The 72,089-nt window shown below is 29.3% G+C and overlaps 1 protein-coding gene and 1 long non-coding RNA gene across 2 annotated transcripts; one reads left to right on the top strand and one right to left on the bottom strand.

The window, feature by feature from the left end:
* Positions 1-35,621: 35,621 nt before the first annotated feature.
* Positions 35,622-37,914, bottom strand: LOC111315053 (cytochrome P450 93B2-like). Its single transcript, XM_022916669.2, is given in 3 exon segments — positions 35,622-36,443; positions 36,889-37,307; positions 37,310-37,914. Coding segments are annotated over 3 exon segments (1,575 nt in total). The 5' UTR covers positions 37,815-37,914; the 3' UTR covers positions 35,622-35,792.
* A 20,431-nt stretch (positions 37,915-58,345) lies between these two features.
* On the top strand, positions 58,346-59,319 carry LOC149513120 (uncharacterized). The gene is made up of 2 exons (XR_016330786.1): positions 58,346-58,946; positions 59,068-59,319. It is a non-coding gene; the product is annotated as an uncharacterized LOC149513120 (long non-coding RNA).
* The last annotated feature ends 12,770 nt before the right edge of the window (positions 59,320-72,089 follow it).

The following is a 72,089-nucleotide window of genomic DNA, read 5'->3' as shown; positions in this document are numbered from 1 at the left end:
AATTTGTAATAAAACTTAATGGAAAAAATTGGAAATCAAACTATTTGGATGCTAAGAAATTGTAAAGAACAGAAAATGAAAATGCAGGAAAATAGAGAAAAAAAATCTAAAACATAAGCTAAAAGTTCTACAAATGGCCAACCTTCTCCCCTTATTTATAGGTAGAGGGGAAGAGCTTTAAATCCTAAAAAATCTGCAAAAAATATATAATTATTGAATTTCTAAAGCTTTTTTCATCATTTGGTTGCACAGCTAGTTGGCACCTAAGTTCTTAACAAGTATGAAAGCTTTATTTTGCGTGTTTGTCCTATTCCAAAATGTCAACTTAATGGCTAATCCAAAAAGTCAACTTAATGGCTAATCAGAACTCTCTAAAATGCTAGCTCAGCTTTTTTTTTTTTGTTCTTCTTTGAATACCAACTTGTGGCACCAAATGCTTGCTCACTTAAAGCTTCATTCCATGCATGTAGCAAGTAGCTTTCTTTCATTTTCTTCTTGTCATTTTTTAGATCAATTGTGCTTTTCATTTTTGCTACAAAATGCAAGTCATTATATGAAAAGAAATTTAACATACAATTCATTAAGAAACTATGGAAATAATGTTAAAATACATGGAAAAAAGAATATGAAAAACTCCTTCAAAATCAATGTAGCTTATTGACACTATTTTAGGTCATTTGCACAAATTGCACCAAAAATTCCTCCAAATTGTATAAAAATTATCTAAAATTACTCATTTTCTTTATTTGCACCTAAACATGAGACAAATGTGCATTTAAGAGTATTTTTGCCACAAATTTCAAAGAACAAGTTAAAATATAAGAAAATTTGAACTAAAAATGAGCATGAAAATATTAAAATTTTAGTGTAATCAATAAGTAATTCTAGTTCTTTCTCTACTTTGTAAATAGCCACTGCTTCCTTTAATAGATTTTTCTTTATCCTTTTTACAGATAACTCTATACTTGTTTCAGAAATGTCTGTTTGAGATCAATTTATTTGCAATCGAACCTTCACTCTTAGATCCTTTACTTGCAAGAGCTCCCTTTTTACTTTTTTTGTAATATTCTTTCCTTTCTTATTCATTCTTCCCATAAGTTATTCTTCTATTTCCTCATAAAACTGCCTTTCTTTTCTTTAACTTAAGAAACACATATCCTCTTTGCCATTTTAGTTTTGCCTGTTTTAACCATAAAATTTGAAGGATTTTCTAATTCACTTTTGGAGCGAACAACCCAATTATCATCCAAGCCCAAACCCTCAATGTTATTATAGTCATCCACTCTTACCATAAATGGGTTTCCTTTCTCTAATGTGAACCCTATTGTATTTTCCTTGAGCCTTTCAATTTTTTTACACTGAGATGCGTTACCCTCTAGCATGTAACCATCATTTTCATTTAAATTTTCCATACAAGAGCTTGAAAAATAGAGATTCACAAACTATTTCACTGGACCACCATTCCAGCATGTTAAAAATTGCACTGTTTTTTACACTTATTCTATTCCTAATGTCATTTTCCATAGTTCTAGTTTTGTTCATTAATGCCCCTAAAAAATGCCCCTCTCTCTTTGTTGTCCACTTTTTAATTGCTAGAATTGGCCTCTTCAACTTCCTCAGCATATTCTTCTTCATTAAGAACTTTTTTGTTACTATTTTCTTCTAAAACATGATTCTAGACATACTCTTATAGCTGCCATTTTTTATTTAAGGATTAACTTCTAATACTCTGATTGGGTATAGGATATATCCAACCTTTAATTAGATTTTATCTTTAATTTTTAACATAGATTTTGTCATGATCTATATTAACCCACTTTCAAAGGATTGGACCTTTGATACATTATCTTTCATGCAAATGAACTCCTTGATAGGATAAAATAATCTCAAATAATATTTAAAATGAATATGTCATGTAGCAAAAAAATCAAATTATCCCTCTTTTGTGTGAATCTAGCAAGAATCAAATAAATAGAGCTAACAAATAAATCACTAAACCACTAGCATAATAACACAAGCAATTTACATGGAAAACCTCCCCAAAACGAGGAGTAAAAACTACGGGTAGCAATAAATAATCTTCACTATTAAAATAATGGGAATACAAAGTTCTTTCTAGCTAGAACTAGAGGTATATGACCACAATATCTCATGATTAAACAATCTTGGTAAAGAAACAATCTTGCAAGAGAAAATTGAAAAAGTTTAAACAAATTTAGGGATTAACAAATACCCATGAAATCAGTAGGTAGAAAATTGAAAGATCTATTTCCACTGTTCAAACTAAAGAACAATGAATCGTGAACACACTGATAAAATTTCAACTTAATCGGATAATAAATTGACCTTGACAAACTACTTGATCGAAGCTGCACAAAACCCACTTTTTTCCTTTTTTTTTCTCTATTTTGCTGCTACACTATTTTGTTTTTATTTTTAGCCATATAAAGGTTTAAAACTTTATAACAATGCATGAAAGGACTAAAAAGTCCTTGGTGAGTAGGCTTTAATTTTAGGCAATCTCCACATAGAGGAAACTAAGTCTAACAAATCTCTCTTTTTTCGACTATGAGGAAAGAATCGCCATTTCAATGATCAAACAAAAAAGGTTCAAGCTTCTCCCTTGGTAGCTTTACTAGCTTAAAAATATTATTCTTATACAAAGACTTCATCTCTCTTGCATGGCATCAACCCACTATTTCTTGTGTTTATCTTCCATGGCCTCTGTATAACATTCGAGTTTTCCCCTATCAGTTAGTAGCACATACTCATCAACAGATTATCGTGTGGTAGGCTATCAATCTTGAATAGACCCCCTGAGTGGAACTTTTGGTAAAACCTCTAGTTGAACCTCTAATACTAATGATTGTTCATGGGTATCATCACCCACCTTAACTTGTGTAGGATTGGTATGAACATCACCTATATTATGTTGGTTATCCTTAATATCTTCAACCTTTGTAGGCACATATGTTAGAAGAATTAGATCCAAGTCAATCAAACCATCATTGCATCGTAGAACTGATGTATCAGTCTTCTGAATATCTTGTATGATCTAGTCTTCAACAAAAACATCCTTGCTTCTCAAAAGTTTCTTTTGCACTAGATCATAAAACTCATAGCCAAACTCATCTTGGCCATAACCAAGGAACACACATTATCTAGTCTTGACATCAAGTTTGGACCTCTCATCTTTAGGAATATACATAAAAGCCTTGCATATGTAAGTGATCATAAGACACATCATTGCCTGGTCAAACTCTATCTAAAACATCAAAATCTAAAGGAACACATGGTGAGAGATTCAAAACATGTACAACTATTCTCAAAGCCTCACCCCAAAAAGATTTTGATAACTATGCTTGTGAAAGCAAATATCTCATTCTTTCTATTAATGTCCTATTTATCCTCTTAACTAACCCATTCAATTGAGGACTTTTAGGAGGTGACATTTGATGTCTAATGCCTTGCTGTTTGCAATATTCATCAAAAGGTTCAGTGTACTAACTTTTATTATCAGTCCTTATGCATTTCAATCTCAAACCCATTTGTCTTTCAACTAAAGCATGAAATTATTTAAACACATCTAACACTTGGTCTTTTGATTTCAAGGTATAAGCTCATATTTTCCTTGAATAATCATCTATAAAAGTCACAAAATAGGTAAAACCACTAAGTGTTTTTGTTCTCATAGGACCACAAACATCATAATATACTAAATCAAATATACCTGGCTTTCTTGATGGAGGGGATTTCTTGAATGCAACTTTGGTTTATTTTTTTGCCAAGCAATAATCACACTTCTTCAAGGATACATTCTTCACCCCCATAAAGATGATTTTTCTTGGCCAAAACCTTCAAACCTTTCTTGCTCATGTCACTAAGTCACTTGTGCCAAAGCTCAATTGTATCATCATTATCTACTATATTGATAATGGAATCAGATACATTTCCTGCATTAAATACAATAAGGAGCACTTCATACCCCTAGTTACAACCATAGAGCTTTTAGTGAGCTTCCACTAACCATCACAAAAAGTGTTACAAAACCTTTCATCATCAAGCTTCCTTATAGAAATTAAATTCATGTGAATATCGAGAATATGTTTAACATTTTTCAAGATCAACGTAGTGTTATTATTGGTCTCCAATAACACATTTTCCATACCAATGGCTTTAGCTAAGCCATCATTACTCATTTTAACACTTTCAAAATCACCAAGTGTATAAGATACAAAGTAGTTTTTCTGAAATGTAGCATGAATTATGGCACCAGCATTAATCACCCAACTAGTTTTATGGCATCTAAGATTAACAACATCAACATCATCATCATATAATATAAGGAAGTCATTTGTGACAGTAGCAACTTTATCAGCATCATTATCATTACCATTTTTCTTTTTCTTATTTTTGTCACTATTGTTATCTCTTTTCAACTTTTGACAATAATTTCTTATATGCTATTTTAGACCACAATAATGATGCTCAACATTGGCAAATCTATTGTACTTACTTTTGCATCTATCTCTATTTTTTTGAACCTCTACTTTTACTTCTCCCCCTATTTTTTATGATTAAAACCTCAAACTGTAAAGATGAGCCTTGTGACTTTCTTCTCATCTTTTAATTCAAAACACTACTCTTAGCCAAATCCATAGTAATAATACTATTTGGGTCTGAGTTAGATAACATTGTTCTAAACGTCTTTCACGAGTTCGATAATGTATCAAAAAGTCATAAGCCCTGTATTTCATCTTCAAACTTGATTCATGCCAGTCAATTGATTAATAATACCTTGATATGCATTTAAGTGATCTATCATATAAGCTCTATCCTAATATTTCAAACTCATCAATTGCTTAATAAAAAACAGTTTATTATTCCTAGTTTTTTGATCATACAACTCTTTAAGTTTGCTCTAAAGAATGAGTGCATGTATTTCTCCACTAACATGGTTCAAAACATTATCATCTACCTACTGTCTAATATAACCACATACCTATCGATGAAACAAATTTCATTCCACATCTGTTTTATTTTTAGGCTTTTCAGTGGCAAACACATGCCAATAATAATCCTTCACATAATGCAAGTATTACATCTTCCCTTTTCACATATGGTAATTTAAACCATTCAAATTAATCATTTTACTTGTATTGACTTTCATTATTCAACACATGGCACAAATCAAATAGCTTGAGCTCTAATACTACTTGGATATGTTACACAGTGAAAAAATCAAATTATCCCTCTCTTGTGTAAATTTAGTAACAATCAAATAAATAAAGCTAACAAATAAATCATCAAACCACAAGCACAAAGACACATGCAATTTAAGTGAAAAACCTCTCCAAAATGAGGAGCAAAAATCACGAGTAGTAACAAATAATCTCCATTATCAAAATAATAGGAATACAAAATTCTCTCTACCTAAAACTAGAGGTATATAACCACGATATCTCAAGATTAAATAATCTTGGTAAAGAAACAATCTTGCAAGAGAATTGGAGAAGTCTCAACAAATTTAAGGATTAACAAATACCCATGAAATCAGTAAGTAGAAAACTTGAAAATTGATCTCCACCGTTCAAAGTAAAGAACAATGAGTCATTAACACACTGATAAAATTTCAGCTTAATTGGACAATGGATTGACCTTGATCAAACTATTTGACCAAACTGTACAAAACCTCATTTTCTCCCTTTATTCTCTATTTTGCCACCACACTCTTATTTCTTTTTTAAGCCATATAAGGATTTAAAACCTTAGAACCAAGCATGAAAGGACTTAAAAGTCCTTGATGAATGGGATTTAGTTTTAAGCCACCTCCACATTAAGGAAACCAAGCCTAACACTTCCCCCTAGTAATTACCAATATTTTGGAAAGTCTCCAAGTTCCACACATGGATTGGAACCCTGTAACAAGCTAACCAAGTACTCCTACTGAGCGGTTTTATATTAAGAGACCAAATTTCAATTTTTTCAAGCTATTTGGTTAATCCATCCAAGTTTTTTCTTTTATTTTCTTCAAACTTTTTGACATCCTTAAAGGTAACAAGGGAAAAAAATCCAAAAAATTTTCTTATGACAAGCCCACTCGCCTCTTCACATCGTATTTGGTCTGAAAGCACATCCACCTCAATACAATCTCTACATCAGGCAACTATAATTCTTTCTAACCAAAGAAGTTTTTCTTCATCCACCTTACCTAAGCATTGCTTCTCGCTTATCAATACATTTGCTTGACACTATTTCTTATCTTCTCTAAATGATGAACCAATTTCACATATAGGAATTGATATTCCTCTATTCATTCCTTCCACCAGTGCTTGAAGATAAGATCTTAACTATTATCACCATTAACTTTTTGATATTTCTCCTAAGCATTTTGATTGAAATTATGGATATTCCTTTCACCTTCCATTAATCCAACAACAACACTTTTTCTCATTGATCTTTTCCTGAAAGATCTTATAGGATTAAACTTGGCAAGGTTACTCCAATTTTATTGTGCTGAAGCCACACTCGATTAAGGTTCCACACAACCCTTCTTGCTTCATTCAACGATGCAAACCGCACAAACCCATTTTTTCTTCCGATTCCACTTCTCTTTTGAGGAATAAAAACATCCACCACAATCCTGTACTTTCCACAGACCCCTTTCAACCATCTCCAGTGAACATTACGAGGGAGCTTATTCACAAACATGGTACCACTACCTCACTATATATAGGCTCCTCAAGACTCCTTTTAATCACCTTTTTGTGATGGATGATATATTTGTTCATTCAAAAAATTAGGAATGTTTAGTGCATTTTATATGAGAAAATAAAAATTAATGATAATAATTTTATTATTTATAATAATATTTTTATAATTATTATTTACAATAATTATTAATTTTCCTCCGTTAATTCTTATTATTAATCTCACTAAGAATTAGAGGTATGCTATTTGCAAAGGCTCACGGGTCCAATCCAACTCTTGAGTCAAGTTTAGTCATAGATTTTTAGGATAGAATCTTGTTTAAAAAAAATGGTTGATATAAAAGATTTCGAAGTGTCAACATTTTGGGGTAGGCGAATGTTTGATTGGGTATACGCAGCATCTAATGGTTCACCAGGCTCCTTGGAACTTTAGATGTGTGGCTTGTAATGTCTATGATCCTTCCGATGCCTAGGCCAAAAAGGCTCTTTAGGATGAACTCCTTGAGCTCAAAATCTACATGGGTGGTGTCTGGTGTGTTGCTGGAGATTTCAACACTGTCAGATCTGGTTTGGAAAGAAAGTGATGCGTATATGGGGGCACGGGTGTTTCGGAATTCAACAATTTCATAAGTTTGGTTGGTCTGCCTCTTTGCGGGAGAAGAAAAGTGATAATAAAAGGAGGATATTGGATAGATTTCTGGTATCCGTTGAGTAACTGAAGATATTCAAAGATTAGTGTCAAAAAGGGCTCAGGCGGGCTGTCTCTGATAACTGCCGAATTCTTCTCCCAAACGAGTCTTTAGATTGGGGTCCATAACCATTTTATTAAGGCTATCGAGGATGAGTGTTAACAACTTACTACAGTCAGAGGGTCGGTTCAATCAACGTCTAAGAGTAAAAATAAACATGCTAAAGACCTTCCTGAGAAATGGAACAAAGAGAATTTTGGCAATGTGGATGAGAAAATAGAAGGGCTCGAAGGCAAGGGGGACAAAATTGATGAGTTAAGCTGTCAAAGGGATCTTTGGGCCGAGGAGATAGAAGAAAAGAGGTGTGCCATTAAGGATTTATGGGATGCCTTAAAACTAAGAGAATCAAGTCCAGTTAATATTTGAATCTGAATCTTTGAGTGCTCTGAACTGGTGCTGCGAGAGGGAAACTAGACCCTGGAAAATATGGTTTGTCTTAAAACAGATTGACTTGTTATGTGCTAGGTGTAATGTAAAATTACACAAGACTTTTAGGGAGGGAAATGGTACAGCGGATGCCTTAGTTAAGGCAGAAGTTGACAGAGTGGAGAACCTCATTATCTGGTGCTTATATGGTTTCTTGTTTTACAACTTAATCTGTTGTTGAGATGTTAGAGGGTATAAGTATCTTCTTAGAGTTGCATTTGCATAGGGTTTCTTTCCTGATTTTGCTGAAACCTTTTGGGCTGGACCAGGTTTGCTTCCATCGGGAGGTTGTATGCTGGATGGTTTCTTGTTGATCATTTGCTCTACTTGATTAATTCCCGTGAATAAAATTTTTGACTTGGCAAAAAAATATAAATAATTTATTTTAATTTTTAAAAAATTAAAAAATTAATATAAAATAAAGGTCTCCGAAGAGACTTTTTTCTTTTAAGGCAATAAAAAAATATATTGATAAAAAAAGTACCGAATTCATGAAAATTGGAGAACATGAAAACAAGTAAAATAATCAAACAAGAAGTAAAACAAACAAGTAAAATAATTAAACAAGAATTAAAAGTAAGTAGATAGAGTTTTATTCCTTTGAAATATGAGTGAGAAGAAAACACTTAATCTTAAATTTGAGATATGATTGGAAAAGTTCTCCAAGCGCCAACAAATCTTTATAGGAGGCATCCTTAGCCAAAGACAAAAATAATATTTTTGGGTAAATTTTAAAATATATATTGACAGATTACGTATTATATTTTAAAATTATTCTGAATACGATATTTTGAAAAAATATAAAAAAAGGAAAAAAGTTTAATACAAGAAGAAAAAACGTAATGGACAACGACAAAAATAATAAAAATAGAAAATTTTTTTTCTTTTATAATTTCTTTCAAGTTTTTAAACTCATGAATTCTATTATTATACTTACAAAATTTAAAGATTTTTTAATTTCCTTACTTTTTTTATTCTATCTATTTTGCTTTTTTTTTTTTTTTTTCTGGGATAACAAAGGAATTACTCAGCGTAAAAAATAAATCAAATATAGAAATAAAAGGATCGCACTATATAAACAACCCAAATCCAAATTGAAAAATGCAAACCTATTTTCAATGTATAGTCGACGTTTTCCTAACTACTAAAGAATTACCCTGTTTGGTTTATATATATATATATATATATATATATATCAATCTCACAATAGAAAAGCACCATTAATTAATTATTTTTAGCGTTTGAAAGCTCCATGGATTCTCGAAGGTAAGCTTAGAGCTTCTCTAGACTGCCTGCGTTTCTCTTAATAATAATTTTATTAATTGAACCCCAATCTAAGCACTATGTTTCACTACATAATATTCAACTGTTTCTCTGCAATTGAATTAATTAGATATTTTTTTTCCTTTGAGTGAAGGTCTATTTCCGAGAAAGAATCGAACTTCATGTACCAAACAGTGACGGAGATAGATAACAATGACTTTCATTATATTCTTGCAGACTATGGACAAGAAGCTTACCAAAGTTTTCAAGAACAGGTAATTGTGTGAAAAACTGCCTCAAGAATTATTACTTTACTTGATGGATTAATCTTAATAATATTGTTATAATTTTTTATAATGTGCATGCAGTTGCAATTATTTGACTTTGAAAAGTACGTAGAAGAAACCTTGTCGAAGAGTGCAAAGATTTGTGAGGACAAACTTGAAGCAGAAAAAGCGATGGCGACTGAAAAGTTTTTCAAAGAAGCTTATGACAATCTTCTTAACATGGAATGTTATCCATCTGACATTAATGGTGAAGATGCTGAAGAATTGAGGAAAGCGACTGATAAGTTCTTGGAAGAGTCATACAATAACCTGCTTCATATGTTTGATGGGGTTTCAAAAACAACAGGTGGTGAGTATTGTTTAACATTACTTCATATCTAATTATTGTATAGACAATAGGAAGTAAGAATACGTCAATTTCCCTAACTTCCGACTGTGGAAGCATCCTGCATAACAATTAATAAGACATGAATCCCACCTCTGGCCACACCGGCTGCAAATCAATTATGTGTGACATTGTGATTTTTTTTACTTATAATTAACGTAATAGGAAGCACATATGTATAAATTATCTAAAAGAGAGAAGTACGGAAATTTAAGCAACTAAAAGCATGATCTTATCCATATAAAATCTCACATACATCTCTCTAACTCGATTCATTATGATCTTATCTATATAAATAAACAGCATGCTACTAAAAAACCTATATATAATATATTCATTATGATCTTTTCTATATGCATGTATAGATATAAATATATATAATATTATCCTTTATTATAATATATTAACAACATAGGCCCTTAATTTTTTTTTTTGACAAGTATAAAACCTTAATTTGTGGACTTTAAAAATGCTAAAATCTAGCAAAAAAGTTAATAAGTATGAGGAGGTAATCTCGTTTTTATCTTTTTGTAATTTTTCTAGCTTAATGAATATTTATTTATATAACTGCTACAGGAAGAAAGAAGGTGAAAGAAAAGAAGGAAAGGAAGAAGAAGTGTTTGAAGGCGAAAGAAGAAGGGGAATTGCTAAATGTTCACGTTGACTTCAAGGAGGATCTCTAAATTTATGCACAATGTACATAACTGCAAATATTCTAATCTAATTCTCACTCATGCTTAATTTTTTATTTTTCATTTTGGTTGGAAAAGTAAAGGAGGGATATCATTATACACTAATAAAAAAAAAATGAGGGATTGGTTCGCTATTTGTTTCATTAAAGGTACAAATTTATAAAGGGTGAGCTTTTCAAATCCAATTCTTTTAATGAGGAGATATATTACTAATTTTTTACTATGCTATGTGATTACTATCTTTGCCATTTTCCCCTTGATTTGATACATGCAGATGGGTCGATTCAAAAAATTTGCTATGTAATAAAAGAAATCTTTATTGGATTTCATTCAATTTATTTTATATTTAATGGGTATAATTATAATAAAATTAAAATTCATAATTTTAATTCCACGAAGGCTTTTTTTTTTCATTATTTATAAAGTTTAAGGAATTATTTGAATATGAATCCAAATTTTTTAATAAAAGAAAATCTTGATACCTTACAATTTATCAACAACTTCTTTTTATTATAATTTTGTAATTATTCAATCACATTAAATAATTGTGTAAAAATTCACGGCCACTTATAAGTGTGACTCCATATAAAATTTTGATAGACCCACATAATACTAAATTATGTGGCAGTATTCCAACATGGCAGAGTTACTGGCTGTAAAGAAAGCATTGGAGTTATTCAAAACCTCACAGTGGTACAAAAAAGAAGTTCTAATCATCGAATCAGATTCCATAGTGTCAATATCTTGGACCAGCAACAGAGGAAACAGACCATGGATATTAAAGCAAACTCCTTTACAGATGCATTAGCAAAACTACGGGTTAATTCAAATGAGTTTTTCGTTGCTTGGCTGTAGTGTCTTTTCGCTAAAAATTTGGATGCGTTATAGGGTCCAGGATGTGTTTTAGAGACTTCTGGTAATTGCGTCAAAGGTGGGAAGTCAAGTAGAAATGCTATGTCAGTGTAATCGTATGCGGAACTCGCATTGATATTAATAAAATTCATTTTTGGTTGACTAAATAAAAATAAATTATGATTGATTAATTGTATTATAATGATGGTAGGTGATATATTTCTTTAGATAAATCATCATTTTTTATAAATCTAAATAGTTTTTTTAATTAATATATTTAAGATTATTAGTGACTAAATCCTAATCAATTAAATTAAAAATTCAAGAGTAAGACACGTTTATTATTAAGAATTCCAAGATAATAAAAAAATTTTCTCTCAGCTCCCTTGAGTAGGACTTCTATGAGCTAAGAGAATTCCCAATTTTTTCTCTAATTTTCTCGATTCTCAATTCTTTTCATCGAAAGTTTTGTCAAATTCTTGACAATTATCATAGATTTCATCAAATTTCATCAAATCTTGCTATTTTCTTTAGCTTTAAAGGATTGATTAGGCTATTTGAGATAAGTAAGAAGGATCTATGATCTCCCTTGATCGTTATTGAAGAACCAAGTATTAAGCAGGCGAGTGATGCGGTGGGTGAAAATCAGATAGAACTGGGTAGAGTAGAAACTGCTACGAAGCAAAAGGTGACAAATTGAAGGTCTTTGTTTGCAGCATCAGGAAATCAAGCCTTGGAGTATTATCTGCCACTGAAGACTGAAGAGGGGCTAACTGTGAAACCGTCGAATGAAGTTTTTGAAGAAGGAATTCTCCAATGGCATAACTCCTTTGTAGTTCAATTCATTGGGAGAGTACCTAATTATAGCCTCTTCCAGAAAATGGTCAATATACTTTAGGCGAAGGAAAGTGAAGTAGAGATTAAGCCTGTCGGGCATAATCTTTTTGTGCTTCAATTTCCAAACTTTGATGAAAGAAAGTGGGTCCTTGAGCACGGTTCGTAGCATATCCAGAACAAACCACTGATAATCAGAAAATGGGAGCCAAGAATGTATTCATTGGAATTTAACATGGAGAAATTGCCCATCTGGGTTCATTTAGGTAATGTCCCACTTGAATTATATTCAAAGAAAGGGTTGAGTTACATCATTAGTGCATTGGGGACTCCCTTATATATGGATACAATCATTGCCAAGTAATAAAGATTAGCTTATGCCAAAATCTATGTGGAAATGAGGGTAGCATTGGAAGTTCCAAAAACAATCGATGTTAAATTGAGAGATGGATCTCTAGTTTTAGTTAAAGTGGAAATACCATGGATGCTTCAAAAGTGCTCTCATTGTTGCATTTTTGGATATTCTAATAAAACCTGTCCAAGTAAGCCAGTGATGATTGCAACTAAGGTATGGATGCCTAAAGATAAGGCTAAAGCTACGTTGTTGGAGAATAAAATGAATGAAGGTGATACAGAGCCATCTACAAGTAAAAACGGGAGTGAAATGGAGGAGGTCAAGGTAACCGAAACTATCTCTGCTACTAAGAATAACGACAAGGCAGCAGCACAAAACCATTCCACTAAAGTTAATTCTATGAACATATTTGCTATATTGGAGTCCATAAAGGAATTAGATATTATAAGGCATGAAATTAGTGATTCTAAAGGAATAATGGATGGGATAATTCTTCATTCATTAAAGAAGCCTAGAGTTGTAGCTATTGGGGTGGTAGATTTGATGAAGTCTATCAAAAGCAAAAAGAAAGCAAGTAATGGCAGGCACTTCTACCTTGGGAGGTCATACTTTCAATTCTCCAATATGAATTGTATAGTATGGAACACTAGAAGATTTAACTGTCCTTTAAAAAGGAAAAATGTAATAGATAGAATACAGAGATTAAATATTGATTTGGTTTGTCTAATTGAAACACAAGTCAAACAGCATTGAATACAAGCCATACTGGACAATAATTTTCATGGTTGGGGTAGGTACCATAACTACTCTGAAGCAAGCAATGGAAGGATTTGGATTTTATGGAGACCACATGTGCAGGTTGGCATGGTGAACCTCACTGATCAAAGTATTACCTATAGTATGTTCTTTAAAAGTCAGAAATTCTTTTTCTCTACCATTTATGGGAGTAATAATGGAGCGGAGAGGAGAATGCTATGGTCACACTTGCTACCTTTAAGAGGAATAATTTCAAATAGTCCATAGATCCTAGCTGGTGATTTCAATGTTATTACATATTGTTGTCATGTATCAATCTGGAGACTCAATCGCTAGATGTAAAAATTTTAAAAAAATTATGAAAAAACACAAAGAATTGCCACCAATTTTTTTTTGAGGTGTAATTGGCTACTCAAAAAATTTATCTTTTAATAAAACAATAAAATAGGTTTAAAGCTTTATTAAAAAGATGATTTTGGTTTACGAAAACAAGATCAAATTTGTGAGTCTGTTACGTGTGGAAAAAGATTAGTACCTTACAACGCCCATAAAATTGTTACCAATTAATTATGATACAATAGTTTTTTATATGAAATTTAATTATAATTCCTTTTATTTGTAAGAAACAAAATTAGTTAAAAAAATATTTTATTGAGGAATATTAAGAAAATCTTTAAATTAAAAAAATACCTTCGAAGTCTCTAACATAAAGATAGAATTTAAAAATAGTCTTTCAATTTAAGATTTATCATAACATTCCTTCTAAAAATAATAAAATAACACTCTTTGTAAATGATAATTATTGATGGCTTTTCAACATCTAGGTAGAGTACCAATCAATTATATTTCATAGGATGCTATTTTAACTTTATTTGTTTAAAACCAAAATTATAAGAAAACTTTTATGTGGTAAAAAATGAAACATAATAATATAATTAATATTAATCAACCATAACTAAAGCAAACATATATGTATGCATTATAAATGAAGACATCAATTTAAAAATGAAGCATATACAAAATGATGATCAAGTGTGAATTTAAAAATCAAGTTTTCAAATATAAAGAAATCATTTGGATTCAACAACATCTGAGCAGAGTTTATGTGTGAATTTTTATATTTAAAAATCCTGTTCAATTATTTTTAATCAAGATTTTAATAAAACGAATTTATTTTTTTAGCACGGAAGTTTATGAAAACCCTTAATGAAATAAAATTTCCTAAATACCCTAACGTCTATGCGGCATTCAGGAATAGATTACTTCACAAAAGGTTTTCAAATCCTAATAAATTTAAAATGAGTTTGAGGTGTTAGGTAAGTTCATATTTAAATTTTAAGAATTTATAAGCCTCTTTAAATGTCTTTAATATCTAGGTAGACTTTCGGAGCAAGCTTATTTTATAGTTGTTTTAAAAAATGGATTTTTATGTGCTTATATATTTTATATATATTCTGGCTTACTTTAAAAATATTATTTTTGTTATTATTGCTATTTAAAGTGCATGAAATGAATACAATATATCATAAATTATGCAGTTGAAATGACTAGCCAATTTTAATATTTTTATTTATTATTAATCTTTTTTGTTTATCTGCTTACTTGTATTTATTATTGTTAATAATATTATTTTTACAGCCCTTAATCAAACTCATACAGTAACTATAAGCTAAGAAGAGAAAACTATGACCCCATCAAAGTACCTCACGTACAACCATTAACGCCCCACCTTACTTGAGACACTAGCTTTTACCTACATATGACATCTTTTTTATTGACATATTCAGCCTTTATGAACTTGACAACAAGGACTAAAGGGACCGAATCATGATAGCTCAAATTAAACAAATCAAAATGGCCTACATTTTTTTACAAGTAGTTGCAAGGAAAATAGACTAGAAGCAAGGGTGTTGAAGCTTTAAACCTTTTTAAACACACAAGGCAGCAAGCACGCAACTGATAGAGCCTTCAGCTTCTACAAATAAACCACGTATTAAAAAAAAAACCAAAAAACATGAAAGGTTTAGAGCTTTAGGACTTCTACAAACAGTGTTCACGCAAAACAATCAAGCAAAAAATTAGAGACTTAAACTTTAAAGCTTTTTCCTTACATCAACAACTTATCACTCCCATCTTTGGAAGCCATTGCTATTAAAGTTTTCTTTCCACATTAAAAGGAAGGGGCTGTATGAAAAAACATCCAAATCATGATTGTTCATGGAAAGCCAAGCCGCACAATTTGGTTACTCCAAGCTAGTTTCCATGTCTTCATTTGTTTTGGCTTAGGCTACCTAAAAAATTATTCATGCAAGATGAAAAATCAAAGGTGGAAGAGTTTATGGCATGGACTAAACTACTACTGCAAAAAGAAGAAATAGAAATTGTTCGACGATTCCAATTGGTTTCCATGTCTTCATTTGTTTTGAGTTTATACTAACTAAAAGCTGGTCATGAAAAATGGAAGAGCAAGGACTTTGAAGACTTTGTGAAATGAGGCCGATTGCTACTGCGATTGGAAGAGGCAGAAGTTGTTCGACAATACCAAAAAAAAAGATAAAGTTTCAACCATTTTGTAAAAAAATGAAACAAAAACACATAACAAATAAAGCCTTAAACTTTATCAACAAACACACCAAAGCCAAAGCATGCAAGGAACAAATAAGAACACTTTACAAAAATGATCATGGCAGGTGCGAAAATGGTATAGCAAACAATGATATAAATGGGAAGCACATACCTTTTTTTTTTCTATTCTTAGCTTCCACTTCTTCCTTTTTAGCCAGATACCCCCATGTGCCAACACCTTCCAACCCTTTTGTGCCATTCGGTAGAGCCTCCAAGAAACAAGATCCCAATCTTGATTAATAAAAACCCTTGGATGAAATCTCATCAAAAGGTCAAAGTTTCTCTTTTTCTACTTTTTCAATGAGCCACCTTTGGCCATTAGATCATGATCAATGAAAGATCCAATGACCCACATTACTCACTACCAAGGTTACATTTTTAGCTTCTAAACCTATGAAAAAGACCATTTTACCCTTAGCACAAAGTGTTATGTATTTATGATCATTTTCTTAGAGATCAATGTTTCTATGATCATTTTTGGGATTTTAAAGCACCAAAAATTATAAAATATTATAAAATTAAGATCTGAAAAATTTTATGAAAATTCAAACTCGAAAAAGCCAAATTATGAAAATACCCTTATAAGGGTATTTTGGTAATTTCATACTTTTTGGGGTACTGCTATGATTTCAAATGCACTAAAAATCATGAAATATTATAAAATTTAAATCTGAAAAATTTCACAAAAATTTGAGCTTGAGAATATCAAATTACGAAAATGCCCCCTATAAGGGTATTTTGGTAATTTTACCCTTCCAAGGGTGCAGTGAAAATTTTAGTATTTGAAAAATATTAAATTCAATTTTAAACCACATTGATTTCAATTAGGTTTTGAATTTTTAGAGTTGACCTAGGTTTTTATCCATTTTGACAAAATTTTATGTAATTTTGACTTTGTTTGACCAGATTTGACTTGAGTTCACTTTGAATTTCTGAATAAGCAAATTTGTGAGCCTTTTATGGGTCATAAATGGCCCTCGTAAATGGTCTCGACTCATGTTCGTAAATGAGCCCCAGATCAGTCATGTTGTAAAATGTTCTAGATAAAATTCAATGTCTACACATATCCTTTAGAGAGTTTAAATTTCAATGGCTCTTAAATAGCCAATTTAGAGATGAAATAGTTACATGATTGCATGACTCAGCTAGCTTTGTCTTATCACATAGCAACTAGGTCTCTATTCATGTGGATTAATAATTAGCAAGAAAACCATCTAGCAAGAAAATTGGATAGGGTAGTAATAAATGACTTATGGCTCACTATATTTGCATAATCACAGGTGGAGGTCATTGCTCTTGAAGTATCAAACCATTGTGCTACATTGATAAAACTTAATATGGCTTGGTATTCCCCTCCTAAACCATTTAAGTTTTTTAATTTTTGGAATAGGAACCAAAAGTTTAAAAACATAGTTGAAAACTCTTAGAAGCTGCCAATGATAGGAAATCTATTGTCTAAATTGCATAAGAAATTAAAAAGACTAAAGCTGGAGTTAAGAAGTACAATAACTTGCACTATAGGGATGTAATAGCAAAGATGTAGAAAAAAGAAAAGAGCTAAAGGCTGTAAAGATAGAAATATTAACAACTATTCCAAGCATTGAAATGATTAAATTCAAAAGCACTTTATCCATAAAGCTAAAGGAGTTGACAGAAGTTGAGGAAAGTCATTATAGGCAAAAATCCAAGATAACTTGAATACAAGAAGGAGACCAAAACACAAGATTCTTCACAAAATGGTTACAGCTAAATAATAATAAAAAAAAGCACGATAAGAGTACTTGTTGATGCTTAAAGGAACAAACTAGAAAAATTTTCACAAATTTCCAAGGAAGCAACATCATTTTTCTAAAAAATGATTATACACCAGATAAAGGAGTTAAAGTTTGTTCATAGGAATTTTTTAGTGAACTTCTTCAAGCTTCAATATCTTCTAAGGATTAAGATGCACTTATAAGGCCAGTGCTGAAAGAAGAGATCAAAACTATTATGTTTTTTATAAACAATGACAAAGTTCCTGGTCTAGATGGATACACAACCCATTTTTCCAAGCAATCTTGGTCGATTGTTGATAAGGATGTTACAAATGCTGTATTGCACCTCTTTCAAACTGGGTACATACTTTCTGCATTTATCTCAACCATTATCACATTAGTTCTAAAGAGTGCAAATCCAAGCAGGATTAGAGATTACAAGCCCATATCATGCATTTATAAGTGCATTACCATAATTTGGGCAAATAGGCTTAAAAATATCCTATCAAATATCATAAGCAAAAGTCAAAGTGCTTTCATAAAATAGAGGAGCATCATAGACAATGTGCTTGTGGCATAAGAGATAGTAAGGGGGTATGGTAGAACCATATTATCCCTAATGTGTGCTATCAAGATTGATTTGAAAATGGCTTTTGATATATTGGATTGGAATTTTATCCATAACATTTTGGCAACCATTGGATTGCCTTTAAAATTTATAGGCTGGATCAACAACTGTATTACAACCTTAATCTTTTCTATATCACTTAATGGAGGGCTAGTGGGCTACTTTCAAGGAGCTAGGGGAATAAAACAAGGGGATTCACTCTTTTTATATCTATTTGCTTTAGCAATGAATATGTTGTCAAGAATGCTAGATGAAGCTGCTAAGTTTTGATTGTTTGCCTATCATCCTAAATGTAAAAAGATTAAGCTGACAAATTTATATTTTATAAATGATTTGTTAATTTTCACAAAGGGAAGCAAGAATTCAATCATTAGTGTCAAAGAGGTTATGAAAGCTTTCTACTTGTTCTCAATGCTATAACTTAACTGCTAAAAGAGTGAGATATATGACAGAGAAATAGGTAGGGAAAAGATCCAATCAATTTAACAAGCCACATGATTCAAAATAGGCTTACTCTCTGTCAGATACATAAGATTCCCACTAGTCACCTGAAGATTCACTACAAAAGATTATGCTCCATTGCTTAAGAGGATTATAGCTAGGATTAAAGAATGGACTAGTAAGCACTTATCTTATGTTGGAAGACTATAGCTAATCCAATCAGTACTCTTCAACTTATAGCTAATCTGGTTAGTATTCTTCAACTTACACAATTATTGGTGTAGACACTTTATATTGCCTAAGCATGTTTTAAAAAAGATCAATCAGCAATGCTCTAGTTTACTTTGGAAAAGTTAAAAGAGGACTACTATATGAGCTAAAGTCAATTAGGAACCCATTTGTTACCCTAAGTCTGAATAAGGGTTGGGTATCAAAGACACACTAACTTGGAACAATGCATGCATGATGAGGAATATTTGGTCTATTTTTTCAAAAGCAAGATCTATATGGATAGCTTGGATTAAAGCCTATGTCTTAAAAGGTAGAAGTATATAGCAAGTTACACCACAATAGGGTAACAGTTAGGGTTAGAGGAAACTATTTCAACTTCGGGCTACTGCATACCAATTCATCAAACAAGAAAATGGTATTGAGGTATGGCTTGTCCCTAGCAATGGCTGTTCTATTGCAATGGTTTAGAATAAGATAAGGTCTAAGCAAATAAAAGTTGAGTGGTACAAACTAATTTGGCTTCAATATCATATCCCAAAACACTTAATGATTGCATGGATGACTATACTAAATAGGTTTCAAACAAAAAATAGATTGAAGAATTAGAGAGTAGAGGTAGATGAAAAGTTCTACCTATGTCAACATGGAAAGGAATCTAATGACCACCTATTTTTTAGTTGTGAATGTGCAAAAATGGTGTGGAGAAGGCAATTACAATCATGCAAGATTAACATAGTAGTCGGGGAGTGGGCTGAAGAATCGAAATAGGTAGTGACAATGATGAAAGGCAAGGCATTGGTATCTACACCATCAAAACTGCTTTTAATTCTGAACTAGTAAGAAAACTTGTGCTTTGTTGTAGAGTCGTTAAATAACATAAACTTTAGTGCAATCTCTTAAAAAACAAAAGAAAATCCAAATGGACCCGTCGTGCATGTTGTGTTAGGACTCTCAAGCCTTGAAGTGATCTTATGCAACTGTGCTAAAGATGGCCTTTTACCATTTTATCTGATTTAAGAATGTATATAATTAGATTTTAATTGAATTAATTAATTAATTGTTTTAATTTAATTAATTAAAAAGTTATTAAATTAATTTTAATTGATTAATGAAAATAATTTTAAAAGAATATTAATTTTTATTAATTTGTTTCAAAAATTAAATTAATCAAAATTTTAATTGAAATATAATATAATCTAAATATAAAATAAATATTATATAAAATGAATCATTTAATTTCATAAATTGTTAAAATTTTTAATATAATATTTTGATATTTAAAGATTTTATTGATAATTTCATTTAATTTATTTAAAATATAAAAAATTAATAATTTAAAATATAATTTAATTTAAATATATTTATTATTTGATTAATAAAAAATTAATTAAATTAATCAAATTAAATTCAATAGATTAATTTTTAAATTTTATAAATTTAATTTAATTAATAAAAATAAAATAAAACAAAATAATTTAATTCATTAAATTTTAAATAATTTAATTTAAAATCGATCGAATTAACAAAATAAATATCCTTAAATCTATCGACAAAATCATTGAGTGAATCACATCGGACTATGTGAGTGTGACAACCATTAAATGGCATGGGTCTGGTCTCCACTTACAGTGTCAGTGAGGGATTGTCTGCTCTTTCGCTGTAATCACAGTTGAGCAAAGTTGAAGGAAACAAACAAATCACTGGGGATTGTGGTTGTTATACTTGTCAATGTGTCCACTCATCCTGTATCACAAGTCTCTCTCAATTCTGAATATAAAATATAAATAGAATGTTATTATGCATTTGTCACATCAATATTCATTTTTTTTAGTGCAATAATGAAAAAAATTAAAAAATTATTTAAAATTATAATTATCTATTTAGAATAATTTTTTATTTGATTTTGATCAAATAAAATATTAAATATATATATTAAATTCGAATTAAATTTTAAATCAAAAGATAAAAAATAAAATAAATTAAACCAAATCAAATATATATTTTTTAGTTTTTATATATATTTTAAATTTTTATAAAATAAAAATAAAAATTTTATATTAAAATAACATATAAAAATTAAAAAATTAAAAAATTAAAAATAATATTCGAAGTTTTGAAATCAGAAACCAATCTCTACCTAAGGTATTCTAGGATTCTTAGGAATAATGGCTATTCTATCATTTTTTATTTAAGTCAAATTTAGAAATAAAGAATCGTTTTCCTAAGAATCCTAGAATATCGTAGGTAAAGATTGGTTTCTGATTTCAAAACTTCGAATACTATTGAGAATATAATATTTTTTTCATATGATCGGATTACCTTGAACTAAATGTGATAATTAAATACCCCTCATCAAGATTTCAGAAAAAATTTTGTAAATTTCCTTGAACTAAATGCACCGTTAAAGTGAAGCCATTTGTTTATGCTCAAGCTCTTTGTCTCCCACTATTTAAAAAAAAAAAAAAGCAAGAAGAATAAGAGTGAGAAAGCATATATATTTAGACATTAAGGTAAAATTTTTTGGTGTATTATAATTTAATATTAATTTTTAATTTTATAATTATATTTTAATTTTATTAATTGTCATTTATATGAGCTTTGGGTATCACTATGAATTTTAATCAAAATTAAGAATGGTCATGAACATCAAGAAGACAAATTTCATTATTAGCAAAAAAAAATTAATTTGAAAATTTGAGTAAAAAGATAAAAACTTCCAACGCTTCTTGAAATAAACCTAATGCCTCTACTATTTCAATTTGAATTTATTCAATTAGTGATCGAAACTAAACAATTCATCTTATCTTTACTTAAATTATCATATATTTATAAACAATTAAGGTGTTTTTGGAGCATTAAAAAAAGTGAAAGGATAAGAAATGAAATTTGAATTTGTTTGATAGCAAATGGAAATGAGAAAAAAGAAAATAAAAAAAATGAAAAATTTCATATTTATTCACAAATAAAAATAATTTCAAATTAAAAAAAAAAAAGAGAGGTGTGAGTAAGTATTGCATATTTATAAGATTGTTTATCATATTTAAAAATTTCATTTTATTTTAATTTATAAAAAAGTTATAATAATAAAATAAATTTTTTTATTTTTCAATAATAGAATGAAAAAAGTTTCAATTTTCTTTCAAATTTTCATTTTACAATTAAGCACGCCCATGAAAAAATATATATATTTCTAATCTTTCCATTTTTTTTTCTTTTTTAACTTTTCATCTTTTCACTTTTATCCACCTAATAAAGCATTAATATAAATAGGTCACCGTAGACTTCTCTAGATTTTACATTCAAATTTACCATGTATTTGCTTACAAACCTTATACTATATTCATTTTTTTTTTTACTTAAATTGAATTTTGGTTTCTTATCCTCTTGGATTGGATTAGATTTGTAAATTTAGAATGTGACATAATGATATGATACGAATACTATATATAAAAAAAGTAATACAATTTAAAATTTTACCAAAATTATATATGAGTTTCACATAAAATAAAAAAATATATTTCATATTTTTAGTGTTGACATAAATTATAACACATAATTTTCATACAAAATATGACACAAATACTTAAATTATCAATATGTTATACAACATTACTATATGAATTATCATATTGGACTCTATCATAAATAGTGTCGATTTCATTCTCTCTTAAACCTTTGGTTTTATTCTCAACATTTCTTTAAGCTTTTGTATGTAAACGTTTTTTAATTTTTTTTAGCTTCTATCAATCAGTATTTTGTCTTTATTTTTTTTAATAAAGAACCATGTCATCTTTTTATTATCATTCATTTTTGAAAACTTATTCTATTTAACTTTTTTTGTTGTTTTTTTTTTTTTCTCTTTAACTGTCTTTCTTTTGTTCATTTAATATGTGTTTGCACGAAATTATGTAAAAAATAAAATAAAATAAGATTATAATAAAATTCATTAAATCATGTTATCTTATGATATGTTGAGTATTTGTAGAAATTAAGAATAAAATAAAATCATTTTTATCCTTCATCAAGTTTGGAACATATAAATTCAAATATGATAAAATGATTTTTTTTTCATTTGGTCAAAAATATTCTTTTTGTAAAATAAATATTATTTAAATTTATAATTTTTGTGTTATAAATATAACTAAAAAATTTTAATTAAAAGTTCTATATTTTCTCTATTTTTTCTTTTCTTTCTTTTTTATAATTTTAATTTACAATAATTTTATATGAGTGAAAGCTAAATTTATTTTTTAAAAAAATATTTTCAAAAAAGGTTGAATTTTTTTTGTCAAAGAAAAAAAGTTGAATTACAAAAGGACATTGATTCTTTTCAAAAAAATTTTAAAAATACATTTTATCTTTTTCTTTTTCCCCTGTTTTTTTTTTTCAACCTTAAAGCTACAAAAGAATTTAAAAATAAAATATAATCTATACAATATATAAAAGCTACTCTCTTCAATTTCTCTTCAATTTGATGTCAACTCATCGAATTTACTGTTCATTTCTAATGTGAAATCAATACACTTCATTGCCACATTACTTTTTTTAAATATTATTATATTTAACAATTATATATTTTTTGTCTTCAAGTTGACTTGTGTGACACATGTCTTATTTTGGACAAAATTGGAAAACTTTTTGCAAATTTAAGATATTTTTGGCTTGAAGATTCAAAACACCAACCTTTTACCACCTTAATGTCGTCACCATGAGCGACCATTACATCTACTACCACCACCACTACCATCATTGCCACTCCCACAACAACTATTGTCACTATCATTGCTCCCACCATTGCCACCATTAACATCACCGTCAATTATCAAAAACCCCAAATCGTCCCAATAGACCTAAAACCCTATTTCAAAAAAAAATTCCAAAAACAAAAAATAAAACAAAAACCTAACTATCCAAATACATATAAAGCCAAATAAAAAATCAACATTCAAAATTCAAATAATGTCTAATAATTTATTTGGTTCCCAAGAACACAAAAAATAACAAAATATGTTGTATTTCAAAATCTAAGCAAAAAACTCACCTCTAATGAGCTAAATTTCAAACGGTAACCATCACATTTCCACAAATACAAATATGAAAACCAAAGATCTCAATTTACAGTAAATAAAAAAATATATTAGAAATAGAAAAATCTAAGATTCCAAAGAAACAAAAATGAAATCTAAAGATATCCATTAGTAAAATAGAAACTTTCGAATTCAAATTAATTTCCAATTTTCCACATTTTCCCAAAATCCAAACTTTGCATACATCAATACCCATAATCAGATATATGGGTAGTGGTCAGTTTTTTTACAAAAAGTGAAATTTTTAGTAAAAAATAGGCAAATAGAATAAGATAAAAGAGAGTGCAAAGAAAAAAGGATAAAAAAACCTACCGCCATAACCAACATTGACAACCTTTATAACCAATGTTAATTGCCTAAATCACCACTGAACTCAACCTCTTAACCATCACTAGTAGTCTTTACTAAACACCATAACTAATGCCTAATTATCATCAAATCCTTTAGCATGTCAACATTCAAAAAGAATAAAAGACCAAAATAAAAAAAAAAGTACAATATATCATAATAACAAAAAAATTAACAAAAAACAAAGGAGAACAAAAACAAGAAAAAACAGAGGTTTAAATTTTATGGTATTGGGTTTAAGAGAAAGTTGGGCAAAGGAAGGAGAAAGTCGAGAAATGAAGAGAAAGAAAGGATTTTTAGGTTTTAGATTCTTGAATTATAAATTTTTAAAGATTTTTTCTTTTGAAAAATAATCTATAAAAAGCTAAAAAGAGATGAAAAGAAGAAGATTATAAAGTTTTTAGGTAAACAGCTAGAAAGATTAATAGAATCTAAATAAGGTTAAATTTAAGAGTTTTGTTTTTAAGGAGATAATTGAGAAGCGGCTCTAGAGAGAAAGAGAAGAAAGATATCAAATAAAGGATTAGAGTCTTTTTAGATATTTTTAGTTGAGTGTTAAACCATATCGTTTAAACTAATAAAAAAACATGAAGACTAAAAAATCAGTTGAGTAATTAGGTTGGCTAAAAAAAAAAAGTGATGACCATTGAAAAGGGGTTGGCCCATTTTTAGTAAATTATCCCAATTCAAAAATAAATACTTCATTTTATTTCATTTTTTTAGATATATTTTCAATTCATTAAAAATAATTTTTTTTAACTTTTATTTACATATTACTTTAAATAATAAAAAATAGATTTAATGATAAAAAAGATCATTTGAAAAATTTTAAGTGTTGAAAATTATATTGAAAATTTTTAATAACAATTTTTGAAAATATTTTCTTAACTTAGTTTTTACTATTTATACAAATAAAAATATTTTAATAATATAAAAATAATAATTCATTATTTTCAAAATCAATTTTTTTACTTTTTTATTGAGAAATGAAACATTAATAAAAAATAATTATAAGAAATAATATAAGGTTTAACAACATAATCCAAAATCAATGCTTTAAATCTATCACGAATGATACTTTGAAGATATATATATATATACATCAATGTAAGTGTTATGCATTTTTTTTACCTTTAGATTAAAAAGCTAAATTTATAACACTTAGCTATTTTGATCTAAATATCAATAATGTATAACACTTATACCGTTATTAATGGATCCATATATCCATTTTGATCTAAATATCAACAAATGTATAACACTTATTCGGTTATTAATGGATCCATATATATATATATCTATAATATTTTATTACACCACTTAAGAATTTTAAAACAAATTATAGAGCTTACCAATATAAAAAACTACTAATCATTTTAAATTTACATATGTCATAACGTGTAGATTCATAGAGCTACCACTAGACATGGATCAAAGGAGTCACTCCAATATTTTTTGTTTAGGTGTGATTGGTCACCTGATTGAATCTGTCTTATTTAAAGAGGAGTCTCAAGATTGACTTAGGTACCTTTAAATAGTAGATTCTGATATACGAAACTAGAGTTTAGGTTTGGAAGTACGATTACATATTAAAAAAGTTATAGCACCTTTACAACACCCATCAAAAGATGGTACTGTTTGGTCTCAAATTATCCAAGTCTTGAAAATGTTTATATTTTACCAAAATATTTAATATTGAGACTTAATCTTAAAATCACTCTAATAGTTTGGTAGCAATTTAAGATAATTCTCTCACATATTCATGGAGACTAGTGTCCTACTCTAAAGAGGCTTTATGGTCGGATTTGTTAAGTTTTTTTTTTTATTTCAAAAAATTTAATGAAGTCTTCAAATAGTTTGGTAGGACTTACTTTAAAGCAAATCTCCCAATAGTTTGGTGAGATTTTATTGTAAAAAGATTTGCAAACATTTTGTGAATCTTATTAAGTCTCCTAATAGTTTGGTAGGACTTAATTTAAAAAATAATTCTCCAATAGTTTAGAAGATAAAATTATTTTTTTTTTGAAAACTGATTTATAGAATTTCCTAATAGTTTGTGGATTCCATTTTAAAAAATTAAATCCATGCAAATTCTCCAATAGTTTGGTAGCATTTATGAACTTATTTTGTAAGGACTTTTATTTGAAAAAAAGATGTTTTTTATTTATTCTTTTAAACATATTTGAAAAAGGTTTTTTATTTATTTCATAAATAAGTACAAAAGAAATCATAATAATAAGTAATGTATTTTTTTTCAACTTAAAATAAGAAATAATAAGAGTAAATAAAAATAAACAAAATAAGAAAAATAAAATCAAAACAGAAAATGGAGTGAAAAAGGAAAAGATAATACCTGCGATTGGGTCAGGTTGTGGATGGTAAAACACGCAGATTTAGATGCCTCAAATTTCAGACTTTTCTTTAGAAGTACTTGAGTATGTCTCTCTTTCTAAAATGCTTATTCTTTTATCTTCTCTCTAATTGATTTATAGGTGCCCAGAAATTGACAAATAAATCCCAAAAGCAGACAGAAAATTTCCAGAAACCCAACAAAATGTCTAGAAAACTAAACCTAGAAATCCCTAGAATGCAAAACCCTATAGAAATTCAAACCCAAAAACACAAAATCCCAATTCTAGAAAATCTAAACAAACCAAACCCAAAACTTAAAACCTCTTGGTTGCTAAACAAATTTCTCTCTTTTCTCTCAGAAGTTTTTGCATAATCTTTTTCTAAATCTCCCTTCTTTGCTTTGATCATAGATTGATATATGAATTCATGCTTAATCAATTCCCCTTAAATCTATGATTTTATTTGATTTTCTTTTTAATGAGAATTGATTTTGAAATTAAATCCTAAAAATCCCTCCCTATTATTTTAATGTGAATGATTATGGAATTAAATTCTGACAATCTCTCCATATCATTTTTAATGCCAATTGATTCTAGAATTAAATCTAAAAAATTTCTCAATTATGGTTGAAGCCTAATTCCAAAAAAAAATTTTCGGACAAAATAAGGTGTCTATAGCTACCTTTTTTTATGCATTTTCTGTAGAACAAGAATTGCACAAAGACAAAAGACATCAATTTTGTTTGGGTCTGAAAGCCGAGATTTAAAAAGCAATCAAAGTATGCCAAAATGATTGATACTAAATTGCAAAACAGGAAATAAAATGATCTGGATTGAGCCGAGATCAAAATAGGTGACCAAGATTGAATGCAAGTCAAAAAAAATGATCTGGACTGAGCTGAGATTGAAATAAGTGACCGAGATTGAATTGCAAGTTAAAAAAATAAAGTTTATAATTTCAACTTTAAATCCAAAGATTCACAATTTTGACATTCAAAATTTTGTAAGGTTCCATAACATAAGTTAAAAGATCCTAATATTCCAAGTTTAACAAAATCGCAAAGATTCAAGGTTAGCAAAGGTTATTAGATTCACAAGATTGAAATATTTGTAAAGTTCCAAGTTTTGCAGAGGTTATAGATTCGTAAAGATTTCAGGTTCACAAGAACTTTTAGATTTGCAAAAAAAAAAAGGTACGCAAGATTCCAAGGTTCACAAAGGTTCTAGATTTGCAAAGGTTCCAAGTTCGCAAGGACTTTCAGATTCATAAGATTACAAGTTTCGCAAAGGTTTCGCAAAGATTCCAAGTATGCAAGGATTTTCAGATTCATAAGAAAAAAGGGTTTGTAAGATTTCAAGTTTCACAAAGGTAAAAAAAAGATCTGGACTGAGCTGAGATCGAATTACTAGGACAATGTCGTGAGTCTGAAAGTGACCAAGATCAAGTCGAGGCTGTAGATGAATGATCGAGAGGATGCCATGAGTCAAAAAAATAATTTATACTGAGTTAAGATCGTATAACTAGGATGATGCTGCGAGTTTGAAAGTGACTAGAATTGAGTCGAGGTCATAGATGAATGATTAAGACGATGTCGTAAGTCAAGAAAATGATCTGGACTAAGCAGAGATTGGATGACTAGAACAATGCTAAATCTGAAAGTGACTAAGATTGAGTCATGGTCATAGATGACGGATCGGGACAATGCTGTGAGTCTGAAAGTGACTAAGATCGAGTCAAGGTTGAAGATGAATGATCCAAACGATACCGTAAGTCAAATAAATGATCTGGATTGAATCGAGATTGAATGATCGAGACTGAGTTGCAAGTTAAAAAAATGGTCGAGATTGAAAATAAAGGATGAATGATGATGCAATGATGCAAATACATGCCCTATCTAGGATGCAAATGTAAACACAATGTATGTAGTGTAGATGTCAATAAATCAATGCCATGAAATTTCAATTGTGGTGATGAAGTTCTCAAGACTCTACCAATTCTTCCTAGCTTCTCAGTATTAATAATCTTAAAACAAATTTTGTTAGCTGATCCATGTCTTTCTTCTCATCTTGTCACAACTCACATGTTGTGTCAACCAATCTATCTTTAGTTTCATCCCTGGGTCACCTTATTTGCCTATTTTTTTTTCTTTTTTTAGGCATTTTTCAGGTTTTTTTCACTAGTCTCATCTTGGATTTCTTTCAAAAGAATGGAAAATTCTTTTATTAAAAATGTTATTCATTTATTTGTCATCATTCAAATTAGTGACAGACATGGTATATTTTTTTGGTTTATTCAAAGAATGCTCATTTGATGAAAGATAAAAAAGATTGGTTTTTATTATTGACAAAACAAAAGGTATGGTCAAGAATAATCTCAAAGGGTGAACAAAGGTAAAATACTATGATTATTCAAATAGGACATTAACGTCCAAAATAACAATTGTTCAAGCAATCTTGAACTCAAACTCTGGATCATCTTTCAAAAACACATTCCATTAATATCTTTAATCTTTGATCTAATCATGATCCTCATTCTAGGGACTTTCACATGAAGTTGTTTTTTCAAGTTTCAAGTTTTCATCTTTACTTAAACTGCCCTTTTGGGTTTTTGGTCTAAGTCTCCCTTTTTCTTTCTTTTTGCTCTTTTTTTTTTGTAATTTTTTTTTTTTACCTTTTTTTGTTTGCTTTTTTTTTTGCACACATTTTCTCATTTTTTTTCATTTCTCTTTCCCCTTTATTCATCAATAACACTTTGATCAATGTTTCAATCCAATAACAAAGCTACCTTAATTCAACTTATGATTCTTCAAATTGAGTATTCGCAATTGATTAAAATGGACTTTTAAGGGACGTAATGTAGGCTAAGGTAAATGGTGCCAAAGAAAGGGATAAAACAACCTAAAATTGTATTTGAAGTGTAATCAGATCGAGGATCATTTCTTCATGTAAAACACATTGACATTTTGTCCTATCAATTTTTCCTCTTTTTTTTTGTTTTCCCTTCTTTTTTTTTTTCATCATTTTCCAAAAAACTTAAGCACAAAAGGGATTCGCCCTTGAAATTACTAAGGGTAAACAAACTTCTCGACTTTTTCCCCCATTGTAGGGGTGATCCTTGGTTAAAGTTCTTTAAAAAAAAATTTCAATAGGCTAAAATAGGATAGCAAAGGATAATTTTTTTTTAGAAAGCATGGAAGAAATATGGCCATTCTCATTTTGAACATGAATACTTTTAATGAAGAACGTTGTCTTTTTTTTTGTTAAGGGGTTGTTCCTAAGCAGTGATATCCTGCCACCTTTAGGCATACTCTTTGAAAGATTCGGATGCTTTTTGCTTCATTCCTTGTAACGAAAGGTGATCAGGAGCCATGTCTATGATGTGGCGGTATTAGTTGATGAAGGATCGAGTCAAATCTTTTTATGACTTAATACGAATCCTATCCAACTAGACATACCATATTGTAGCAGACTCGATAAAGCTATCTTGAAACACATGCATGACCAACTTTTCATTGCTAGTGTGAGCTATCATTTTATGACAATACATTGTGATGTGTGTAATGGGGCACCTGGTACCATCATACTTTTTAAATTTTAGTACCTTAAATTTTAAAGGAATCACAACATCTAGAACCAGACAAAGGTTGGCAGCATCCATGGATCCATAAAAATCAATGTCTTCTACAGCCTGTAATCTTTTCTCAATCATGCTCATAACTTGATCGGTCTTAGAGTCTCCAAGGACATAGCTATCTGTAACTTTACTTCTTTTTTGGTTTCATCCATTTTGGGGATTTAGATGGGCTCATCTATCTTTTCAATGAAAATAAGATTGGCATAACTCTAAACATTACCTTGATTACAATTTGGGAACGTGGTTTGTTATTGCTAACAGCTTGGAATGGTTTGGGCTTGATGTGAAGTGAAACTTAGAGGATACAGTGGCTTAGTATCTTCATGTGAGATGTCTTCTTATACTACTTTTCCTCTGTTTATCTTTTTCAGAGCTTTCAGAAACTTGCTTAATTTTTCTTCAAGTATCTCTTGGGCCTTTTCTACCTTTTTAAGACAACTTGCATTATCTTGCTTTATGTTTTTAGCTCTAGCTCGAGTGTAGTACTGGTGTTGAGCTATCCTTGAACTTTGATTTTCCATAATTATAGTGCAAATTTAGAATGATGTTTATGGAACCATCAAATTATGCATGAGAATGAATGCAGTGATGCATGAATGCATGCATACACAATAAAAAAAGGGTTAGTAAGCAATAAATGCAATCTGCATGTATGTTTATGAATATGCACAAGAAGAAAAGAAATAAAAAGAAGACAAAAAAATTGGTTAGTTGCCTTAATAAAAAAATAAAGAATAAACATTATAAAGCAAGTAAACTAATGACATGACCCTAAATTTTAGGTTAACTATAGAGGGTGGAAGGACATGGTTCTATTTATGGTTAGGCTTTTAAAGTTAACTATATGCGGTTTGGATTACATTTAAAAGGTTTTCAAATCATTCTTTACGTCATTGTCCATTACATACTAGTAAGGCACACCGATCCTCACCCATTATAGGCTACAAACAAAAAATGTTCAATTTGAGTGGGAGTGTTTCGTAGGCCCATGCAAAGACATGAAACCTCATGAGGGCATAGGTACTTCACTCTCTCCAAAGGTAGAGCTCAAGTGGAAAGCTTTATGTTATGTACATGCAAATGAATGACAAATATATACAATAAATAAATGAATAACTAAGTAAATATAAGCAATGAAAAGAAATAAATAAAAAAAAATAATCTCAAATTTATTAAACAAGGCTTTGATAATAAAAAATTATTTATTGGCCTAACTCTCGATTTTCCTAGTGAAGTTGCCAAAATGTCATAATGTATGGATCTATAGACCTATCGCTAGCCATGGATCAGAAGAGTCGCCACCAATCTTTTTTGTTTAGGTATGATTAGCTATTTGATTGAATCTGTCCTATTTAAAGAGAAGTCCCAAGATTGACTTAGGCATCTTTAAATAATAGATTTTGATCTACGAAACCAGAGTTTAGGTTTAGGAGTACGATTATGTCTAAGGAAGGTTATAACACCCTCACAACGCCCATCAAAAGATGGCATCAATTTGGTCTCAAATTATTCAAGCCTTGAAAATGTTTATATTTTACCAAAATATTTAATATTGAGACTTAATCTTAAAATCACCCCAATAGTTTGGTAGTAATTTAAGATAATTCTCTCACCTCAGGGGTATTCATGGAGACTAGTATCCCACTCTGAAGAGGCTCCGTCATCGGATTTGTTAAGATTGTTTTTTTAATTTTAGAAATATTAATGAAGTCTCTCAATAATTTGGTAGGAGTTACTTTGAAGCAGATCTCACAATAATTTGGTAAGATTTTATTGTAAAAAGATTTGTAAAAATTTTGTGAATCTTATTAAGTCTCTTAATAGTTTGCTAGTATTTAATTTGAAAAATAATCCTCAAATAGTTGAGAGGATAAAAATTATTTATTTATTTATTATTTTTTTTGAAAATTGATTTATGAAGGTAGACACTTTAATTAGTTTGGGCCCAAACCCATTGAGTCTAGCCCAACAGGGTTTGAACCTAAGCCATTAGGCCTAGTTTAAAGGGGTTAGATTGGCCCAATTTTTTTGGTTTATTTGTTATTCTGAATTTTATTTTAATTATTTATTTTTTTATAATTTTAGGAGATAATAATTTAAAAAAAGAAAAGAAGAAGGTTCTGCCGTGGATTGGACTAGTGGTAGAACCATGGTTAAATTAAACTTCTATGGCATAAGGTAGAATTATGGTCAAAGTGGGAGTTAGAATTAATCAAAAATTCTTCTGATTAAATTCTATAAATGCCCATTGATCAGAGAGGAGAGAGACACCAAAAAAAATAAAAAACACAGCAAGCAGAAAGCATAAAAAAAATTTCAAAGATTTTTGGGTTAAAAAAAAAAGGGTTTTTTTTTAAAAATCTGAAAAAAATCCCCAGTTTCTAGAAAATTTTTGGAAAATTTCTAGTTTTCATTGAATTTTTTGGTGAATTTTTTAGTGATTTTTTCAACACCATTTGAATTTTTCGATAGAAATTCTAGAATCTGGTGAAGATTTCGATGAAAGTTAAATTTTTCGATGATTGTCCGACGACCGAACTTAGATTTCGATGATATTCCCTAGAATTCGATCGAAGTTCAACCGGAGTTCATCCGGATAGAGAGAGAAAGAGAGAAAAGAAGGTGGAAGAGAGAGAAGGGGAAGAAGAATTTTGCTGAAAAGGTTGAGATTTAGCCTTATATACCCATTGAAAATGACATCGTTTTGTGTCTAAATAAATCCCAAGATCTGTGCATTTTCTAGCGAGCGACCTGACCCACGCGTCAACCCTGTTCTGTGACCCACGTCCTAGTTGAATCTCGTCGCTGAGCCGAGTGGAGCCATACCCTCGAGCCGCACTTTCTAGCCAGTTTTTGTGTCTACAGCCAAGTCGTTTTAAGCCCTTAAACCGTGCCATTTTTTGTTTTCTTTGGTATTTTTTTATTTATTTTATTTAGTAATTTTTTCCTTCATGATTAAATTTAGAAAAAAATATAAAATATAAAATAAAATTTGAGAATAAATATTAATTATCCAATGATGGAATTTATAGAAATTTCAAATGGTAAATTTCTATAAAATTTCTAGGTGTGAAATTTTTGTCTAAATTTGTCCCAAATGGTAGAATAATTTAGATAAAGTTTCAATAACAATAATTAATATTTATTTTCTAACAAAAAAAAATAAAAAATAAAAATTTGGGTTGAAAATATTTGACAATTATCTAAGGATGAGATTTTTAGAAATTTCAAATGGTAAATTTTCTAAGAAATCTCTAGGTGAGAAATTTTCTTTAAATTTGTCCCAAATGGTGGAATAATTTAAATAAAATTTAAATAAAAATAATTGTCATATTATTTTCTTTCCGAAAAAAAAGAAATAAAAAGAATTTCTAAATAAGCCAAAATGGTGAAAAATTTAGAAATTCTGAAAAAAAATATATTTCTAAATTGACCCAAATTGTGAAAAATTTAGAAATTAAAAAAAAGAGAAATAAAATGAATTTCTAAATAGGCTCAAATGGTGAAAAATTTTAAAATTTTGAAAAAGAAAATATTTCTAATTTGGCCCAAATGGTGGAACAATTAGATATATTTTCGACAATATAAAAATAATCATAAAAAAATCTTTCCGACGATGGAGCCTCTTCAAGTAATTAAATAGGATTCTTGAATACTCTTGAGGTAAGAAAATATTTTTAAGAATTCAACAAGATTGATGGAAGAATCTTAAGAATTATTTTCAATATTTGAACATTAAATATTAAAACCATTACATCAAGACCATAAGATAAATTTGAAATAATATGGTACCATCCTTTGGATGGGCATGTGGGGGTGCTATAACCTTCCTCACATGTAATCGAACTACCGAATCTTATTTTGGTTAGTAGACTCAAATCTATTCTTTTAGGGACCCTTAGTCAAACTTAGGAGTTCCTTAAGATGATAGATTCCTTAGGTGGCTAATCACACTAAGTAAAAAAGATTGGTAGTGACTCCATTAATTTGTTTAGTCTAGCTATAGATTTACGAATCTATATGTTATGACAATGGAATTTACCAATAGTTTGGTGGATTCCATTTTAAAAATTAAATCCATGAAAATTCTCCAATAGTTTGGTAGAATTCATGAACTTATTTTGTAAGAATTTTTATTTGAAAAAAAAAAGATTTTTTATTTATTCTTTTAAACTTATTTGAAAAAGGTTTTTTATTTATTTCATAAATAAGTACCAAAAAAATCATAAAAATAAGTATTGTATTTTTTTTCAATTTAAAATAAGAAATAATAAGAGTAAATAAAAATAAACAAAATAAGAAAAATAGAATCAAAGCAGAAAATGGAATGAAAAAGGGAAAGAGAATACTTGCGATTGGGTCGGGTTATGCATGGTAAATCATACAGATTTAGATGCCTCAAATTTTAGGCTTTTTCTTCAGAAGTGTTTGAGTATGTCTCTCTTTCTAAAATTACTATTCTTCTATCTTCTCTCTAATTAATTTATAGGTGCCTAGAAATTGAGGAATAAATCTCAAAAGTTGACAAAGAATTTCCCAAACCCAACAAATTGTCTAGAAAACTAAACCCAGAAATCCTTAGAATGCAAAACCCAACAGAAATTCAAACCCAAAAACACCAAATCCTAATTCTAGAAAATCTAAACAAACCAATCCCAGAATTTAAAACCTTTTGGTTGCTAAATAAATTTCTCTATTTTCTCTCAAGAGTTTCTGTATAATCTTTTTTTTCTAAATCTCCCCTTTTTGCTTTGATCACATATTTATATAAGAATTCATGCTCAATCAATTCCCCTTAAATCTATGATTTTATTTGATTTCCGTTTTAATAAGAGTTGATTCTGAAATCAAATATAAAAAATCTCTCGCTATCATTTTAATGTAAATGGATTATGGAATTAAATCCCGATAATCTCTACACATCATTTTTAATGCCAATTGATTTTGGAATTAAATTTCAAAAATCTCTCAATTACGATTGAAGCTTAATTCTAAAAAAAAAAATTCTCAAAAAAAATGAGGTGTCTAAAACACATTTATCTAGATTTTTTACTATATATTATTATTTATAAATATTTTAAAAAAATCGACCCTCCCAGATCTTAGGATCCCTTTCTGTTCCCTAAATATTTACAAAGAGCAAATATAGTAATAATAAAAAAAAGAAAAACAGATTAGCAAATATAGAAGAAAGCCGACTAAGGCTAAATTCATTGCAATTGAAACTGATGACAATAATATTAAGCGATAGCTGAACTTACACTCAAAACATACACGCTTACAGCTATACCCTTTTTTTTTTTTGCAAGCCAATAAATGACAATATATCAATGGAGCACTCAACCATGCCCATCATATTCAAACCTGTTGAAGCAGTCCCCTCCTTAAGTTGCAAAGAGACCGGGAGTAAATCGTGCAACTGGAACACACTCCAGATCTTGGGCTCTTGGAGCTGTGAGTCCAGGCCGCTCACTCATGTCAACAACACCACCAATATTCGGCGTAGCCACCACCTTCCAGTCAAAGCACTGAATCATGGCTGCCAAAGTGGTGGGCATCTCCTGCATTGCTAAAGACATACTAGGGCAGCCCCTCCTCCCTGTACCAAAAGGCAACAGCTGATAAAGGAAGCCTTTAACATCTATAAGCCCTGAACCATCGGCTTCATTGGTTTTCAAGAACCTCTCAGGCTGAAATTTGAACGGATCCTCCCAGACCTTAGGATCCCTTCCTATACCCCAAATATTTACAAACAGCAAAGAGTGAGCAGGGATTGTGTATCCGTTGATTTTGCATTCCTCAATTGATTTTCTGCTGATCATCGGGATTGGAGGGTGAAGCCGAAATGTCTCTTTAATTATGGCTTGGAGGTATTGGAGCCGAGGACTGTCAGATTCTTCTGCAATCCTGCTTTTTCCCACAACTCGATCAATCTCTTTTTGAGCTTTTCTTAGCACCTCTGGGTGGTTTATGAGCTCTGCCAAAGCCCATTCAAGCGCACTTGCTGTTGTATCTGTAGCTGCTGTCAAAAAATCCTGCACAACTCACAAGTGTAGTAAAGATCAATGCTGCAAAAAAAAGCCGAACTTTAATTTATAAAAGACAAACACATGCACAGTAAATTTATTTTTTTATGTATGTATAATGTATTAAATTTGATAATTTTAAATATATACCATGACGAAAAATGATATGAAAAAATATGATTTAAATTTTTTGTAAAAATTATATATAAATTTAATAAAAATAAAAAAAAAATGTTTTGTGTTTAGCACAATGATATGAATTATAATACGATAATTTTTATGTTTAATATGTATTTGATACAAAAATAGATACATAAATTGTCATATTTAAATGAAATATATTAAATCGTTTTTTTTTTTTTTTACATAAACATATTTCTAATTAATAAGTTATAGCAATCATAAGAATGGTAGAAAAGTTAAAAGCTGAATTGCAAAAGATAATTTTACTAACCAAGATTAAGGCCTTAATGTGATTTCTGGTTAACTGCATCTCCGAGTGGTCATCCTCCAATACATCAAGCATCATATCCAGAAAATCCTTTACCTCATCGTCATGATCATTTCCTTTGTCAGACTCATTTTTTCCCTCTTTCTTGTTTTTTCTTGATTCTTCTCGATCTCTTATAATCGTCTCCAACAATGCATCATATCTTCGATGTATGTCCTCAAATCTCTTTCGGAATCCCTGCAGATCCAAGTTCTTGCAAAACCATATGATGTCTAAGACATTGAATTGCCCGAAGATCTCAGTCACTTCTCGCACTAGAGTTCTAACCTCGTCGGCCGGGTTTCCAGTCCCCGAGCACCTTATGCTCAGCATCATTTGTGAGATAATGTTTTTGGTTAGTTTCAATAGCTCTTGAGTTATATCACAGTTTCACCTACTTTAGACTTTTCAAGCAGAAGGCTTATGAAATGGTGTAATTCCTTGGTTCGAACAGGAAGAAACTGGCTAAGGGTTCTGTTCCCCAGGAGCTCATATGTGCTCAACTTTTTTATGAATTTCCAGTATGGTCCGTAGGGTGCAAAGGCAAAGGAAGAGCTGTAGGTAAGGTGATTAATGGCAGCGGTGTGCTTGCGGGAAGAGAAGTTGAGCTCGTAGGTTTTAAGAAGCTCTTTGGCAAGCTCTGGTTTAGAAGCCACAACGCACTCAACAGAGCCAAGACGGAGATACATCAAGGGGCCATGGGTGGAGGAGAGCTTGTGAAAAGTTTGATGAATGAAGGGGCTGAGGAGGTGGAGGTGGAGGTGGCCGATAACTGGTAAGGCAACCGGCCCTGGGGGAAGCCTGGGACGGGTTTTGATGGAAATGGTTGCTTTAACTATAAGAAATGAAACAACGAAGAGGGTGGCATATGATAGGAATTGGAATATCATGATCACCTGAACTATTTGAAAGATCGGCAGAGAATGGTTTTTGATGATTAATTGGCTGAATCCACGGCCTCTCACAAAGAATGAGCACCGATTGCCTTTCATTTATATAGATAGGATCAATCTATTAATATACAAGAACATTAATGGAAAGCACTTTCACATGGGTATAAACAATAACTAAGATACCCTACGTATCACGTTCCTATCCAAATTCTCAAAATTATGCTTATAATATCTGTTCTTTTGTCCTTTTTATATTTTATCCTTTTGCATATAATTAGTATTCCTTCTATCAATAAATAAATAAATAAAATAATATTGTCTCTGTTATACATACTAGAATGCATACCCGCACTATGTCACAGGGATAGAAATAATGATAATTTAAAAAATATGTATTATATTCAAAATAAATACAATAATAAATGTTGATTTGGATTTTCTTTCTAATGTATAAATCTTAATTGTTTTTCTTTGTAACACCAGAGGTTGTGTATATATATATATATAAAATATGCATACAAAGATTTTTTTATTCCGAGTCAATAAGGATAGAACAAGAAACATAGATAATTTGCGTTTTGGAAAAAATTGAAAATCAAAAAACAAAGACAACATTAGCTATGTTCTTGAGAAGCTATTCATTATTTTTGACACTATTTCACCTTGTACTGTTACCCTAAGACTTTCTCCACCACATAAATTAAAATTCAATAAGAATAAAACATTGATAAAATAAATTATGTTTTGTAGTAAATAACTATATATATATATATATGTATATACCTATTTTTTTATGAAAACTTTTCTTTTTACCAATTCGCTTGGTAACTTTCATTTGATCAGATTGATTATTGTTAGATTTATCAAATCTCAAACATGTACTATTTTCACTTTCATAGCTCGATTTTATCGATGAAAAGACAACAAAAAAATGTTGTCACTCAAAAAAAAGGCAAATAAAAGACAATCCAAATAGAAAGCAAACAATAGCTTCACTTCAAACTCACTTAGGAAAAATCTAATCCATCCCCCATACATTGTCAAAAAAAAAATTGTAACCTATTACCTACAAAAACAAACCAAAATGATATTATCGAGTTAAATGCAATCTTAACTATATTATATTTTATATATGAAAATCTTAAAGCACAAAAAAAAAAAAAACTTGATTAAGCTTGTAAGTAATATCATACCTAGCAAACCTAATGGGTAAGAACATCAACAGTTCCTACAATTCCCCAAATAAGACTTCCAATTTCATACTAAGATCGGAAGTCTTAATTCCCCAAATAAGACTTCCAATTAAATTGAGCCTTAATTAAATTGAACCTTATCAGTCAATTTGTCATCCTTAACAATAAAATTCCCCAAATAAGACTTCCAATTAAATTGAAAGCCTTAATTCATTGATGTTAAATATAAATTTGTCATCCTATGTACCAAAGAAAAAACAAAACAAACCCTTAGTTAAGCTACCAAACCATACAGAGTCAAACACTTTTCAAAATTGTCCATTATATTTGTAACCTCAGACATTATAAATAAACCTAAGGAAGAAATAATACTCTAATTACATGAGATATCAATATTTTATTAAAAAACAACACAACTAGGAAGAAAAGTAGATATTCGTTGTAAATGATAGTTAAACCTAAACTAGTGATTAGCCATGGCTAAAAAAAAGGATTAGAAAAACTATTAAAAGTTACACAAGGCTTATTCCTAGAATAACAGAAGAAGATTAGATTATAAAAAATAAATAAACAGAAAGGAAGCAAGGATGATATAAATGAATGTATGAAAAAAAATACCATAAAAATGCTAATTGATGGATCAATACGTTGAAAGGAAATGTTCTAGATCTATACGAAACAATCTGCCAAGATGGACTAAGCTATTTTTGCCTGTCAATATACATAATAAACTATGATAAGAAAATAAGTTTTGTGAATACTCTACTTTTTTAAACTTGTGAATGAGATTTGTATAAAGACAACCGATATCTGTTATAATGAAATATCAAAAAAAAGTATGAGAGGTTGAAAGGCAACTGATAACATTAATATGTTATTCAATTCCATTACATACCAGGTAAAAGCTAATTTATAGAGAAAATACAAACTAAAACAAAAATATATATTTAGGCTAACTTCTTTGGTAACAAAAAAACATACACATAATGATCAAATTTTAATGTGAAACAATTATGGCAATAATTTCATAGATAAATTAAGATGATGAAATAGGCAAATTTAAAGAGAAAATTGCCTAAGGGGCTAGTTATACAGATAGCTCATTCATATCCTAGATACAAAAATGGGCAAAAATGTACAGGTTAAGCATTTTTAAAGAACCATTACAAGAAATCTAACATATAGTGATGCTCCAAAAAGCATCAGTAAAACTCTAAAATCCATCAATATAGCACCATAAACCCTATATTGGTAATCAAAATGTGTATTCTGATGAATTTTTAACCATCAGTATATCTCTTTTCGGTATAGACCTATACTGATAGTTTTTAAAGGTATCGAAATAGTTTACAGAGATATACCAATGGTTCAGGACCGTCAGTAAATGTATAGCGGTTGGGGTAACATCTGTGTGTGTTCCACCTTATACCTTTTAGCGATAGTCAACACCCGTCAGTATAGACTTGTATGTTTTAACTTTTCCTGCCTATACCGATGGTTAATGGTCGTCAGTGTAGACTTTACCTATACTGATGCTTAAAGGTTGTCAGTATAGATTTGTAATTTTTTTTTACCTATACTAATGCTTAGCATCTGTTAGTATAGACTTGTATTTTTTAATTTTCTTATCTATACCAATGGTTAGAGACTGTCAGTATAAAATTGTATACTTTAATTTTCTTACCTTTATCGATGGTTAGAGATTGTCAGTATAGACTTATATGTTTCATTTTTTATTATATTTTGGTGACTGTTAGTATTACCTAAAATATTCCAACGATCAAGTGTGTCAGTATAAATGTTAAGACGTTGGTAAATTTTTGTAAAAATTATATTTTTAATTATAAATATTAATTTATTTATAATCATAATATAATATGTTTTCATATAAACAAAAAAAAAACACAATAAAGTAAAAGATATTTAATAACATTAAAACTACAATTAAATTATTTATAATCCACAAACTTTGTATAAGTGAAAAACTAAAGTAATTGTACCAAGTCGATAAAACAAACATCAATAAAACAAACATAGATAAAGAGTTACATCACTTCACCTTAAAAAACACAATCATAAGTTTGCACCACTAGACACCTAAAGATCTTTTGATCACCTTAAAACTTTAATAGAACTTTGAACAAGATAATCTTAAAAAATATGTAAATGAACAAACAATTGCAAAACCACTTCAATAAGAAAAAACATACATGCACTTATTACAAGCCCTTTCCAAAACCAAAAATTTTCATTCATACAAAATATCACAAGTCTTGAAAAAGTTAACAAGTGTAGCTACATCATATAACTAACAAGTTCAATGAACCCAGCTCAGTAACAGTATTTAATATACCAATTAAGCATAACAAAATACAACAGCCTTATTTCAACAAAGTGTATAACATCCAAAACAAAACCAAATCCCCCTACAAACATAATGCTCTGAGGAAATAAACAACTTCCTAAAATAAATGATCCCATCATAGATTTCTACAAAGAACCATCTGCATAGCATAAAAAAATCCAATTAGAATTCTTGTAAATTATCTTATATGTAAAGAAGGTAAGAAAGTAATCATTCATTCATATAGCAGTAGAAAAAATTTTATAAACATCTTATTCATTAGTGTAATGCATGAATGAACAAAAAATAACATAATTTGAATGTGTAATCTCTATATTCTTTTAGTTTAATTCCAAATAATAACTTAATGAAACCAACATAAGATTATTTTAGTCAACAGAACTATCATTAAACAAATATTTTCACTATAAAATTCAAGTCTACAACTACAAAGCATGCTTACATCATAAGAATGCCTTTTTAAAGAAAAAAAAAGACAAGAAAGCCTTCTCAAGAGAAAAAGAGCACGCTTTAAATTATAGTGTAATTTAATGATTATGGCAAAGATGATGGGTAGTGTTTCAAGATCATAATTACATTATTCAAAATTGATTTTGGCATTCTATCTAATATACAAGTATCAAGCAAAGCATTTCCACATATATATCATATGATAACGAGTTTACAATTTTCATTTTCATTAGGTTAATGACTTGAATTTAAAGAGCGATAATTTTCACGTGGGATTTCTAGAGCATTACTAGCATCAAAAACCTAAAAATAATTTAAAAGAAATTTCAATAAGGTTCAAGATTCATGAGCTAGATGACAATTTACATATATATAAACTAAAATAGATGTTATATATACCTCTCTATTCACCATGTGAGTAATAGTATTCAAGATATCCATATTCTCATTAAGAAATTATCTTTTAAGTATCGATAAGATAGTATTTAAAGTTTCTTTCAAGTTTTTAATTTCAACCTTCAACTTTTGTACTTCTTTTTTATGCTAAACCAATTCATAAGATGAATGACCATGTTGTTTAGATAAAGTAGATACTATACCTATACAACGAACACACCTTTTTCTCTCTGGTCCTTTAACTTTTGAATAAACATCATCTTTTCATGAACTCTTCAAAATTTTGAGCACTAGTTTCACTCAAACCTTATTTCATGAGTTCCTAAATTTGTAAACAAACATTTGAGTATAAAGAAATTAAACATAAGTTAAAGCAAGTAATAACTAAATTAAATACCATAATTTCAGCTGTCATGTCATTCACAACACTTCCATCTTTACATGTACAAGAAAGAATATACACCTCAGTACGTGATGGTAAAATTCCATTAGCTTTTTGTTTCTACAAAGGTATAACATTAATTATTGTAATGACAAAATCAAACATATAAAAAGTAAACTTCATATTCATTTAACTGAGTGCGAGAAGAAAATTGATATATGTACCAAGGTCTAAATGATCATCGAGAGTGATTTTGTTCTTGCGTAATGAGACTCATCTAATTTTGAGTGATTTGTTTTGTTTGTCTCACTTGTTCCTTTAAACAAATGAATAAGAAAAAATATATTATAATAACTTTGTAATTATTATCATAGTGCTCAAACAAAGTAAATAGTATATGTTGTAAATATTTACCTTCACTTTATTAGTCAACCAATTTGCAGCAAGAAATAGGAATTGACTTTTGTTTACTCGAGAATCATTAACCATTATAGCCATTTCCTTCGGTGTCTTATGTTCATCATAAAATTTAGACTTCAATTCGTTCTTCCATTGCCTCCACTTAATACCCATGTATCTTAGTGCCTAAGATTTAATTTTTTAAAATATTTCTTCATCAACGAGCACATCAGAATCAGATTTGTGAAATTTAAACTTTGACTACAATTTAAAAAAGGTAATTGGAAAGAAAATGTCAATATATATTTTACGAATTACTACTATTAACTAGAAACTAAAAGATTGTTATCATGACATTAGCTAGCAATTAAAACATTATCGTATTGATACCTCTAATGTGTTCCACATTTCTTCCTTTTTAGCATCCAACATTTCATGCAAATTTGTATAATTAATTGGTGCAAAGCTAGGCATTCTCACTATGCTACCAATGAATCAAGTTAAAAAGCAAGATTTATCACCGATAGGTATAACATCATCATTGACCTTAACAACAACATGCTCCCCTTCTTCCAAATCCCAAATATCAGCCATACATGTAGGACCTTTAGCTTTTTTATATTGAACATTTCCTACATAGAAAAATTACATGTAAAGAAAGTAATTAAATTTCTTAAAAATTTAAACAAGTACAACATTATAACACATAGAGAATTGTACTAACATAATATAGTGTTTTTATACTTGAATTATGTTTAACTTTTTCATCTTGATCTTCATTATTTGTAGATTGAGAAATTGGTTCTTGAGATTCTTATAGAAGCTCATGTTATGAAGCTTCTGGATCTATAGGCACATGTTGTTCTTCATATTGTGTTTGCAGTTGAGAGCTAAAGGCACGATTTGCCCTAGTGATATTCAATCATCTATGCTTTGCCATCTCAAGTCTAATAATACATAAAATATAACAAAGAACTTAATAGTGGTAAACCATATAAAGTATAAAGTACAATTTAATAAATTACATGATCACACAAAATTAAGTAATTCAAGCTAGTAACATAAAAACAAAATATTAGTGAATTATGTCTTACATTGCAAAACCTTAACAACAATTTAAACTATTACATAGAATTAAAAATGTCCTCCCCATTATGTTTATCTATGGGATCTTCTTCAACATGCTCATTTTCCATCTCTGGTGTGACCTCCATTCCTTTATCATCAACTTCACTTCTAACTGAATTTGAAGTACCATGAGTGTCATCAAATTCAACATGAATTTTTCCATTTTCTTGCTCTCTATGTAAGGATGATTCATCACCCATATCAAATACATCTCTAAATTTTGCATGCTTGATAAGAGCCTAACCATTATGTCTTTCATCCTTCACATAAAAACTTTCTTAGCTTGTGATGCCAAGATAAAAGGTTCATGAACCAAATTAGTTCCACTGTGAGTTAGATGTGAAAAATTCACAAGAATAAAACCAAATTTATCCTTCTTGAAACCTTTATTTATATCAATCCAATCACATTTAAATAACATAAGTTTCATTCTACTAGTATAATTCAACTTAATGATGTCTTTTAAAATCCCATAATAGTTAACTTTCCCCTCAATAGGTTATGCATCTCTTGTACTTGCATAACTCATCATCTTGGTTGTTACAACAATCCCACTATTTTGAGTTTTCAAGTATCTCTCATGTGCCTTGGTATGAATCTAAAACCATTAACGATATAACCAGTGTATTTCCTAACAATATCAGTTGGATCACGAGTAAGCCATCTAAGTTGATTTGTGATGTTTGTATCTCATTGTTGATCCAAATTAGCAACCTATCCAATTTTATATTTGGTTAAAATAATAATCTAACTATAAAAACTTTATTTACATATTCCAAACTATGATGTGTGACTTACATGATCACGAAATCAATTATGAAAAGTTTCACTTTACAACTTTTGTATCTCATATGGCGTAAGCCGAGGAGATTGATAACACCTTTTAAGAAATTGCTTATGTTTTCTACATGAAAAAAATTCTTAAAAGACTGTACAATATACTATAAAAGAAAATTATCAAGTATAATATGCATATAGATAAGTGATCTTACTTTATAAAAAGAGCAACCTTAGCAGAATTAAATAGCACATATCGATGCGCTTGAACCAAAGTTATAGCATTAAGTACAATTCGTGAGACCTTTTTACGCTTGTTAACATTAAAACCTTTATGTTTTAATGTTCCTAATGGTCTTTTTATAGTAGAAAGAATGGATATTTCTTCTTCTACAAAGAGATTCTTATCTTTATTTCAGATGGGTCGATTAAAAATAGTTTCCATCCCATCAAAGTATCTTGAACAAAAAGTTATGCATTCATTTGCTAAATACCCTTTCTGTAATTGAACCTTTAGGACAAGCTCTATTGCACACATATGATTTAAGAGTAAAAAGAAACCTATATAAATGAAAGTTCAATAGAAAAGATCATTAGCAAACATCCTAGTTAAATTTTAATTAAAAAACCTATAACACTTTAAGATATACCTCTCAATAGGATACATCCACCGATAAATGACTGGACTGACAATTTTTGCTTTATTTGTCAAATGGATAACTAAATGTACCATTATTGTGAAAAAAGATAAAGGAAAAATCTTCTTCATTTAACATAAAATTGATATAGCCTGAGATCAAGTAATTCAAGCTTATGTTCTTCAAGAACTTTATAATAAAGTTTTTTAAAAAAGGTGCACAAATCAATAAGAACCAAATGCACCTTATTAGGTAAAAGACTATCATATTGTTATAGGAAAAAACTCTTGCATTAAGAGATGACAATCATAACTTTTGAGCCCTATTAGTTTCTGTTGTTTAAGTTGCACATAACATGAGATATTTGAAGAGTATTCATCTGTAGTTTTCATTTCTTGGAGAATCTTTAAAAAGAATTTTTTTCAATTAAGCTCATTTGATATGAAGCTTGAGGTAAGTATTGGGTATTAGTGCTAGGACAAGTCTTTGGATGAAGAACACTTCTTATACCCACTTCTACAAGGTTAAGGCATGCTTTATAGTTATCTTTTGACTTCCTTTCTTGCCCAATCAATGTACCAAGAATGTTATCACAAACGTTCTTTTTTATATACATCACATTAAGATTGTGACGCAATAAAAGATGTTCCCAATAAGGTAATATGAAGAAAATACTCTTCTTCTTTCGTTGCCCATCTTCATTACCATTTCATTGTTTTAATTATCTCAACACTTCATTTTTGAATGTTGGTGAATGAGCACTTCTAAATTCTTGAGTCCCATCAAATGAGTTTTTATCATTTCGAAACCTATAATTAGGTTATGACCACCTATGATGGCACATGTAATAATACTTTCTACCATGTTGTAACCATTGAGATGCAGTATCAAATCCACAGCAAGGACATGCATACTTTTCCTTAGTACTTTACCCAGACAAATTGGCATGTGCAGGAAAGTCATTAATGGTCCAAATTAATGCTGCATGCAGTTGAAAGTTTTGATTTTTTGAGGCATCAAAAGTCTAAACACCAACTTCCTAAAGTTTGTATAACTCTTTTACTAACGGTTGTAGGTATATATCTATATTGTTTTCAGGACCTTTTAGACCAAGAATAAGTAGAGAAAAAATAAAGTTTAGATATTTCATGCACATCCATAGAGGCAAATTATAAGGTATCAATATAACAGGCTAAGTGCTGTATGTCACACTTATAGTTTTGAAAGGGTTAAAGCCATCAGAAGCCAATCCCAAGTGAATATTATAAGGGTCAAAGAAAAACTCAAGATATCAAGAATATAATTTTTTCTAAGCTAGAGAATCTGTAGGATGTCTTACACGTCCATCCTTAGTACGCTCACATTCATGCCAAGTCATCAAAGGAGCAATTTTTGAAGACATGAATAACCTTTATAGTCTTGAAATTAAAGGAAACCAACGTAAAATTTTAATAGCTTTTTTCTTTGTTTCGAACACTATATCTTCAGGTTCACTTTCTACATCATTCAACCTCTCTTTCCACCTAGAAGCACCACATTTTGAATATTTTTTTTCATTTGCCTTATCCTTCCAAAACAACATGCAATCATTGGGACAAGCATGGATTTTGTCATATCCCAAACCTATGGCAGAAATCATCTTTTCAATTCTTGATAAGACTCTAGGAATGTATTACCCTCTGGCAGAGCAGGTTTCAAAACCTCTAACAATGTATTGAAAGATTTATTTGTCTAACCATTAAAACACTTAATGTGGAACAAATAGATTACAAAGGAAAACTTTGTGAAGTTTTTGTAATTTGGATATAGTTTCTTCTCTACATCTTTAAATAAACCATAAAAATTGTCACTATCAATTCTATGACATGGTGTTGCTTTACACTAGTGTCTCCAACTTGCATGTTACCCACATCAACATTCATAGCTCTTTTAGCCATCATATCATGTAATAAATCATGAATGTTAGGACCTTGCCCTCTTTCTTCATCATTAGTTAATCTAGCAGGTAAACATGCATCCAAGACTTCCTCGTGGAATACCTATCGAACATATCTTTTGAGAAAATCATCACATATTATATGATCAAATGCATCTCTCCTACAAACTCTAATTGTGTTGACACATTTAACATAAGGACACCAAAATTTTTCATCTTCATATGATATTGCAAAGGTAAAGCTAAAAACCTAATGACTCATTTTATGTATTCTTCACTAACTCTTGACATGAGATTTATCTATGCCTTATTCATAGAACATAAGATGATTTTCCCTAGTAATAAAATTATATTTAATTTAAAAACTTAAATTAAACTAATAGCATTTAATTTAAGCACTAAAAAAATTTGACTATGTAAGCGTAATGTAACATTTTCATTAAGAATAATATTTCAAATGTACCTTTATAATTAAACTTATGTATTTTTAGGAGAAGCACAACCAAGATCAATTTTGGTTGAATAAGCAAAAGAGAGGCAGAAGATAAAAGGAAAGTAACTCACAATTGTAAAAGGACAAAATCTAGGCTGCTTGTAAAAACTGTGTACAAATGAGGGATTTTTGCATGGAAAAAAAAGTTTTAAAGCCTAAAAATTTAACTAAAGATTTTAGCTACAAAGTTAAAAAGATCAAAGGTAAGGGAGAGTGAGATGAGATAAGCTTTAGGTGAGGTGAAGACTAAAAGGTAAGGTAAGGTAAGGACAGTGGAAACAAAATTTTCACTACTTTTGTTTTAATAAGTTTAGATTTTTTTAAAAGGTTTTCATTCCCAAGATGTGGGGGCATAAGGTAAGGACGATGGATTATTGAAGGCATTTTTGGCTATAAAACACCTTGAATAATCTCTAGATAGGGGATTATTCCCTTCAATTTTTTATGAGAGATTATTTGAGGCATTTTTTATCAAAAACGCCTTCAATAATCTCGTTCATTTTTTAGGCGGGGATTAAGCAAGGCATTTTAGCTCAAAAAACACTTTGAATAATTTTCTTATAAAAAATTAAATAGGGTTATTGAATGAGCTTTGGAATAATCCCCTTAGATCTTTTATGAGTGGATTATTGAATGTGCTTTTGGTAAAAAATGCCTTCAATAATCCCCTCCATTTTTTAGATGATTATTGAAGGCATTTTTAGCCAAAAAACACTTTGAATAATCCCTTACAAAATATTAAATGAGTTATATAAGGCGTTTCTATAAAATGCCTCAATAGTCCAGCTTTTTTTTTACGAATTTTCAAGGCATTTTTTCCCAAATAACGCCTTCAATAATCCCCTTTAATTTTTATGGTAGGAATATTTAAGGTGTTTTTAGCCAAAAAATGCCATGAATAATCCCTTACAAAATATTGAATGAGATTATTAAAGGTATTTTTGGCTAAAATACCTTGAATAATTCGTGGATTATTCAAGATTTTTTTTGGCCAAAAATGCCTTATATAACCCATGATTTATTCATTGGAGATTACTGAAGGTATTTTTCTATAAAAAATACCTTCAATAATCCCAGCATTCTTTTTTTTTACGAATATTCAAGGTTTTTTTCTCAGAAAATGCCTTCAATAATCGCTTTCAATTTTTACAATGGGATTGTTAAAGGCATTTTTAGCCAGAAAACTCCTTCAATAATCTCTTACAAAATATTGAATGGGGTTATTGAAGGCTTTTTTGGCCAAAAATGCCTTATATAACCCATGATTTATTCATTCATTGCGGATTATTAAAGCATTTTCTATCAAAAACACCTTCAATAATCCCAGCATTTTTTTTTCAAATATTCAAGGTATTTTTTCCCATAAAATGCCTTCAATAATGTCCTTTAATTTTTACGATGGGATTATTGAAGGCGTTTTTAGCTAGAAAATACCTTGAATAATTCTTTACAAAATAATGAATAGGGTTATTGAAGGGGTTTGTGGCTAAAAATGCCTTGAATAATTTGTGCATTATTCAAGGCATTTATGGCCAAAAAATCCTTGAATAATCCCTTTCAAATTTTATCAGGATATTATTGAAGGTGTTTTTGCCTAGAAAATGCTTTGAATAATCCATAACAAAATATTGAATGGGGTTATTGAAGGTATTTTTGGCCAAAAACGCCTTCAATAATTCGTGTTTTTTTTGGATTATGTAAGGCATTTTGCTAAGAAAATGCTTTTAATATTTCATTCAAAAAAAATTGAACTTTTTTTTTTTTTTGTAAAATGCCTTCACTAATCATTTTTTAAATTCATTTCCCTATCTTGAACTTTGGAATCCCAAACTATTATTATAGAGAATGATTAAAAGTTGCATTGCAACCAAATCATAACCCCTAAATCCATTTAGTTTGCCTTTTGGTTTTTTCATCTCTTCCATCGCTGTCGACCTTCAACAACTCAATGCCGTGCACCTCTCTTTTTATTAGTATATCCTTATTTTATTTATTTTTTTGTATTTTTAATAATCTTCGATATAGGTATTTTTTTACCGTTTCTTACTATATATTTTTATTCATTCCACCATCACCTTAGTTGTCCAATCACCTTTTATTGCATGTATGGTGTTTCTATGCAGTTTTGTTTAAATATTATGGTTTGCTGAATGGTATTGTGGAAATTATGTGTATTTTTTTACTCATTATTTTTTTTGCTTGGAACTTTTATTTAAGGTGGGAATCACATTATGGCTTGTCCTTATAAAATATTATTGGTTTGAGGATGTTTACGTATATTGATGTAGTAACTGTAGTATGATATTGGTTATATTTTATTATGTACTGTGTGAAATTTAGAGAGACAGTTTGGTATATTTCATATAATTATGATCAAAATCACAGGTATTATGTAATTCAAAGAACATACTTCTCCTGCTACAGAACATGAAGAAGACATACATGTAGTGAAAAAAGAAAAAGCAAGGGGATGAAATAAACAAATTAATGTGACTGACACAAAAATTCATGTCGTATTCAATCAAAGTGGACAGCTTATATCTGATGGAGCTACCAAGTTGGCTAGTTATATTGGAGCGATCATCCGTAGTAGCATTTCTATTATGTACTATAATTGGGGACGAGTTCTTAATGATCTAAAGGATTGTATATGGGAGTTGGTTGTGGTATGTTTATTCAACTATTTCATAAAATTTGTTAAATGATCATTTAATTGAAATTCAATGTGTTCACACTAATTGTGTTAAATTTTTTAAGAATGGTTTGATGTCCCAATTGAATGTAAAAAGCTTGTGTTGCAATCTGCTGGGAAAGCATTCAAAGACTTTAAAAGTAGATTGACAACCCAATATATTTTACCATTCGCTTATCATGGTGATGTGTTGGCTATTCCACCTTTTTCATATGCAGATGTTATAAGTTATCAAGATTGGATGATTTTTGTTCGAGATCGACTATCAAAAGATTTCTCAGTACACATACCCATTACAAAAAATTGTTTATAAGATTTTATGTAGTATATTCGATATCTTAATATGTGACTTACGTAATTTTTTTCTTTTCTAGAAAATCAAAAAACAACAAAAGAACATTCAAGCCAAACAAGTATATCACCATTTGACATTAAGAAAGGGTTATGCAAATATCAAGTATAAGCTTGTAAGTATTCACACACGTGTTTTATACTCATAAATGAATTTTTATGAACATTTGTTTAATAGATTATGATTCTTATATTGTCATAATTTATTAGGAATCAACTAGCTCTGGCATCGAAATTTCTAGATGGGATGTATGGAAGCAAGGATATCTATAGAAGGATGGATCATTTATAGATGAAGCAACTGAAAAAATGGCTAAAAAGATTGTATGTATAACTGCTCATTGTATCACGTATAATTGGCTTTGTGCTTGTATACATGATTCTATACTTGTATAGATTTGTTGTTACGGCCTATCTTATTATTGTCGTTCAAGATGATTATGCTATTAAATTTAAATCTAGTGAACTGCAACCCACTATGGCAAAGATCCCTTGTTTTTAGCATGAGGAGCGAAAGAAAGACATGGTCGAGTTTGTGGAGTTCATAAATTTGTGTTGCTATCAAAGTTTTTTAGTAATCAACCTAAAACCCCTCAAATGATGAATGCACAATATGAAGTAATCATTGATCAACAATAGCAAAGACTTGATGACCAAGAGCAACACCTGAATGAGCAACAACAATGACTTGCAACTTTAAAGGCGATGTTGACAACAATGTAGCCTAGTATGCCTGTAGGCCAGTTGGATAGCATCATCTAGCTAGAAGAAGCTTCATTGCATGTTAAGTAGGAAACCCAACCTCCGATACCAGCCATGAGGTAGGATTTTGTTTATTCACTTCATATTTATATGTTTATTACATTTATTGATTTGGTTTTAATACTTATATTTTATTATATATTGTAGCAGGATGTTGGGACTAAACTATGACCCTTCTCAGGCTGTTATTCACTTGATCATTTATTTGAAGGAAATTGCATTACTGTTGAGTTTCTGGATGTGTTATTTGATCAACCATTAGTTTCTTACATTAGTGGGGGTGAAGTTAAGGAATTTTGTAACCTAGATGAAATATCAGCTGGTGATATTGTTGCTTATATGAGGTTAGCTTATAAATTTAAATATATAAAGTTAATATGTATTAATCTATATTATGGTGTATTACAAACTAGTATTGTTGATTGTTATTGTGTAGCTTCCTATATAGAGAGATCAAGGTGAGACAAATGACTTATCGATTCAGATTCATTGACCTGAATATTATTAGTGAGCAGAGTGGCGCAATCATTTTTCATGCTCGTGATGTGACTCAATGCATAAAAGAAGGGCTAATTATTATTTGCTCCTATATAATGCTACATAAGTTATATTCATGCAAATAATTATTCTAACCTTACTCGAATCTGAGATGATGCCTAATTTGAGTATATCATTCTTATTATTTTTTAGTCGTTATTGGCAGCTTATTTTGATCGATACCAATTCTCATACTTATTTAATTTCGCTCAACCAATGGTGATGCCTAACCTTGATATTCAAAATTTTATAAAGAGATACTACATGTTATTATATTATCTTTTATTTCTTCATAATTACTTTTATTTTTGTATTAAGTAATTTTTATCTTTTTAATTTAGGGTAATGTCTAAAGTTTATAAGAAAACAAAGATAAATTGGGTGTTATTATCGATAAATATTAAATTTATTCTTTTATGCTGAGTTTGTTTGGATAAATGTTTCCTAAACCTATTAAATTTATTTTTTAGGTATCTCGTCAACCAGGATATACTAAATGTGGATATTATGTCCTTCGTTTTATGAGGGAGATAGTTTTGTATGAATTTATGACCATATCATTCAAGGTTAGTATTAATTTCATAAAATCATTATATCTTCCAAAAAAAATGCTAAATTATGTTCTCGTTTATTAACATTTACTTCTAATTTTTTTTAGTGGGAGAGTAAAGGAAGCTTCCCAATAAATGAACTTGATGAAATCCATAAAGAGTGGTGTGAGTATGTATTATCGTTTGCTAAACCTTGAGATTGGAGATTATTGGTTGGGTGTAAATATATGCATTTAATTTGTTATAATGTTTTTAACATGCCATGTTGAATGGATAATTTAAGTTTCTAGATTGAGGTATTGGTTTAATATTATTGGCATATATTTGTTTTATATCAATTGGCAACTTATATGAATACACATATATTGAGTACAATTATTTGAAAAAAGTATATTTATATGGCAACATTATCAGTTTTAAATTCGGATGTGTGGTCAATTTATTGAAATACTATAATGTTCATAATGTAAATTTTAAAATGTAATTCGTTGTATCACATATATAAACCAAATGTTTTTTGGGTATAAACCTACAACTGACTTTCATAAATGCCTTCAATAATAACCTCTCATTTTTTTTTGGGATTATTGAAGGCATTTTTGTCAAAAAACACCTTGAATAATCCTTTAGAAAAAATTGAATATTTATATGAATATATTTATATGAACATAGAAAAATATTTATATGAATACAAATACTACTATATATGTAGATTATTTATAATTTGACTTTTGATTTAGAATGATTTTAAAATTTTATGAAACCATATTAAAATTGAAATATTAATTGAAGGCATTTATGGCAAAAAACGCCATGAATAATCTTCTTCAATTTTTTTGATGAGATTACTGAAAGTGTTTTTAATCAGAAAATACCTTGAATAATCTCTTACAAATTATTGAATGGGGTTTTGAAGGCGTTTCTGGCTAAAAATGCCTTAAATAATAATGCATTGAATAATTTATGGATTATTAAAGGTATTTTTTGTCAAAAACGCCTTATATAATCCCTTCAACAAAATTTTTTGTATGGATTATTGAAGGCATTTATGGAAAAAACAAAAGCCTTTAATAATCCCCTTCAAAATTTTTTGTATCTATTATTAAAGGTGTTTTTGGCAAAAAACACCTTCAATAATCCCTTCCAAATTTTTTGTAAGCCAATAGTTTTTTTGTTTTGAGCCTATATTGACGGTTACATTAATAACCATCAATATATAACATATTTATATTGACGGATAGTCATATACCATCAGAAAAAGTTCATTTATACTGACGGTTAAATAAAGTGTTGGTATAAGTATGGTATATTCTGACAATATTAAAAATTCGTCAATAAAAATCTCTTTTATTGATAAAATTTGACTGTTAGTATAACCAAGTATTAGTATATGAAAAATATTTTGTAATAAACCAACAAAGAAGTGACAACTCTATAGCTTTTAAGTTAAAATGTTGGGTATTAAATTTGAGATAAATGACCCATTAGGAAGCATTCCCAATGTACACGTAACTTTTTCTCATCCTAGTTGTTGAAAATGGATGACGAATAGCGATCTAGAAACTAGGAAAAATTTTTAATCGTTTTCTTTGGGTCGAGCATATTCCGAATCAAAAGAAACCATCACTTTCTGCCATTTGCTCCAACTTTTGGCTTGCCTTTAACATATTACATTACATTATGGAATGTGATACACTAATACATTAGTCTGTAATGATATTAACATTTGAGGAATTTCAATACATTGATAATTTACTAAAAAAATTCCGTGTTGATAGATACAATAAAATCAAAGTCTTATGGGTTTTATCTTTAAGATAATGATACAATTAAAAAAATAAAAACCAAAAACAAAAATATAAGAAAATATAGTGGTTTTGCTAATTTACAGGTTTATGTTAGATAACCTTACAAATTAAACTTTTCCATGAAAGACATAATACAATAAAGATTAATTAACCAAGAAGTTTAAGTTAAAGAGCATTGTACCTTAATTTTGGATGCAAGATTTCATTTTTAAAAGTGATTTGCTACTTGTAAAAGTATTTAATACAATCAATGTATGATATATTTAAAAAATACAGTATTTTAAGTGAGACTTATTAATCAAATTTCACTAAAAGCAATTGGGTTTCATGAAATTTGGTAAATCTAATTCACAATTTGCTCTTTACAATCTAAAACATAAACAAACATTTCTACTATACAGATATAGTAACAATAAAGTAAAACCTATATGTATTATTAGGAAAATAGTTAATTTTGCATCAAATCTATACGTAGAAACCTATAATTTCTACACCACTAATAATTTATAAAATCTGTACACCGAGAATGCATTAAATACAAACTCAAACAAAATAGTAAATTTTACAGCTTTTAAGACCATCTAGAGAGGAGATTAACTCCAAATAAAATCAGACGATACCTTGATTTGTATTATCAATAAAATAGTTAATTTTGCTACTCTTCTCCTCATTAATCTTTACTTTCTAATCCAACTTCGAAATTATGTAACATTTTTTCCCAATCTTATTTGAACTCAAACTTTGAACAAGAGGATATAAGATTCTCCATGAAGTATCAAAAGGAGCTCTAACTTGAATTTTGTACTTCTCACTAAACGGGACACAAAGCTTAGCAAATTTGGATGCTTCCACCAAAGAGTAAAAGGTGAGAGGGGAGCAGCGATTGTCAAATACACAGCATGCTCGTTTATTTGCTGGAAAATCTACAGTCAATAAAAAGAGAACAGTATTTATTATATAATTGAACTAAAAAAATCTTGCTTAACAATATATTATTTTCTTAAAAGGCGAAAACAATCTCTGTTAAGAATTTAAAAGAAAAATCTTTCTTTTAAAGGAATGTAAAGAAACTTACTTAGTTGGCTGCAACAATTCCACTGTATTTGAGTTCCTAAATTCTTTTTGGGTTTTTCTTGTTTTGATTGGATTACAGGAATTCTCAAACGTATTGTTTAAAACAGGGGAGTTCTTTAGCTCAGTGGTACAGCTGAATGTTGGTAGGTGGATTTCCAGAATCCCTTATGGCACAGTTGAATGTTGAGTAACAGCATATTCCCAATTTGCTAACTGACCTTCAGAAGGCAAATTCCCATACACTAAAAAGGTGGAAGCAAGTTATTTAAAACATATAACCAAATATGTAACTAAATGCAGAATTGCAATGAAAGACGCAAGAATATAAAACTTTATTAGTCTTGGATAATTAGAAAAATAATTGGTTTACTAAGTTAAATTCATGTCTGTCATATCCACAATGAAAAAGGTGGGCAACTACGATTTTATCCTTAAATAATCAGGGAATTATTAGTTAATCAAAAAGGATTTTGCCTTATATACAAATCAACAAAATGGCATAAGTTTCAGCTAAAAAGTTGAAAGGAGTCCAACCCTCTTTAAAAGTGCCATAACATCCTTCTCGATTCCCCTATCCACCATTCACGTAGATTCTCCGTTTTTTCTTGCTTCTCTCCCCTTAAACCCCGATTGAACTTCACAACACAGCATGTCATAGAATTTACATACAATCTCCACGTGCATAGATTTAAAGTGGGCATAACCAATTGGTTTCTTTGATCTATTAAAGATTTCAACTCATTTGTGTCATAACGTATCAGTACGGAGACTCAATCGCTAGACATAAAAATATTTATGAAATTGTGAAAAGCACAGATAAAATATTTTTTAGGATGTGATTGGCCACCCATAAATTTTATCTTTTAATAAAACAATAAAACATGTTTAAAGCTTTATTGAAAAGATAATTTTGGTCTGAAAAAATAAGATCGGATTCAAGACTCTGTTATGTGTGGGAAATGATTAGTACCCCCACAACGCTTATAAATTGGTACCAATTAGTTATGCACTATCATTGGTTTTGGATAAAAATGATTTTTATATGAAATTTAATTACAGTTCCCTTCATTTTGTAAGAAATAAAATTAATTTTTTTAAATCTTTTATTTAAGAATATTAAGAAAATCTTTAAATTAAAGAAATACCTTCAAAGTCTCCAACATAAAAGTAGAATTCAAAAATAGTCTTTCCATTTAAGATTTATCATAATATTTCTTCTAAAAATAATAAAATAACATTCTTTGTAAATAATAATTATTGAGGACTCTTCAACATCTAGGCAAAGTACCAATCAATTATATTTCAAAGAATGTTAATTTTATTTTATTTGTTTAAAACCAAAAATTAAAAAAAAAAACTTTTTATGTAGCAAAAAAAATGTAATTAATATTAAACAACCATAACTAAAGCAAACATATATACATACATTATAAATGAGGACATTAATTTTAAAAAATGAAACATATACAAAATGATCATCAAGTATAAATTTCAGAATTAGGTTTTCAAATATAAAAAGACCACTCGGACTCTCAAACATTTAGGTAAAATTTGGGTGCGAATTTTTATATTTAAAATTCTGTCTTATTATTCTTATTATTTTTTTTTATAATTGTTGTTTTAATAAAACAAATTTATTTGTAGTTGTGAAAGTGTATAAAAATTCTTAATGAAATAAAATTTAGTAAATACCCCAACATCTAGGTGACATTTGAGAACATATTACTTCATAAAGGGTTTTCATGTAAATCTTTATAAATTTAAAAACAAGTTTGGGATATCAGTTAGATTTGAGTTTAAATTCTAAGAATTTACGAACCTTCCTAAAAGCCTCTAATATCTAGGTAAATTTTTGGAGCAAACTCATTTTTATAATTCTTTCAAAAAATGGATTTTTATATGCTTATATTATATATATATATATTTCTTGCTTTTTTAAAAATTATTATTATTATTATTAAAAAAATACATTTGTTCTAACAAAAATTAAAATGCATAACTAATAATAAAAACCTAAAAATAATATATATAAAAAATAAATTAATTAATAAAAATAAAAAAATTATTTGAATCAGATCGATCAACAATTCGATCGATTCAGCTGTCTAAATTTGGGATAGAGGTGGTTCAAATTGGTTCAATTGGTTCAGCCAGTAAGATACGGGTCCTAGGTAGGACGCGTGGATCTTACATTGGGTCATGGCATACGCAGATCCTTTTTACTAAAAACAACATCAGGCTTAATCTTATATATAAAAGCCATTTTTTTTACTTCATTTCTTCTTTCTTCGAAAGAAAAAAAATCCTTTTAGCCCTAAAAAAATCCTCTCTAGCCTCACTAGAAACTGGCACCATGCCATCGAGCTAGCCGCCTCCTGAGGTCATGTTGATGGTCCTCGATCGTCATTCCAATCACCAAGAAGTCCAAAAAGTTCCCAAAAGCTTCCCTTCAATGCCTTCTTTCAGATCTGGTCTCCCTTTCGTGAGAAACAATTCAATCGGCATAGATCAGACTTCTAAATTTTTTTCTTTTTTTTGTTTTTGTTTTTTTTTTTAATTAAAACTAATGGTTTTCTATTTTTATGTGGGAAGCTATGGCACTGAGGCTTCTCCCTTTTTAGAGGACTATTTTTTTCTTTTTTTATTTATTTTTTATTTGTTCGTTTTGGTGCTTGGGACTATTGGTAGAAGGGCTGCAATGGGGGCTAGGTCTTATGCATGGAGACTGGGTGGAAGGGCTGTGGCTCTTTGGGGTTCAGTGAGGATGGAGGCTCGGGGTATGAGGACTGATGCTTGGGTAGTATAGAAGCTTAAAGGTGGCTGGATAAAGGGGTGTCTGGTCCAGGGCTCTCTGGGTGCAGGTGTACGAGTAGGTGCTAGATCGGAGGTACCGGTGTGGAAAACCAGAAGGGGCTTGGGCAAGGGTTGTGCCTAGTAACACTGGTGTTGGTAAAGGTACAATTGGGGTCAAGCTAGGGGCATGCTCATGGTAAAGGGTACGGGCGCCTGGACCTAGGACTTGCGCTAGGTGGTTCTGGGATACGAATTTGACTAATGGCTTTTATTGGGTTATGGCTATGTGTGCAAAGGCTCATGAAGGGCTGTTATAAGTGTTGGCTGGGAACGGGTCTTGGTGGTCTAGGGTGTGTACGTGCAGGGTTAAAGTAAAAGGCCTCGGTGCCTGGATGAGATTGAAGGTATTGGTAAGGGTTCTTGGTGTAGGGGATATGGAGTTGGGGATAGAAAATGGTGCTCAACCTTTTTTGAAAATGGGTGCCTCTCTTCATTTTTTAATTTGTGAATTTTGTTGCCTTACAGGAGGGACCAGCTGGAGATTTAGCTGCTTATGGTATGGAGCAGGCAGGGTGCTGGAAGTGTTCAGTGCTAGCCTGGGGCAGTGGTTGGTGCACTGTGCAGAGGCCAGATAGATTTTGCCTTATTGTGGCAATGGCTGTCGGCCACTTTGCTTGCTTTTTTTTTTGTAATTTAATTTTTGTAATTAATTTATTTTATTTTAATTTTTTTGATTAATTATAATAATAATAATTTGATTGATTAATTATTTCTTCATATAGATTTTCTTGTAAATTTTCAATTAATTAAATTAATCTTAAATAATTAAAACAAATAATAAAAATAATTAATTTAAAACAAATTCAAACAAATCCAATTTAATGCTTAAATCGATTAAACAAATGCAAATTAAGCTCGAAAAGGAAAACATTCACTTAAAAAGGTTCGAACAAATTTAAATCAATCCAAACAAAATTAAGTGTCTACAATCAAGTAGGTCTGTACTATCTTTCACAAATAAAATTATAGCTTTGAAAGTTGGGACTTGCATAAATTAATCCATAACTCCCTACCATGCAAATTTACGTGCATAGTGTTAGGTACACCAAATATTTCTTCCCAACACGAAACAACAATTTAAAAAATTACATGCATAAATCTAATTCATTTGCAACAAATAATATTTTGAAATAGTCATAGTTTGGAATAATGAATGGCGGTGTTTGTGTTAGTAAAAGCTTACTTAAGAGGTAGGCTACTTCCAATAAAGTGGAACTCTCAGCCAATTCCTCAATTGGATACCTTCTGTATCTCAGAATCCCTTCATCTCCATTTATATAAGAAATCAATGACTAAACTAGAGCTATATTCAGGTAACTTGGATCATAAATTTTCAGCCCTTTCTCATTATTCCTTGTTGTAATCTGCAATTAAATTTATGGTTAAAATCAAAATCAAATAATTTAAAAAAAAATAAAAATACTAACAAATTGGTTTAATTTTTAAACAAATATATAACCTTTTTTAAATTAGTGGCTTTGATAGTGCCTTCGCTGGAGATAAAGACATGGTACTTTTTTCTAATTTGTTCATCCACGATGGTTAAATATTTGCTAACAGAGCCAACGGTCTAAGCCATGAATTCATAAAATCTAGGCCACAAAATATAAAATGCAATCAGGTGTAGGCTATTTTGACAAAAGTAGAGGATGGAAATAAAATCCAGGAATCAAAATCATAAAAAATGCTTAGATTGTGGGAGTTCCAAGATGCTTTTGATGAATATCAAGCAAATCATTCACAAAATACTATAACCAAATATTTAGAATTCAAACCTAAAGAAGATGGTTATTTACTTGAATGGGCAAACTATTACCATATTGTTTTCTATCGCTTGTAACTGTGAAAGTAGGGACAAGAAGGATTGAGTTTGTTTTATGAGAAAGATCAACTATGTGTTGTAAAGTGGAACCTGATTAATATTTTGGTTGGAACATTTTTAATAGAAGTCAATATTTTTTAGCATATAAGAATTGCATGCAAAGCAAAAGAAAAAAGGTATATAAAACATGCAAAGAAAAATTTTAAAAAAAATGTGAAAGGAAAATTACCCATTTTACAAAGAATTCAATCCTATAGAGGCTTGCCATGTGGGATTATAGTGGGCGGCTCTGATCAAAAAACAAATAGTTGAGCAAAATGGATGTATTGAATTTCCATTTTTGGTGGTAATTGATAGGCAAATAAAAGCCTAAATTTGATTAAAAATAAAAGCTCATTAAATCACCATAACATAATCGAAGAAAAAAAATAATGAAAAAATAGATCACAAAATGAATATTAGAGAAACTTCTAGCAAACCTAGAGATGAAGCATCCAATCATACAAGCAATACACAAAAAATAAAAAAGGAGTTTCCTTTTGAATTTTTTTCTGTTCGGGTGCTTTGAATCAATTGTTAAAAAGCTAATTGAAGAGTAAAGAATCTTTTCTTGATTTCTTAGATGGTGAAAGATAGCCAAAACACTTTTTTTTTTTGTCTAATATTTGCTTTTTAAAAGCTTTTTGTTTGGGGGTTGGGGATACAACTATAAAAAAAAGGGAAACAATTGTAAAGAATTTTTTATTACCCAAATCTATTTTCTAAATTTTTTAAGACATTCAATACATGTACCAAAAATTGGAGTTGGAGACTCTTTTTATTGTAAGTAATAGATTGTATCGAATTTAGGATTTACACAAAAGTTTATAAAGAAATTTAATTATTAAACTTTGACTTATTTATTAATTTAACTTATTTTTTTAAATTATCCTTGATGTAAAGTTATGAATAATTGCATTTAAAGATAATTAATAAATAATTTCACAAGAATTAATTCTTTTCCAAATGAGTTTAATAATCACAGAAATATGAGACATTAAATCGGAGACTTCAACTATGTATATAAAAGTTCAAATTATACAATAGATACTTGTACTTTAGTCTAATAGTAGAATTAGTTGCTCTATCTAATGTGTTCAAATTGAATTTTTATACTTTAATAAATTGTCAAATTTAGTCAAATTATTAATGGTCTGAACTTGATATGGTATTTTAACTTTTTTGATGTGGCATTTTTACTTACATGGCTGTTGACTTTGCTAACTTGTCAAATCCATGTGGTCAAAAGATGATGACATGGAAAAAAAATTTTGTCACATCTATATTTTTCACATCAACTTTATTCAAATTATATGGCTCGTCTTTATACTTTGGTTAAATGATGAAATTAGTTTTTCTACCTTAATATGTGTTTAAATTTGGTCTTTATACAATAATTAATTATAACATTTAAAATTTGACCTAAAATAACACATAAAAAACATAAATTATTAATTCAATTGTGACATTTTTTCATATTAGATAAAATTTTTTTGGGATATTTAAATTCTTTTGGATATTTGAATTATTAATTGACTTAATTTGAGAAATTATGTTAATCTCAAATTAGATTATAAGCCTAACATAAATTGAATTATATATTTTATTTATTTATTTTGATTTATTTTAATTTTTTGTTAATTTCTATTTTCAATATTTTTTAAATATAAAAAACTAAAAAATAGATAAAAAAATAAAAAACTTTAAAAATGACAGAAACACAAAAGTTAGATCAAGAAACCTATAGTCAATAAACCCAACAAAACCTTATGCATAATTAACAATAAAACAATTGTAGAAATCCCATTTTGTTCAATTTTTTTCTATATTTAATGGGTTTCAAATTTCTTCTCGACATAGAGTTCAAAAATCGTTTTTGGATCAATTGGGTTTTAATTGTGAAATTAGATTTTAAGCCTAAATTTAAAGGCCTAAAAATATTTTAATTGTTATTTGTTATTTTCTTTAGATATTTTTATTGTTAGTTAGAAAAGTCAAGAAGTCAAAAAAAAAAAAAAGATGGGAAATTGAGAAAAAAATGAAAATTATTTTCAAAAGATTGATTTGGGAAAATTTTAAGAATTCAACAACAATCTACAAGATAACACAACAAAAACAAAGACAACCAACAAAAACAATTAGAAGCAATTTTTTGGTTGTGAAATTCTTTCTTAAAGGTTTCAGGTTTTAACTTTTTAAGGCATTATGTTCAGTGTTGTTTTGGATGATAATACAAAATGGTAGTGTCGATGATCAATTTTTGGGTATTGGTAGTTTTTGGGTTTTTGGAATAATTTTTTTCCACGATTTTTGAATTTTCCCATCACTGATTTGTAAAAATCCCATTGAAATCTGAGTTCATTGAATGAGACTTGTAAAGAGAAGCAAGAGGAAAATGAGGATGAGAGAAATGAGAAAAGAGGAAAATTAAAATATATATATAATTTTTTGTTTTTAAATAGGTTGAAATGATATCATTTTAGAAGACAAGTTTGGTGCAACTCACGTGTTGACGCATGCATGGAATCTATTATGACTCAACCTATTTGTATTAAAAAGTTTTTTTTTTTTTTGCTTTTTATTTTAGTTTTACTTTACTTATTTTAGGTCAAATCTTAAGTTCAATAATAAATTGATGTGTAAAGACCAAATTTGAACACACACTAACGTAGAATGACTAATTCCATCACTTAACCAAAGTATAGGGATGAGCTATATATTTGAGAAAAACTAAAGTGAAAAATGTTGATGTGACAAAAAAATTTTGCCATGTCATCGTCTTTAACCAAGTAGACTTGACATATTAGCAAGGTTAACAACCACGTAAACAAAAATTCCACATCTTTAATTTTAACAGAAAAAGTTTAAATCATTAACGATTTGACTAAATTTGACAATTTATTGAAGTATAAAAATTCAGTTTGAACACATTAAGATAAAGAGATTAATTCCACCATTTAATTAAAGTACAGTTATCAATTATAAAATTTGACCTATATAAAACTAAAAATTAGTTGTCATTAATTTGTCTAAATAAGGTGTTGAATCTGCAATCACATATAATTTTTAATATGATGCGATGATATCAAATGAAAGGAATATAAAATGATTTGAGTTAAAGTTTTAGTAAAATATATATATATATATAAATTTAAAAAAAAATTAAAAAATTATCTTATATTTAAATGTATTAAAATAAATTAATATAATAATAATTTTTATATTTTATATAAATTTAATATTAATAAATATGATATGAATACACAAAATTTTAAATTCAATAATGAACAGTGTAGACACCAAATTTTGTCCAAGTTGATTCAAGTTTGTTCAATTTTATACTTGATATGAATGATTTGAATTGGGCCAAGTTAAGCGTTTTCATTAAATTGACTTATTCAAACTTAATTACTTGTGAATTAATTGCTTTTGAATCATTTTTTATGGGCTAAAATCCAATCCAATTCTATTTAGGTTAAGGCCTAATTTAATTTAAGTCAATACAAAATTTAGTTAGTTGGACTTGATGGCCTAATTAATGGTCCAAATATAGTCTAATTTAAAGCTCAAATCTTAAGGTCCAATTTCCTTTTTTATTTGAATAAATTAGAATAAAATAAATTTAAAAAAGTATAAAAACAAAATAAAATAAATAAAAAAAAGAAGAAGACAAGTAATTTGTTTTACAAGAGCAAGCTCCATTACTCTAAAGCCTATTTTTACAGGTCCATTACCCTACAATAAGACCCTACAAACAGCTTGTAGGTCACAACAACCTAAACTTATAAACATCGAGCTTTTATTGATAAATTGAAGACAATCCATACAAATGAGATGGGAAGCCATTAAGAAAATACAAAACACCACTCGACATAAAAAAAATTCACAGAGAAAAATTCTTCACAAAATACCATTGCCCATCAACCTTCAACAAAAAAAAAAAAACAAAAACCACCATTGTAACCCTACAAGTACTGAATTCTTAACATTCAGCAAAATACTAGAAAAACCAAATCACAAGCTCACCACTACCAACACTTATTTGGCCCTTTGCCTGCAGCCACTAAGACCTGAAACCCATATTGGCTTTGATCTACATATCACCAACACATAACTAAGGAAAAAGAGTGCAAAAATTTGTCAAAAATTAAAAAAAAAAAAAAACCCCACAGTCCCTTCATAGCTCATGACTAAAACCCATTGATAGCCTAAAAAACTACCCAAAATAGTGCCATCTTTATTATCCCACCCCCACCAGGACTAACCCATCATCTTAAAACCACCATTACCTTTTTCTTAAGAAAAATCAATCCCTTTCGGCATCCACAATCATGAGCCAACACCCACAACACCCATTCAACCAAAGTTTTTTCATCATCACCAGCTCATTATCCCCCTCCCTTAGCCAAACACTTCTAACCAAAAATCCCTACTGCCAAACCAAAATTCAAGCACTTTTTCTAGCCTACCAAAAATAAACCAAAAGTAAAAAAACAAACAAAACAATAAAATTAGAAACAATAAAATAACCATAATCTTTTACTGATGAACCTAGCACCTAATGAAAAAAATAGAGAAGAGACCTTTACTCAATGGAGTTTTTAGGTATGGGGTATTTTAGCTTTTATGGTGTTTTGAGAAAAAGATCTTTGGGTTTGTGACAAAGGAAAAAAAAGGCTATTTTTATTAGGACTTAATGATAGCATTGCTAGTGGTGGCAAAAATAGAGGTTTGTGGCATCGTAGTCTTTTAGGTGATCTAAAATGATGAAAAAAATGAAAGGAAGTAGGGGAGCAACATATGAAAAATGCATAAGAATCAAATGGTGGAAAAAAAAAAAAGGTGAGAAGCCATAGGTGTTGAGTTTAGATCTAGGAAAATTTAATAGAATTTGTAGAAAACTAAGCTCAAAATGGTGATCATAGGGCCAAAGGGAGCTTGTGGCAAAATTTTGTGAGGAAAAAGATGTTAGTTGGTGGTGGCGCTGGCGATGGTTTTCATCGATCAGCCATTTTTTTCTAGGCTTAGAGGGCTGGCTTTAGTTTTTTGAAAGAGCTAGAAATCCTTTTTAAAGAAGAAAGAAATGAATTGAAAAAAAAATAAGGATTTATAGTATTAAAAAAAAAAGAACGATCAAACGGATCAACCCGACTTAACTTACCTATGACCCACCAACCCAAGACTGACCTAGGTTGACGGCCTAACTCGATTTTGGTAGATCCAGCCCAAACCACTTGGTTCTAGCCCAACAATTTGATTCCTTAGGCTTAGCTAATTATGGGTTTTAGGCTTCAACAAGAGAATTTTGTTAGGTATAATCTCTTTACCTTAGTTGTTTCATTATGTGTATTTTTTATTTATTTCTCTTTTGAATGCATGACATGAAAGAAACGATATTTATGAAAATAAAATTGTGGATATTTGACACTACAATAATATTATTATCATGAAATATTTATAAAAAATTATTATTTTTTGAAAATAAAAAAAAAAGATGATATTTAGAAAAAAAAATTTTAGAGACCTTGTCTAGATATTGGATGGAATTCAAATCATTTTTTGAAAGATTAATTTTCTCAAATTCGGCTTAGATATTGGGGAATTAAAAGAAATTTTCCTTAAAAATAAATAAATAAATAGAATTTCTTTCATTAATGATAAAAAATAGAATTTACTGAATATAAGATAGGTCAATTTGGTTAATTCTTTGTATTCACATAATTTATTTATCCCTTATTATATTATTCCCTAAAATAAAAAATAAAAGTGAATTAGTAAATGACAATTTTAAATTTTTTTAATAAAAAAGGCTTAATAGTCGTACATAAAAACAATTATTGAGATCCTACCTAAATATTAAAGGGCTTTTCAATAATTACTTTTTATGGGAGAATGTTATGCTAGGTTTTAAGGAATATCATGAGTATTTTGAGCACAAAAATATTTTTTAAAATTTTGCCTAGATATTTGAGAATATAAAGTATTTCAATACTAAATATTCTCATTTTATTCCTAAATAATAAGTTTTTTTATAAAATAAATTAAAAATAACATTTAAGTATGTGTTAGATAAATTTATTTGGTTGTCTGCATTTTAATTTGTACTCATGTCATACATATGCTCTATATGATATTGCTTGCATTTTTGGGATCCTACCTAGATATGGGAAGGTTTTTCATTAATTATTCTTTATAAGGGAATATTAGGTCAGATTTAAAGGGATTGGTATGAAAGTCCAAAGTAAAGAAATTTTTTTTAAAGTTTTGCCTAGATATTGGAGAATTAGAAACTGTTTAAATACAAAAGATTTTCATCTTATTCTTAAATCAAAAGGTTTCTTTAAAAAAAGAAGGATTTTCATAAGATTAAAGTTTGAAGGAATCATTTTAAAAAATTAAAAATATGACCATTCTTATCAATAGTTAGGATAAGATATGATCAATTGGTACCAATTTTTTTAGGTGATGTAGGGGGTGCTAATCTTTCCCCATGCGTAACATACTCCTAAACCCAACTTTGTTTTTGTAGACAAAAATTGTGTTTTTTGATAAATTTTAACCTTGCTTTATTGTTTTATTAAAAAGATAAGCTTTTTAAGTTATCAATAACAACTAACCAAAAAAGATTGGTGGTGCCTCACCCTTGTTTTGAAACTTTTAAAATTTTCTTTTAGCAGTCCCCAAAACTATTATGATAGCTTGGTGACTCCATTGGGGATGTTAATTTTTTAGAGAGTTGGGTCAAAAATTGATCATATGTTATCTTAAGTTTTGATTTAATGGTCTTTGTTAATATTTAAATTTGGTTTCTTTAATTTGAATTTTCTAAAAAAAATGTTCTACATTACATCTATATTTTGATTGCAACATTTATTTTATGTTTTTATTATGTTTTGATATATTATTCTTAATAAATGTTAGGGAATTTAGGATAAGGGTTGTAATATTATAAAGTGTTGACATGTTCCTTCATACACGATCACATCAGCATTGCATACATGAGCTTTATACTCGGGCTTATTCTCTTTTAAGAGGGAGTGAAGTACCTACACTTCCATGAGGTGAATACTTCCGTAATGGCTATTGAAATATTCTTACTCATATTGAACCCTGTTCATTTGTAACCTATCATGGGTGAAGATCGGGGTGCCTTAATAGTGAGTAATAAATGATGATATTGTTAGCTCAAAGATTTAGAATAAACCAAGAGGGGGGTGAATTGGTTTTAATGAAGTTTTCAAAAAACAATATTCAATAAATACAAATTTTGCTAAACAATTAAACACAATAATTGAAAGTAAATAAGAGATAGGATAGAGAATATAACACCACGATTTATAGAGGTTCGGTCCTTCCTTAGGCACCTACGTCCTTTCCCTTAGCCTCTCTTTCCAAGGAGGTCAATCCACTATATGTGTTGAAGATTACAATCAAGCTTCTCAAAGCTTTACAAACTCAACACTAGACACTCTTAAGGGTTATCCTCCCCCTTAAGCTTATAAACTCACAACCCAAAAATTTGAAGTGTTTTACAAACTCTAAAACCTCACAAAGGTTAGGTGTTTGCTAATTTAAAGTACACAATAGTTTAGACAAGAAAATAGAAAGAAACTGATATAAATTCTGTACTTTTCAGACTTGAAACAGCTTTAAATGCTTGAAAAATTGGTAGGTGAATGGCAATAAGTTTTCTTGGCTCTTTGTTACCCTTGGTCTGTAGTGGAATGCTTAATTTATAAGTAAGAAGTAGTTGAAAGCTGTTGGATAGCATTTATGCTTCAAACCTATAAAAATTTTAGACAAAAAATGGCCGTTGAGAGTTTTTAATTTTCAAAGGATCGATCCCTTGTCTTAGGGGATCGATTGGTTCATGTTGGAGAAGCTTGATTTCTTGCCTAAATTACCTTACCTAATCAATCCCCTATGTGAGAGGATCGATCTTTTTTTTGGGTTTTTGAACTTGGGGAACATTCTATTTAAGCAACCGATCGATCCCCTTAAGAGGGGATCGATCCCTTGCCTTAGGCAATCAATCCTCTATGTGAGGGGATCAATCTTTTTTCTGAAAAAATGCACGATGAAAACTTTTTATATGAAAAAATGATCGATCCCTTGAATAAGGGGATCGATCTAGTCATTTTGAAACTCCAACCTATCGATCCTTACAGGGAGGGGATTGATTGGCTTTTGCCAAAATATGAGGAATTTTTTATTTTAGAAGAAGACAGGATCAATCCTTTTTGCTAGGGAATCAATCTGGTAAGGAAAAGATTGATCCCTTCCCTTAGGGGATCGATCCCTTCTATCAAAACTTGCACTATTCAGATTTTGTTATGAGAATTTGACTTGTTTTAGTTCTCAAATATGTTTTGGCAAGATAAAAGGGTGGAAAAATGTTCAATTTAAGTTTAGAAAAGATTGATTCAATGTAGGCAAATTTTTGTTTTGTCAAATCAAAACTCTTGATCAATTCAAGGTTAACAGATATAAGGAACAATTTAAGAATCTTTAGATATATAAATCCTAGCCCAGCAAATAGTGAACCTTAGAGAACCAGCCTTAGGTAGAGCTATGTCAACCTTTTTTGAAAAATTACCCAAATTAGGACATGTAGGAAATAGTCTAATGCAAAATGTATTTAGAGGTAATAATAATGCAAATAAAACTAATTTTAAAAAAATGAAAAAATAAAAGAAAAAAATGCTTTCAATAAATTTTCTTGACATATAGTTCAATTCGTATAGTGCTTGACCAAAATTTGCATCTTCAAAAGAATGTTTTTTTTTTTAAGAAAAAAGATTTTTTTTTATTTTCCAATTAACAGAAAATAGACAAACAAAAATTTTCAAAAAATTTTAAAAAGGGAAGTTTTTCCTTAATTTCTTTATTGATTGACCAAATAATAAAAGTAGAAATTTGAATAAAAAAGCGTTGAATTTTGGTCATTTTATGTCTTTGTTTTTTTTAATTTTGTTATGAAAAAGATAGAAGGAAAAAATTTTCAACTTTGAGTGTCATTTTACTCCTTATGTATTATTTAATCTTTTGAGAGTCATTATCATCATTTTTTGTATTTGAAAATAATAGCATTATACATATGTTTCATTATATGCGTATTCAAATGGTAGAGTTAATTTCATTAAAGTTACATAGTAAGTGCATTGCATTTTGTGTAAACATGTCTTGTCATGCTTATGGTATGCCAATGTATTTCATATAAGTATGTTTCATCAGTCATGTACATACATCTCATTACTCATGTACTATGTCATTAAGTTTCATGCATAAACATTCACAAATGATATGATTCTCAGCTTGCATTATATGCACATTGCATTATATGCAAACACATCATCTTTGATGAGATAGGACATTGCATTTCATGTATACACATTCACATGGTTTGTATTATACATATACTGTATTTTTTGTAAATATGTCACATCACTCATTTCATGTGCATATATTCAGAAATGGTACAATTACCATCACATTCGTTGTAAATACACTTTATTTCATGTAAATATGTCTAGTTATTTGGTGTAAATATGTGCACAAATAATATGATTCTCATCAAATTTCAAAGGTACATGTATTGCATTTTAGGGAAATATGCATTATTTTATTGCACATACATTCACAAATTCATCATGAAAACATCATGGCATTCACGTATTTATTCAAATATTCTCTCATGACATCCCATCATTTGATAAATAATGGGTGCTTTCCATAAATAAAAACAAAAAATTTAAAGTCCTTATGAGAAAAGATCACGATCATGGAAATTCGATAAAGCCCAAGTGTTTTCTAGTTTATTTCTTGTACATTTGAGTTTCGTAAAAATTTCAAAAAGTTGAATATGGGAGAGGATTAAACACCTCAAAGTGAGTAGGTCCAAAAGAAAAAATAATGTTGTGGACATGAAAGGCATAGTTGTTAATCATAGACAATCTTTAGTCTTTCTAGCTTTGTGTATAATTTTGTTTTAGAAATTCTTGAGAGTGGATTGTTGTTTCTTAAAAAAAAAAAAAGGAATGGCTTTAATTTGGATGTTGTAAATGATAACATAATGATTGGTCAGATTGGATTTGTAAATATTGTTTATATTTTTTCTAACCCTTGATTAAGAAAATTTAAAAAAAAAAGAAAAATAAAATTGATGTGTAGTTGTTTGAGAATAAAGCCCATATAAATAGTTTTCTAGACCATGAAGGAAAACTAGGATAAAAAAAGAAAAAAATTGGAAGAAATGGGCCTATTAAAAAATGAGGAGAAATATATGTTTTTATAAAATGTAATAAGAGTCTCGAAGGAATTTATGGTTACTATTAATGATAAACTCATCAAATACCTTCACATATTTTTTCAATCACTCTCAAGTTCCAAACCACTCAAATAATTTTGTTTATCAGCCATAACCTTTTAAGGGATATGAACTTGAATTTTTGAACCTAGTCTTCACTTGATAACACTATGGTATAAAAGAGTGATAATTTTTTCTTGGGTAATGAATAATGAGACAGTCGATTTCTGAAAAAGAAAAAAATTGTTTGAACTTCTAGAAAATCAAGCAAACGTGACATATTTAGACTTTAGATGTTGGTATTTTGGTATCTGTCAAGATTATGCTATTACTTAAACTACAAAAGCCATCCACTCAAATCTCTTCAAACGACCTTAAACACAGTGTCCTTCAATTCTTTATCAAAAGTAACCTTAGCTCTGTGTCTTAGAACACATTGACCAAAAGCAAGACCACTTATTACCCTAGAGATAACCAGAGTTCTGACCAATCTTTTCATTGGTAAGGTGACATAAACAAGTTAAGGTCCTAAATGAGTTCATTAGGGGTGGCATGTTAAAATGTGAGTATCTTTCATGCATTGTGATCTTGGTAAAATGAAGTAATGTTTGAGTTATGGAGGCATGAAAAAATAAAGGATAAACAAAAACAAAGACAAAAAGAAAAGAAAGAAAAACAAAAATGATTTTGACATTATGCACTTGAAATTTTTGAATAAATCCAAACAAAAACTTGAAAAATTTAAAAAAGCTAAATTTTAAAAAAAAAAACAGAAAGAGAAAACCACAAAACTCAAAAGGCAAAGAAAAGTCAAGAAAAATTTTAAAAATCTAAAAAAATTGAAAAGCCTTTCTTAACCTATTTTCCTAAAAAGGATTGCTTTTCAATTTAAGTGATTATGTTTGAGATGATAAATGGTAATATTTTGTTATCCTTTCACAAAATAGAAATTTATCTTTTACTATCCTTTAAGCTTGATAAAAATTTTCTAAATAAACCCTGACTAAGGATCACCTTCCATGCTAGGGATAAAAAAGGGTGTATAGGAGGGTTAAATATGGTGAAGTCTAAGAAGGAACCCTATAGGTTGGGGGCAAATGTCTAATAAAAGGTTTCCAAAAATTTTGAATCCACTCAAAGCAAAGGAAAAAAAAAGTGAAGAAATAAGAAATGGAAAAGAAAATGAAAGAAAAAAAAAAGAAAGAACCAAAGAAAAGAAGAAAAATAAAAGGAAAAAAATGAAATAAAATGATTGAGCAGAAAAGTAAGTGAAAATGAAAGGATATATACCCTAAAGTGAATTCTTCAAATGAAAAAGAA

This window comes from Durio zibethinus, chromosome 20, assembly GCF_047325235.1.
Source record: "Durio zibethinus cultivar Kanyao isolate XHJ-2024 chromosome 20, ASM4732523v1, whole genome shotgun sequence".
Taxonomy (NCBI): Eukaryota; Viridiplantae; Streptophyta; class Magnoliopsida; order Malvales; family Malvaceae; genus Durio; species Durio zibethinus.
Note: the sequence above shows the minus strand (reverse complement) of the source record. Positions and strands in the feature narration are given on the sequence as shown.